This window comes from Quercus lobata, chromosome 6, assembly GCF_001633185.2.
Source record: "Quercus lobata isolate SW786 chromosome 6, ValleyOak3.0 Primary Assembly, whole genome shotgun sequence".
Taxonomy (NCBI): Eukaryota; Viridiplantae; Streptophyta; class Magnoliopsida; order Fagales; family Fagaceae; genus Quercus; species Quercus lobata.
In genome coordinates, this window is record NC_044909.1 from 24,804,770 (window position 1) to 24,876,858 (window position 72,089).

General features: G+C 35.6%; 1 protein-coding gene across 6 annotated transcripts; it reads left to right on the forward strand.

Annotated features, from left to right (window-relative positions):
• The first annotated feature begins 17,632 nt into the window (after nt 1-17,632).
• Nucleotides 17,633-28,790, forward strand: LOC115951001 (high mobility group B protein 15). Of its 6 annotated transcripts, none has more exons than XM_031068305.1 (7): nt 17,633-17,721; nt 18,975-19,262; nt 22,557-22,635; nt 26,270-26,429; nt 26,520-26,642; nt 27,554-27,933; nt 28,036-28,790. In XM_031068305.1, the coding sequence occupies exons 2-7, from the start codon at nt 19,048-19,050 to the stop codon at nt 28,495-28,497; spliced, it is 1,419 nt and encodes a 472-aa protein (XP_030924165.1). In that variant the 5' UTR covers nt 17,633-17,721; nt 18,975-19,047; the 3' UTR covers nt 28,498-28,790. The 6 variants fall into 6 exon arrangements, with proteins under 6 accessions (XP_030924165.1, XP_030924164.1, XP_030924163.1 ...); XM_031068304.1 differs by lacking the exon at nt 17,633-17,721 and adding an exon at nt 18,189-18,691; XM_031068303.1 differs by lacking the exon at nt 17,633-17,721 and adding an exon at nt 18,189-18,637.
• The last annotated feature ends 43,299 nt before the right edge of the window (nt 28,791-72,089 follow it).

The window sequence follows — 72,089 nt, forward strand, 5'->3', positions numbered from 1 at the left end:
GTACTCTTTGTAAGGTCTTTTTCTATGTTGGGCAGGTCTGGTATCGAGCGTGTTGGAACCATGTGGCTCACTGGTGATTTTTTCGGCATCATCAGTTGGCGCTGTCTGTGTGGTTGGTTTCATTAGGCGAAGCTTGGATTTGCACAGATCTGAGATTGATGTCACGGGTTTGCTTGAATTTGTTGGATTTTGACACAGCACAGAGCCATGGTGGCTGTGAGATCCCGTGGAGTCTAGATCCAGCAGAGAAATATGTGTGACTTCAGATGGTGGTATGCACGTGTGAATCTTCTTTGCTGTGTAGAGATGTTTGTTTGATGCCAAGAACGAAGTTTGGCTTTGATACCATGTTAAATATTAGCATTGATACACCATGTTGTGTATGCTAGAGTGGATGCGAAAGAGGAAGTATAGAATAGGAACACTGAGAAAGAATCCCTTAAGGCTACATCTTTATTGTATGAGAGTGTAGTACAATAACCTCCTGTGTTACAATGAACCCTAACATGAGTATATATAGGCGACTAAATTCTAGACTACTAGTACAAGCAGGATTGGGCTTGGGCCTATTACATTGGGCTAATATATGTTTAATATATATATCTAACACCCTCCCTCAAACTCAAGGCAGAAACTCGATGAAGGCTTGAGGTTGGATAAGCATGAACTAGTGTTGTATTTTTCAACAACGAACTAAGTATTTACGATGATTTTTAGTCATTGAAAAAATAAATTAACAACGACCTTCATTCATCGCAAAATGGTTGTCCAACTTCCTCATACGAAGTTTTATTTTCGATGACAAACCTAGTTTTTACGACGATATTTAGTCATTGAAAAAATATATTAATAATGGCCTTAGCTCGTCTCAAAATGTATTTGGTCATCCAATTTCCTTATATGAAGTTGTATTCTTGATGGAAAATATCAAATACTTACGATGACACTTTGCCGTCGAAAAATGTGTTTTAGGATGACCTTATCAGTAATATAGTTTTTGCGAGGAAGCTTTTGCCAACAACCATTGATGGTTTTTGTGTCGTTGGTATGTTTTTGTGACAACTTTTTGTTCTTTAGTGACGAACTTTGGCTGTTGCAAAAAGCTTATTTATATTTTTGAGAAACAAATAGGCTCGTTTCTTGTAGTGCAATTTTACACAATTATTCTATTATATATTTTGAATTAAATTTATATTATATTATAAATTTAAATTATCCATTAGAATCTTGATACATTATATTTTCTTAAAATAGTAGAATATATTATTTTGTGTATATTGGATAGAGGATGTTCCTCCACACTTTCATGATGTTCTTATAGTCGACTATGGCTAATTTTTTTAACGAAAGTTTGAGATATTTCTTCTTAAAAAATAAATAATAATAAATATCTAATACAAAAATATATAGTTCTATATACAAACTTAATTATAATAATTGTCTACCAATAATAATCATAATGATCAAATTTCATTGGTTAAAATTTAAAAGAAGGATAACAATCACATGTTATATTTTCTTTTGCATTACATGAGTTACGGATTAGTGTCTTACAAACGTTAAGCCTCTTTTTTTCCTTTCACCTAATAACAACCATCTTTTAAATCAATGTAAAAATAGAATGTTAATTGACCCGAATAACCTTGAACGTAGGTCACCTTATAAACTCATTCATGTCCAAAAATATAAATGACTGATTATTTCCATTCCCAAACAAAAATCTAGTCAATTGATGGATCTGTATACCAGTATTAGACCATTACCACAAATAGAATCCTATTTCTTGGTCTATCAATACACTTTAAAATAGGACCACTTTGTTAGTGTACGTATTTTTCACAATTATAGTGTTTGGTGGTGATAGTAAAATGTGAAAATTAAGTACTCGTACTAAAAATAAGGAGTTAGAAAGGGAGAAAGAAAGGTGAAGGGTATATATTTGTGATTGAAATCAATGATATCTGCTTTGTGATATTTAATCCTTATTATAGGTTTAGATATCAATTAATTTTCTAGTGGTAGGAAGATTTAAGGGTTTTTTTTTTTTTTTTTTTTTTGAGTTCTAGTTAGCTCAATTGGTAAAGTTTTTAATGGTTAAATAAGAGATCTAGGGTTTAATCCTTACCTATACTAAAAACTGATTGGTGTCTTGGTCTAATGATGAAAAGACATCATCAAAAGCGAACGCCATAGGTTAAACTTTCTCAAAAAAAAAGTTTTTTTTTTCATTTTTTTTTTAATTTATAAATGAAATGTATACAAGATTTGAATATAAGTCAAGGATATATGATTTTAGCAATTAAATTAACAAGAACCCATAAGATGTTTTTATTTAATTTTTTTTAAAAAAATATTTACAATGGTATATAGGATATAAATCTTAAACTGGCTTATACCCATGCATACGCATAGATGCATTTAAAAAAAATATATGTTTTTAATTATAAAAATATACATAATTAATTGAATTATTAGAAAACATAAACATTTTTTTTTTTTTGAGGAAAAATATCATGCTTGCAATTTAATTAAGAAGCTGGAAAATTAGCAAAAATAAAAGTATCAACATTTGGTGGAATAGACTCCATCCAAACTAACAAAGAAAAAGAAAGTCTTACTCTCTGGGTTAAAGCATGTGCAACAGTATTACATTGCCTAACAGTATGAGAAAGAGAAACTCCTTAGGGAGCTAACATGAATTAAAGTATCTCTAACTAGATGACCAAAGGATGAGGAAAGCATATCACCCATCTGTAGAGCCTTGATACCAGTCTTTGAGTTGCCTTTAAATTGGAACTATTGTAGACCAATTTCTAAAACAAAAATCATAGCACGTCTCACTGCTAGCAACTCCAAACTCTCCAAGGAATGGGGCTTTTGGATTTTTTTTCTACCATTATTGCCACAACTTGACTTGATGAGTCTTGAACCACAATGCCAATCCTTGTTTCTTCGCTCTCATTGAACATCGTGCCGTCGAAATTTGATTTGTTTTCACCTAGTTTTGGAGGTAACCACTTATGTCTTCATATCTGTTTTACATTGCGAGGTTTATCACAACATGAGCTGAGGAGCTACAAATAATTTTTGGCCGCTTCCCTAATGCTTCCTAATGGTAACGTTTGCTCTAGTAACCTAGTTTTGTTCCTATGAGCCCAAATGAATCATGCAGTGGTTGTAGACACTGCATTTTGTACCCCCTACAACTTAAGCCCCGCTCCCCAATGATGCTGAATTCTAAGACCCAAGGTTGGTTTAGGGCCTAATCAAAAGTTAAATTAACTTGAGAAGTGTTAAAATGAAAAATATAACTTTTAGTGAACAAATAAATCAATTTTTGAAAAATAAGACCAAAGGAAACCCTCACTATGCGCATACAAGAATCAACCTGTGCACACAACTTTCTGCATGCGTACATAGGCCCGATCTTGCGCACGCATAGCGATTTCCAAAAACTATACAAGGCAAGTTTTTTGCATTTATGTTGAGGTTTGGAACGAATCCCACATCGTTTGGGGATTGTTCCAAACCCCTTTTTCACACTATAAAAAGCCTTACATGGTATATTTTCAAAACACACAAAACATTCTTAAGTCAATTTTCTTTTGATTAGCGCCTTTTCTGGCCTTGATCTTTGAGTTTAATATTGTTAATCACTTTCTTATTGGTTTGTGAATAGATTTGACTGAGGGAAACTGTCAAAAATCAAGCTTGAAGAGCTTTTTGCTTGAGGTATTAGTCTAAACTTTTCTTTTTCCTTTTTCTTTTCTTTTTATGCTTTAAATCTTTCTGTTTGCTTTGTTTGTTTGTTATAGTATGTTTTTATATGTTTATCTAGGTTAGGTTTATGTAATTGTATGTTTTAAAAGCATGTTAGGATGTTAGATTTCTCGTCTTGAAGTTTTATTGCATTTGTTGTGTTTTTAGAGTTTTCTAGGCAAGACTTGCAATGCATAATCCTACCTGCACACGCAGGCTTGATTATGCACACACAATTTTGTTCATGCGTGCGCATGAACTTGCCTAGAAACCTTAATTTTATTTTGTTTGTTTTGTTTCTGCTTTCACATGTTTGTTTTGTTTAGCTTCTTTTCCCATGTTTTTATGCTTTCAATGCTTCTATTTCACATGTTTGTTTGCTTGTTTGCTATCATATATTAGAATTAGGGTTTATCTTGTGTTTTATTGCTTTAATGCTACGAACATGCATTCACATGCTCATGCATAATGCCATAGGTGCTGAGTTGTTGCAAGGTAAGTAAAAGGTAAGTTCTACGACTTAAATAATGCTCCCAAGTGCAGGATTGTCGCGAAGTAATAACTCGAAAAGTCCGGGGTCAAATTCACAGGGAAAAGGGAAATGATTAGCAAACCACAAGAGAATAAAACTAAAATGATAAAGTTTAACTAAAGAGATTTTTGGTAGTTTGGTAAAGGTAATTTAAATTGAGTGAAAATAACAATATATTAAGGTGCTAAGGTTTAGGGATCCACACGCAACACATCTATTGGTAGTCTTAACAATATTTATTTTATAACTCAACTAAAATTCTTACGAAAGATGATTTTAGTCGGATGATTTAACAATAAAAACTCGAGAATTAATTGGCTAAGGTAGTTTCATGCAATTGATTGATTTTAGGCAAAGCAAAACTAGTGAATTAGTTTGTAGGGAATACTAAGCATTTAACATGCCCGGATTCTATGATAAATCAAAGAATTATACAGAACTAAACACTTTTCTAGATGAGTAAAACAATCAAGAATATAAAAAAAATAAGCATTAAAACCAATAAATAATTGTTAAGAACATACCAATAAACGGTTGGGTTTCACCCCTTGCCTTAGCAAGGCTTCTAGCAAGCCATAACACAAATAAAACTCTAAAAACTGTAAATAAACTTTAAGAAAACCTAAATTATGTTCTACAGAAGCTCCTCTCTGAATTTTTCCCTAAAGAGCCTTTAAATAGGTTAAGGAATCCTATTACAAGTTGAATTCCCGTTTGGAGAAAATCCCAGGTTTTTAGGCTTCACTTAACCAACGTTTTCGGCCAGTTTAACTTCAGAATTAGGACTTTTTGTAAACTAAAAAGTTGTATCCCTTTAAGTTAGCTTTCCATCCCAGCTTGAATCATCTCGATTGGACATCTGTGCCAAAAGTTATGGTCCAAATACTAACTGGTGCACAGGCTGGAATCCTAATCCGAATTGGACTTGGATTAGGTGCAAATTTCCTTTGATTCTTTGCTCCAATTGGACTTGAATTTAATTGGGTTGGTCTTCTTTGACTTCATCATGGCCCTTGTAAAATTAAGTCCATTAGCTTTCTTCTTTGCACAAATCCACTTATTTAATTTCATTATCCTACAAAAGACAAATTCACGCATTAAAATTCAATTAAGCACAAAATTGATTATTCAATATTATTCCAAAATCAACTATAAAATGCATGAAATAACTCAAAATAAGTATGATAATACTTTCTAATAACGATATAAATGTTCAAAATTAAGATATTATCAGTAAGTCATGCATTTGTAATGTTCATGCATTTTGTGATATGATCTTGCTTGTAGAGATGAATATGCTTGCTTGGATGAGTTATGCTTAATCACATGTTTGCTTGGATCTTTTCTTATGCTTATGCTTCTACCTTGGTCTATTGTTACATGTTGTTGCCTTGAATATGATATAATGTCATGCTAGATGAATGCTAGGATGATGTGATGAGATGTATGTTAGGGTATGCTATGATGTAATATGATTTGTGATGAAGCATGTTTAGATGTATGATGCTAGGGTCTATGATGATGTGTTATGCCATGATTAGATGTATGGTAGGCTTTGTTTGCAAGCATGATAGGTGTATGATTAGGGATGTTGGATGCCATGTTGATCGTTAGATATATGCTAGTGTGTGTGTGAGTTAGATACAAGTATTGAGTGTGACTTTAATAGGGTTAAGACATAAGACACAATGATGGAAAGCCAATCTTAGGATTGGGCGGTTTTGGGTGCCTAACACCTTCCGAAGACCGTACCTTAACTCCAAACTCATATCTTTGGTAGTAAAATTAAAAGGTCCTTCCTCAAAAGGATGCTATATATATGGTTCCTAAGCTATTGCCAAAATTAGGTGGCGACTCCTTAAACCCCCCCCCCCCTCTTGTGTCCACAGTGGTGGCGAACACCTCAGTCACCCGTGGCTTGGATATAAATCGACCAACTAAGTCTAGGAAAGTACCATGAGTAGCTTCGAATTGATTAAGCCAGCTGAAATCAATGCACCAAACATGTTTCACCGCTTCACAATCCCACAAAGCATGCTTAGTACCCTCAGGATATCTACTATAGAGATAACATAGAAGGTCTGATAGGATTTTCCTCTTCATTAAATTTACTTTGGTTGGCAAACTATTTGTACATGCCTTCCAAAGAAAATGTTTTACCTTTCCTGGTACTTTAAGTTTCCAAATACCTGAATATAAACCTATTGCTACTATTATGTTTGAGCCTAAAGCCTCTTCCCTCCTTGAATCTTCGCATATACATTTATAACACAACTTTACGGAATAAACACCATTTTTTTCCAATGACTAGTAAAGAAAATTTGATTAAGGAGTTGCACATAATGGAAAAGCCTTAATCTATTGAGCTTCGAAGGGGAGAAAAAAGTCATCAGTCACTTGAGTATTCCACCAACTCAAGCCATGATCCATCAGGTCTGCTACACAAACATCACTGCCCAAGACCGAGGAAGAAGAAGTGATTCTCCCACTTGAGTTTCATGGTAACCAGCTATCTTTGAAGACACGAATGGACCTTCCATCACCCACTCTCAATTTTGCACCCATAGCAATTACACTTCTCTCCTTTAATATACTTTTCCAAGCAAAAGAACCCAAAGATTTTTCTGCATCAAAGATAGCACCATTGGGAAAGTATTTTGACTTAAAAACGATAAAACAATGAATTGGTATCATGAATAAGTCTCCGTAGTTGTTTTGCCAACATAACATCATTGAACTTTGCAAGCTCCTTAAAACCCAAACCCCCCCTCACTCTTAGGTTTACAAAGTGTTTCCCAATTTTTCCAGTGAATCTTCCTCCTCTCTTCATGTTGTCCCCACCAAAATTTCCTAATTAGCATCTTAATGTCCCTACAAATATCCAATGGGAGTTTGAAACATCCCATTGTGAAGGTAGGTATGGCTTGAACTACAGCCTTCAAAAGCACTTCTTTCCCTACTTGAGATAAGAGTTTTTCCTTCCACCCTTATAATTTGCCCCAAACTCTATCTTTTATATAATTCAAACTTGCTCTCCTATTTTTCCCAACCACCGCTAGAAGCCCTAAGTATTTATCATATTGTTTTATCTCCAGAACACCAAGAAAATCTTTAATGAAATTTTATGTTGACTCACTAACTGATTTACCAAAGAAAAGAACGGTCTTATCATTTTTTATTTGGTGGCCAAAAGCTTTTACATAGACCTTCAAGATGCTTTGGATGGTGTTTACCTCTTCCAATTTTGCATGACAAAATAGGAGGCTATCATCTACAAAAAAATAAGTGAGAGATTTTTGGTCCACCCCTACAAAGAGAGTAGCCTTGAATTTTCCTATCATTAACAACATGTTGAATCAACCCATTTAGACCTTTAGAGCATAGAAGAAAAAGGTAGGGACATAAAGGATCCCCGTGTTTCATACCCCTAGTTGGTACAATATAGCCTCTCAGTTCCCCATTAACCATAATAGAGAAAGACACAAAGCTAACACACTCATAGATCCACCTAATCCATTTTGCATGAAAACCTAACCTCTCCATAATTTTCACAAGAAACTACCATTCCACCCTATCATAAGCCTTACTCATATTAAACTTCATAGCCATAAAACCAGTTTTTCATGTCTTCTTCATTTTCATATGATGTAAAGTTTCAAAGGCAACTAATATATTATATGAGATGGCTTTGTCGGCTTGAAAAGCGCTTTGAAACTCATAAATAATTAGTGGCAGAATTTTTTAACCTATTTGCTAGAACTTTTGAAATAATTTTATACAAAATATTATAGAGAGCTCTAGGTCAAAAATTAGAAACTTTCTCCGAGCTTTTTACTTTAGGAATAAGTGTAAGATAGGTATGGTTTAAACCTGTAAAGATTTTTCCGATATTTAAACAAAACAACACTGTATCTGTGACTTCATCTCCAATACTTTGCCAATGTTGTTGATGAAAGATTGGTGGCATTACATCTGGTTCCGATGCTTTTAATGGTGCCATATGATTTAGAGCCAACTCAACTTCAACGCGTGTAAAGTCCCCTACCAACTTGTTCATGTCCTCTGTTACTACCCGACCTATGTGTTGTGTAACTTCCTCCAAGTCACGCGAGTTTGAGAAGTAAAAAGGTTCTGATAATAATTTTCTAGTAAACCAGCCACGTAATCATCCCCCATGCATATGACACCCCTTGAGTCCTTTAAGCCTAGAATTCGATTTCTTCTAAACCTTTGTGAAGCTTTGTTGTGGAAATAATTTGAATTTTTGTCACCTAACTTCATCCAGCAAGTTTTTGATCGTTGATGCCATATTTTTTCTTCCTTCACCAACAAACCCGACAATTCATTTTTTAGTTTCACCATCAAATCCACATTGTTTCCATTCAAGTCTACAACTTCTACTTCCCTCATCTTCCTTTTCTTCTCTGCTATTTCCCAAGTAATATTACCAAAAAATCTTCTACTCCACCATTTTAATTTTTCCTGGCACTTACCCACTTTATCCACAACCATACTCATCGGTGAGACCCCTTCAATGTCTCTCTAAGCCAATGCCACAGTGTCTTGACATCCCTCATCCTCCAACCACATTTGTTCAAATTGCCAAGGTTTGTTATGCCTCATAAGTACAAAACACAGATTAATTAATAAAGGCTTATAATCCGACGAGCCACACTCCAAAATCATCACCTTGGTAGCAGGATAGTTATCAAACCAATCCATAGTTCCCACCACCCTATCCAACCATTCCCACACTGAAATTCCATTAGAAAAATTTTTGAACCATGTAAATTTACTTCCCACATAACCCAAGTCCATGAGTCCACATTCATCCAATGCATCGCGAAAATTTTTCATCTGATTATAAGGTCTTACCCTCCCACCTTTTTTTTCCGTGGGTCTTGGTAATCTCATTAAAGTCACCAACACACAACCATGGTACCGAGAACCTACCATGTAAATTCCTCATAAGGTTCTAAGATTCCATCTTCCTTTATGTCTTTGGGACACTATAAAAGCCCGTAAACCTCTAAACATCATCCTTCCCTTTGATTATTAATGCATCAATGTGGTTTTAAGGAAGAAGATTCAACATCTAACTCAACCCCTTTTTTTCCAAAAAAGGGCTAAGCCACCATCCAATGTTACCTTTGAAACTCTAAAATAATTACCCATCTTCTGTCCCTAATTTCACCTAACCTTGCTTCAAACATTGTCTTAGCTAAAAACACTACTGTAGGATCTTGCGCTCAGACCAAATCCCCGAGCTCTTGAACTGTCTATCAGTTCCCAAGCCCCGATAGTTCCAACATAAAATACTCATTGTGTCTGGCGGGGTTGGGAACCAGCCTCCACCAATTCAATTTTTTTTTGTCTCCACTACTCTTTGAAACCATCTGTTTTTTTGTAGGTAACTCTGAGGGATCTTCTTCCAAGGGTAGACCCTGTTTCTGCCCCTACACAACATCCAGAGAAGAAATTGAGTTTGTTCTGTCTTTTTGCACTCTAGTCCCTTTACTCAAAACTTAGAGGGATTGGGGCTCCACCAGATTTGTGACACCCTTTTGAGTCCAAGTAGGGTTCAACTTCTTATTGAGTAACTGATGGGGATTATTAGTTTGAGATGCCACCTTAGTGGATGTTTGTTCATGTTCTGCCTTTGCCAAGTTTGTGGGTTGAGAAACCATGGTGACCTGGGGACCAACACTTGAAATTTCACGCACATGATCATCGAACTTTTTTAACTCAATGCCAATCTCCTTAATACGGCGTCGAAAGAGCTCATGTGGGCATGCACGTGGCATGTCAATATTTGGGTCCAGCCCAACTTCATGTGATGTTTTTAAACCACAAGGCAACTCTTAAGGTTGAGCACATGCTATGTTTTCATTCATTTTCCAGCTGCACCCGATAATTGTCTTCCCTAAATCACGCTTCAACTCCTTATTATAGGAAATAGAGTTAATACCTTGAATATTTCCCTCGATGATATTTGCTGCCAGTTTTATTGTGGATGTCATTTTTGAATTTGTAACTGCCACACCTTCAGTATTGAATTCTGCATTAAACTCCTCGCTAAACTCCTTAGTTTCCATGTTTGCATTATCCTCCATCGGAGACACCGTGTCATTACTTTGAATTCAAATCTTCTATCTCATTTTTTCTGCTCCACTCTATACTCCACTAATTAAAACTTGCCACATGTCCAAACTTCTTAATTAAATTCTAATTTTATGATTTTCTAATTCTATTACCTAAAATAAGATGGTGGGTACCCCAAGCATAGATTTGAAGACAAAGAGGCGGTCATGGATTCAAGGTACCCACTAGCAAGAGGTCACAAAACTAATAAAGTTATAGATTTGAAAACAAAGGTGGCGGTGGATGGCTATAACTAGCGGTGTTGATGACGCCAATGAAGGTTGATGGTTGTGGTCGGGTGGTGGGGGATGTGTTAGGTTATATTTATTTATTTTTTTAGTTAATAAAATAAGAAAAACATAAAATTATTAATTAATTAAGAAGGTTGGACATGTGGCAAGTTTTTATTAATGAAGTATAGAGTAGAATAAGAATAGTGAAATAGAAGATTTGGACTTCATTACTTTCGGCCACTGTGTCTGAACTGTGCCCACTCGTCCTTCTCTTCATCCTATAACCCAAACTTATCAAAATACCCAGGAATGAAAATCACCTTTTGGTTTGATGGCATATAGGGTGACGCTTTTAAAGATGAATTGAATTGCCTTTGCTCTGCCTTGAGAGTTCCCCTGCTTTAAATCCACAACGGACAATCGTTGTCATCATGGGTTAGCCTACCACACTAGAAACAGAGGTTTGGCAAGTGCTCGTATTTAAAAGACATTCAAGATTTCTCCCCGCTCTCAATAGTAATAACTCTCCCTCTGCACAAAGGCAGTGAGATGTCAATCTTGATTCTTACCTAGATAACGCTACCTACTTCCTCAGTTTCATCTCCAATAGATCGAACCACCCTTCCAATAGTATCACAAATGTTATCCGCGACCTTAGTAGTCATAAAACGTATAGGGATGCCATGAACCTAAACCCAAAACATCACTGTCTCAAAAGTTAAGGAGCTTAGAGGAATATCCTTATCATATCTCTTTACCACCACTAGATGTTTGTCGAAATTCTATGGTTGACTAGCCAAAATTCAATTTACATCTCGTTCATCATCAAACACAAACAAAGCTTTATGGTAGTTCAGGTTTCAAATCTTAAAACTGTCGCTACACCGCCACAACTGTTTGAAAGTCCTACCAGCAGCCTCCATATTTAAAGCTCGAGTAGTTAAGAATTTTGCTGCAATTATAAACTTATTTTTCTTCTGGGCCTTTGGGAGTACAAAACCCGAATCTTCCTTCTTTGAAGAGATAGTTTTCCCCATGATCTAGATAAATCCTCCATGCTATAACCACGGTTGCAAGAAATCTGCAAAAAAATTGTTTCCTTGTAACCCTGAAAAAATATACCACAAGCTCTATAAGCACCCTTGGTGCTTGAGAGGACAAACTCACCTACAAGGAGAGACAAAAATTCTACAGCCTAAAAGCAACTACTTCAGTTAATGCGAAGTTTTGCAAAATAGAAAAAGTTGCTCATTTTACACATTTTTTGAGAAAAAAAATACCCACATAAATTGTGCATATCATTATTTTATATTTTTTTCTATCATCTTTCTTCTTTCTCCATATGACTTCTCTCTCTCCCTCTCCCTCTCCCTCTCCCTCTTCCTCTGAACCGAACAAAACTGATCGACCACCGACCACCCAATTTAGCAACCCACCACCACCCAATCTAGCAACCTATCACCACCACCACCGCTACAAGATTGCAATACATAATAAACCAACCACAAACTCAATGGAAAATCAAATAACCCATACACAGACACACAATAGAGACATAAAGAGGAAGAGATCTGACCGAGATTAGTTGTGGCAGGTCTTTCTCTTTCACACTTTTACTTCATTGTCTCCCCCTCTTTCCCTCTTAACCTAGGATTTTAAAGACTTGGGGTTTGGTATTTTTTTTTCTTTCAATTCCATCCCCCAATTCCCAAATCAAAACCTAGACAGCATAAACAATCACAGACCATGTTTCATTGAAGCGGGCCACGTACTCAGCGACGACGTGATGACCAATGACAAAGCTAGAAAGACAATTTGAGTGAGTATAGGTACACTGTACCCTTTACCAAACTAGAAAAACACCATAGCCTACTTGACCACTTCAGAGTGAGCACAGGGTAAAAGACTAAAAAGTCATGCGCGGTTGTTGATCTCAGTTACAGAAACCTTAAAAGTTCAAGTTCTTGATCTTGGTTGTTGATGATTTTTTATGCTTTTGATGGTGTTGATGGTTTTTGAAGGTTTTGATGATTTTTGGGGTTTTAATGGTTTTTATTCTTTGTTTGATTAGTCGGTGAAGGGAGAACTTGATGATGGTGCACGGTCTATAGTGGCTGTGCTTGATGATGGTGGATTGATCGTTGATGGTGGCTTAGGTTGTGTGGGAGAGGATTTCAAGAGAAGAGTGAAGTGTGAAAGGTGAAGGAAATAATAAAAAATTGTAAAAGAATGATTAATTTATTGAATAAATGTGTAGAATAGATAAGTTAATACGGGCGTTTTGTAAAAATAGATGTGTAAAATAGAAAAAGTAGGTTTTTTTTGTAAAATTTTTGCATCAATTGATGCAGTTGCTCTAAGAGAGGATGGGAAAACCTATTTTCTTAGTGACAAAGAAACCTCACATAAAAACAACCTAAATCTAAACATAATTAGATGCATGTTAAAATTCCTGCTTAAGTTTAATGCTATTTATGATAATTTAAAAAAAAAATTAATAAGATAGAATGTGTTGTGATTTTTGTTGAGTAGAAATATGATTGGTTTTTTTTTTAATTTTTTTAGTTCATTAATATTGGACTTTTAGTATTTTGCATTCATTAACTCTCTTGATATAAAAATTAAAATGCATAAATAGACACAAGAAACAAAAATTAGCATACAATAGAAATCTAATTGGATTTTATCTCAATTTTAGCTTTAAATATATAATATATATTCATCTAAAAAAATATAATATATATATGTGTGTGTGTGTGTAAAATTAAAATGCTTAAATAGACACATGAAACAAAAATTAGCATACAATAGAAATCTAATTGGATTTTATCTCAATTTTAGCTTTAAATATATATATATTCATCTAAAAAAATATAATATATATATATATATATATATATATGTGTGTGTGTGTGTGTGTGTGTGTGTGTGTGTATGTGTATGTGTGGGAACCTACCTATTTGTGAGGTAAACTAAAATAATTTTATAAAAAAATTAAGAAACTAAACCATTGCATGATTTGCTCTTGTATGACTTCAATTTGTGTTACAACGGCTTACAAAAAATTTGTCAAACAGTTTTAGATATTGCAAAAAAATAACTCAAAAATTCAGATATTAAAACTTCTAAAAGACTAAAAAATATTAAAGAATCAGATGATTCACTGCTTAAAAATTATTGAAACAAAACAAAATATATATGACTAAACAATAGAGAAATATAAGAGAAAGATGAGTTACATTCAAAATAATAATTTCAAATACTGCAAGCTTTTTTATCTTGTAAAAAAGGTGGTTCATGTATGAAAATTACCTTTTAAAAAATACATGAAAACCATAAAATATTTTTTTTTAAAACAAAGTAAAGGACAAGAAAATAACATAAGAAGAGCCCATACCTTTACTTGGCTTTCAAAAAAATATATTGGAGTTTGTTTTGCTTTTATAGTTGTAAGGACCAAATTTGGGGCTCAGCTCGGGATAAATGGACTTAGGCCCAAAAAGCCCAAAACAATAAATTTGTAGAGAGTAGGTTGGAAAACTGGGTTAAAATAAGTTGGACAATAAGATAAAATGACAAGAACAGGAAGATAGATTGATTTTTCTAGGAAAAATCGCCCTCGGCACAATTCGAGGACATGAGTTCTTATATATTTCACACAAGTTTGATTACAGATTTGGTTCTTGATTGCTACATTGTTTCTTTCTTGATTTTTCCGATCCACTCTCCACAGTGGGCTTCATCTATTATATAATTTCCTTTAAATGATCTTGACCTTCCCCTTGTCGACCATCCAACCCTTTACTTGAATGTCTGTCCCATCGGACACTCCCTCAGGCCCCTTTGTGCGTTGGGGTGGCCAATATAGCCATATTCAGAGGTCTTCTCTACATTAATGCAGCTAGAAAGTTAGTTGCAGAGCCTTTAATGCGATAGTAGTAGCATTCTCCTTAGATATTCTAGGACTCCCCTTTGTACTTTGTTTTTACAATGCTTATCTATGCCTGTAGAATTTCCGGGAATGTCCCTCTGGACTGCAGACCACCTAGTCGGACCTCGGCTTTGCTTATCCAAGGTGACATTTGTCCTCGGCCTCCCCTCTTGTGCCATTATGACCAAAACCGACCTCGTCATCCACTAACATGGACTCCTTTAATAACGTTTACCCCTTTTCGAACGATCTCTAGTCCTCGGCTTGGGCTTTAGGCCCAATACATACTTGGATAATAAGCTCCTAAACTCAATATCCCTACAATAGTGTTCATGATTACCCTTGCAAATTTGGAAATAAATTATATTTAAGTTTGAGTTTAAGTTGGACTTGTTAGAGAAATAGAGTTTCACTCATTGTTAAGTTTGGATTAAACGAAACTAATTTTATTTTAAAAAAATGATAATAATGAGTTTGAGTTTAAGTTGGACTTGTTAGAGAGATAGAGTTTCACTCCTTATTAAGTTTGAACTAAACAAAAATAATTTTATTTAAATAAAATGATAATTAATGATAATTTTATTTTAAATGGTAATTTTATTTAAGTTTGAAAAATTGTGAGAGCTTTAGGGTATGTTTGGAAACTATTTTTTCCTTTTATTTTCTGTTTTCAAAAACAATTTTTTATTTTTGAGACTAAGGGCCCGTTTGGATTGAGGCTCATCCATAACTCATAACTCATAACTCGAATCTCATTACTCAAACTCAATTCTCATAACTCATCTCTCTATATTTTTTCACTCACTCAAATTAAAACAAGTTTGGTTTCATTTCTTGTTCTATGTAACTCAAAATTTTGCAATAATGGTGGGACCCATTTACTGTACTGGGTTAGACAGATGGTTGCCTACTCGCGTAAGTTCTCTCTCCTCTTCTTTTTCTTTTTTCCTCTCTTCACTTCTCTGCCTACTCTCCCCTAAAACCTAAAAATTTTGCCCCTCTTCTCTGCCCCTCTCCTCTCTTTCACTCACTGAATCCACCACTTCTCTCTCCCACATTCCTCAAATCAAAAGGAACAAAGAAATGAGAAAGAAGCTTGATTTTTCCTTAAGTTCTCCTTGCCACAGCAATCAAAACCATAGGCTACAAATAGCAAACAAACCCACAGCAACCCACAAGAATTGAAGATTTGTTTTCAGTCTTTCTCTCTCCCTAGACCAGCGGCCTCACACTTTCTCTTGTTTAAGGGTTTGGTAGATTTCTTATTTCTGGGTTTTGTTTGTGTAAGGGTTAATTTTTGGAGACTTATGCGTTTGTGTTTGTGTTTAATTTGTGGGTTTATGTTTATGGGTCTGTGTTTTTGTGTTTGATCGGTACCGATGTGTTTTTGGGTAGATTTATGATGAACATGGTTGTGGGTTTTGTGTTTCTGGGTAGATTTATGATGAACATGGTTATTGGTCTGTGTTTCTGTGTTTGATCGGTAGATTTATGATGAACATGGTTATTGGTCTGTGTTTCTGTGTTTGATCGGTACCCATGTGTTTATGGGTTTGAGACATCGGTACCCATGTAGATTTTGTATACTATATGTGCAATTGGCTTTAGATTTGAGTTAAGTGTGTTATGTTCAAGTTCACAAAAAAAGAAAGAAGCACTAGTTCAGAGAAGGAGATGTGAAGAAAGAAAGAAGAAGAAGAAAGAAGAAGAAGAAGAGAGAGAGAGAAAAAAAAGGCCATTGGTGGAGTGGGTCTGACTTGATAGAGACAACTCAGGAGAATGGGTCCCACTAGATTGGTTTTTTTACCATTATGCCATTGAAGCTCAGTTTTCAACTTCTGAAAACACCAAATTGGTGTTTTCAGTTTTTATCACTCTCACTCAAATTTTTTGAGTTTAAGTGATGAAAACAAGATTAGGAAATCAAGCCAAACAAAAAAAAAATTGTGTGGGTCTCACGTTTTTTGATAACTCAATTATGAGTTTTGGATCATATCACTCAAAACTCCTCTAAACCAAACAGGCCTTAAAAAATTTGTTTGACAACCCAAAATAAACAGAAAACAAAAACTGTTTTCATAACTCAATTTGTGAAGGAAACTGAAAACATGCAAAAGACTATTTTCAGTTTCTAATTTTCAAAAGTCAATGAAAACATGCATTTAATTTAATGAATATGTCTCATTTAATGAGTTTGCATTAGAGTTTAAATCATAGTAATATAATATATTTTAATATTTTCTATTTTTTTCTTCAAAAACTATCTTTTTAATTTCAACTAACCAAACATATTTTTTTATTTCAAAAATACAAGAAAATTGTTTTCGATTATATATATATATATATATATATATTAGGAAGTTCCAGCTAATTTATAAGGCTCTTGACACAATGAAGCAAATTCTAAAATATAGTGAATAAAGAAATTATTAATTTCTTTTATATTAAAGAAATTATTAAATTGGGATGTATTAAATTACCAAGGTGCTGCAGTTACGGCACCCATATCTCATTCCCACATCATATTTTTGGTTCTTATCACATTTGTGCTTTGGTTGCTCCTAACTCCTTAAGACTTATTATTATTATTATTAGAGATTGTGCCGTTTCAAACGGGAAGTCTTTCGCAAAAAAAAAAACGGGAAGTTAATATGTCACGTTTGTGCTAACCCCTACTATACCTTTTTCACCCACCTCCATTACTGCACCTCTAATTTCATACTTTTATATATATACACACTTGTATTAAATACGGTTTCATTTTCCCTTCAAAAAATAAATAAAATTTATTATTTCTTCTTATGCCCCACTCGATCTTTTTGCTTATTAGGGCACTCCCTATTAATTAAGTGTATGAAATTCCGGAAATATCCCTATCCATTTACAACTTTACCCCAACTTAGTGGGCTCAAAATTGTCTTTTGCAAATTAAATCTTTATATTTAGGTTACTTTTTCTTCTCCAACAAAATATCACTGCCACCATCTAAAAAATAAAAAGAGAGAAATATATAAAAATAACCCTACCTTTTGTTTGTTGTTATATATAATAGAGAGTTTTAGTCTTAAGCTTCTTCCTTAATTTCATTTCATTTTACAAGCATAATCAAATCTCTATCATTGTTGGTAAGTTTTATTTTTATTTTTATTTTTTATATATATTTTATTTATTTGTTTGGCTTATTTTAAATACTCGCCTGTCATTTTCTGCATCTGGGTTTGCTTTGTTATATTGGCATACCTATTATTTATTGTATTTTCTTAATAATCTCTTGCATAAATACATTGAAAGAAGAAATAAAATAAAGAACAGTGCTGTATTCCATGATTTCTATTGTGGGCAATCTTCACTTATTATTATTATTATTATTGGGAACAATATTTCATGAAAGAAAGTGATTTGTTGAAAATTCAAGGTTTGTAGGACTGGTGGGGTGTCCTATAGGGAAAGGCAGATGTTGGTATCGTACCTTACGTGGGGGTAATATTTTCTTGATTGATAGGAACACTACTATGACTATCCTCCACAAACCCCAACTCATTGTCATGGCATTGGTATCTTCTATTAAATCTTTTTACCCCGAGACAGTGTCAGGTAATAGGGAAAGAAGAAAGAAAAGGGAGTCTAGCGGTGTTGGACTTTTTGACATGAGAATATGAAATGAGAGTTGAGAAATCTTTTTTAAATCATATGTGTACAATTGTTAAGTACTACCTATTAGATATCATAATATCTTTGGAATGTCAGACAAGGTGGTAGCTTATATAGGCCTGTAGACGCTGGCAGAAAGAGAGACAGATTAAGAGAGGACTTTTGTATTTGGGTCTTTATTGCCATAGCTTAAAAGAGTGTCTCCTTTTTAGCCTCTGGCTTGAAAAGGCCTGAGCTTTGATGGGTTTTTCCTGTAACATCCTTGGTACTCTGATGGAATTCATGGCTATGACAGCTATGCTGTACCATTGCCTTTTCTTGGGCTTTGAATCTCTCCCTTGGTACTGGGAGTTATTTCATCAGCTGAGGTTGTTGTGTTTCTCATCAAAGGTGGGGTGGTCTCTGCCTGCTTCCTTGTTTCACTCCTCAGCTGCAATCTGCATGGTGACTTTAATGGTTTTTATTTATTTATTAAATTATCCCACTCCCTTATCTCTCTGTGGTTGTCTGTTTCAACTCACTCTCTTGGCTTTTCTGTCTTTTCGGATTCTGCATGAACTAGAGTTTTTGGCAATATCCTTTATGGGTTTCTCTGATTTCATATTTTCTCTTTTGCATGTTGTTAGTTCTACCTGCACGTTTTGGCTGTTTCTTGATTTTCAAAGTCTTTCCTTCTTTTTCTGTTTATATTTTTTTTCCCTCACTTATATTAATGTTTGTTATGCAGTGGAGGAAAAGTAAATAGTACTGTGATTTATGGTTGAATAGGCAAAGGTTGGGGTGGTGTGAAGGAGTTGAGAATGGCATCAGCTTCTTGTGGCAGTAAGAGGCCATCACCTATGAAAGAAACATCCCCTTATTACCCGAGTAAGAGGTCATCATCTATGAAAGAAACATCCCCTAACTACCATCCTTACCCTGCATCTCTTGCAAAATATGACGATGTTGCAATCAATCCTAGTCTCTTCATGTCTACTTTGGAGAAGCTCCATGCTTCTATGGGGACAAAGTTCATGTAAGAAATCTCTCTATCTTTTTGTCTTGACATAAAAACAGAATTATCAAATTATTTCTTGTAGAAGCAGAAGTATAATGAACCAACGTAGTGATTCATGTTTTTTTTTTTTTTTTTTAATAATTTTTTTTATAACTCTCTATTACCTTTATATTGTAATATAGTTGTGTTTATTGCCTAAAAAATTTGCCATTTTTCTTAAAAATAAATTCCATTAGCCCGGTATTTTCAATTCTTTGAGTAAGCTACTAGTATGCTGTGATCATCTCTAATTCCAGGATTTGCCGTAGCTAGTTCTTTATGTGTCTTGCTCAACCGTAATTGACATTTTTTTGGGTCTAGTTTTCAATATTTAGGTTCAGGGTGAAGTCATTCTAATCAAAAGCACCCTTTCTAATTTACCCACTTACTTCCTTTCTCTATTTCCTATACCTGCTAGTGTGGCTAACCGAATTGAGAAGCTTCAGTGGAATTTCCTATGGGGCTTAGAGGCTTTGTCAAGCTTCATGGAAACCATATATGGTTCTTCTATAAGGGGGGGGGGGGGTTTGGTGAAGATAAGATGTGTTGGATTCCTAGCAAAGCTAAGGGGTTCGTGGTGAAAGATTATTATAGAATTTTAGCTGGTCCTACTATCTTCGGTTTTCCTTGGAGAAGTATTTGGAAGCAGAAGATTCCCACTACAGTAGCTTTCTTTGCATGGTCTGCTGTCTTAGGGAAATGCTTGATGATTGATAATTTGTGAAAAAGGAAGGTGTTGATTTTGGATTGGTGCTACTTGTGCAAGAGTAATGGTGAATCGGTTGACCATCTCTTCCTTCATTGTCCCGTTGCTATGGATCTATGGTCTATGGTTTTGGGTTTATTTGGAGTATCTTGGGTTATGCCACATACTGTTTTGAGGCTGTTAGGGTGTTGGCAAGGCAGCTTTGGTCGTCATCGAAATGGTTATATATGGTCCATCATTCCTCATGGCTTAATGTGGTGTCTTTGGAGGGAGATAAATAGTCATTGTTTTGAAGATATTGAGAGATCTATTCCGGACCTCAAGCTTTTCTTTTTTAGAACTTTGTTTGATTGGTTGTTTGCTTTGCAAAACAATTCTTTCCCTTCTTTTTTTGTTTTCCTAGATTCTTGCAATTTTTGTTTTTGATTTGTTGTCCCCTTGTTCACTCCCTATGTACTAGGGTGTTTCCTTTTTGATATCAATATATCTTATTACTTATAAAAAAAAAAAAAATTTTTAGGTTCAGGCCCTGACTATGTTAAGCAGAAATGCTGTAGAATGATTTTCTGATCATGAACTTAGCGTTGCTGCTTTAGAGACAACAACCAGAATCATTGCATTAATGTTGTGATATATTAATTGCAATAAATTGGTGATAGGACTACAAGCAAATCCTGCAGATCATGGGTTAGAAGTTTATTTTTTCATGTTACCTTATCAGAACATAGTTGAAGGCCCTGTTGGAGATAGAAACTGTCCTAAAATTGACTATCACAAGACAACAAACTGTTTGAATTTACCTTGTGTGTTTTTTTTTTTTTTTTCTAATTATTTTTTTTAAGTTCTAAGTTCTATTTTTTTTTTTTTTTTTCTGAAGTTAGTTTACATTGACTTAAGCAGCATTATACCTTAATTGTAGTTAATTATCTCAATATAGTGATGGTTCTTCCTTTTCATTCTGTTAGTTGGCTTTTATATGGAATAGTTTTGCAGTTGATTTGGGTTTAACAGGGAATGAGTACCTTTGGTTTCCTATCTTGTTATCTGCATTACTTCCTCTAAGTGGACATTTTTCTGTAGTGTGTATCGTGCATCCATGCTTCTAAATGCGAAGTGTAAGACAATTGTTCTTTTAAGATTTTGTTAAAGAATATTATCAATCACACACGGGCACGTCTATTTGTGTATTGCTCTTCTCTGTGAATTGGTTTTGGAGTAGCATAGTTAATAACAACTTCTTATTGTACCTAAATTAACTCAAACCTCTGTATGCTGCTAAATTGTTATTCTCTATTTTTTGTGGGTTGATTTTTAGGTGTAGCATGCATATCATAAAACTCGATTCACAGTTTAAAGACCAATTGTATTCATTGGTAAACTATGAAGACAAGAGGACAGTGAGGTTCTAATGGCTGTTATGTGGGACTAAGTATTTACGCTCATAAAATCTTCCTTATATGTGTTGTAATAGACATAATTCATCATTAAATTGAGAGTTGATAGGGTTGATAGATCATTAAATTCTGTCGTTTATCCTCAAAAAAAAAAAAAAAAAAAAAAAATTTTTGAGAGCTGATAGATCCCACCTGAGAAATATGTATTGGTATTTAGTCACCAAGCATTCTGTATTGATCAAAAATTTATGTTGACTATATGATTATGACCTACCTAATATGAACAATCCAGGTTTTTGAAATTGGTAACATCTCAGTTGATCACATTACTTCTTGTTATACAAATATTATCTTAAGGGCTGTCTAACTGCAGTAAGCTTCATTTAGATGTCTCACAGTTCTTTTTGCATTAAGTGATCCACAGTTGGATCATTTCCTCCACTTAACCTATGGCGATTGGTAAGTGATCCATTTTTCCATGTCAATGTGTAGGCAGTTATCTCATTAATGTTGTAACTAATTTGGAGTTTTGTCATTGTTTTTGAATTCTAAGTGAGGATCACTGAGAAAATGGTTTCATAATGGTTTGGGTTTAGGGAGATTCAAGCAATCTTCCATGGTCTGTCACCCCAAAATAGTTGGTCGGTTCTATAGTGACTAATTACTCAAAAAGTTGAAATATTTAGGAAACATGCTCTAAAATGCATCTGAAGTATACTTCATTAGGTTGAAGCCTTTGTCTTCAACTCTTCCTATGCTTTATGCGTGCCTCTCTCATTTCTGTTCATGTAGGTGTTGTCATGTAAAAATGCTTGGAGCTGCATTTGCTTTGGGCACTTAGAACAACACTTCTTTGAGGGATATATTGAATGTACACACTATCTTGTGTGTCCTTATAAACTAGTTTCTTTGTTTGTAGGTGTTGGCATGCTTGTGGCATGTCAACAAGCTAAGAGTTGCCTATGGTATTAAATGCTTCATACTGCCAATAATGTGAATTTGTTCTCCTTGAACCTGGCTTATCTTTTATGAGGTTTTTGAACTAGTTGGTGCACATGTTTTGTAATTTAACTGGTTCTTTGTTTCAATAAAATTACCCTATTAATCCAAAACATTTTCTGTTCCATCATTGATATTCTATTGTTTTCTTTTTGCAAATTTTTAAATGTATAGGATCCCCATCATTGGAGGTAAAGAGCTAGACCTGCATCGACTTTTTGTGGAGGTAACTTCACGTGGGGGTATTGAAAAGGTAAAGTTGAAACAGTTTACAACCAATAGCTGAGTTTGTTTTGTAATTAATTCGATTTGAACCATTACATGAGTGAATCAATTTTCTGAAGGTTCAATACCGTCGTTTATGTAATGAAGAATGGGTTTGCAAAAAATAAGGAAGAAAAGGAAAATTGAAAGAAAACCCTAGGCTTGACCAAAAGTTACCTGGAATCACCTCCAAGCTTAGCGAAGTATCTCTAATCAGAATTTTTTATTCAAAATGCACTGCCTCAAACCATTCCTAATAGCCTCTTTTTTATAGGCTTCAAGGATTACATCAAGCCTGTGTTCCATAAATCATCTCTAAAATCGTGAATGTTGAAGACTAAATTCAAAATTCAAGAAGAAATTTATTTCAAAATTTAGAAATGAAATCTGAAATAATTTTGATTTTGCTCCTAGCATTATTCTCCCTTGTTTGGGAAAACTCAACGTCAAAGGTTTGAAGTGTTTTAGAATTAGAACTTTGGCCTTTGACACTTGCACCAACTCTTGACGCAGTTTAGGCTCTACTAATAACAAAAATGGTTTTTGGTCCCACGTATTAAATTCACCTGGAATCACAAATTCAAATTGGTGGAGTCAATGTGGCAAATGATATAGTCTTTTCTTGACTTGCAGAAAACAATGTATCAAGGTTTTTCACTTTGTCCACCATGGAGGGTTGATCACTAGCATAGGCAGAGACTCAATTTTTATATCTTGTGTGGCCTCAATAGGTTGTATTAAGTTTACCATACTTCATTCAAGTATTTGAACTTGCTTATCAGACTGCATTTTTGTTCTTTTAGCTATTCTAGCATTGTAGCAAGATCATTAGGACATGAAGTTTTAATGAATTTGAAAAATCATGTATTGAGTAGTAATCGGTATGGTGGCATTTGTCACTTCCGTTTTAGCATAAAGTTTCGGTGCCTCAATATTATCGCCTCTCATTGGCAAAGCTTTAACTTTGAAACTTTTAGGGAGTTTTTCGATAAAATCCATTATAATGTCTAATTGGGCATTTTTCCTTGCAGTTTCTTGAGTTAGGCCTTGGATGGCTTTCATAAGAGTTGCCAGTTTTTGCTTGATGATAAAATAATCAAAATTAGTTGTGTGTTTGGCTTGGTTCGGGGAAGATATATATTTTTTTCTTGGGTCGAGGCCAAATTGAAGGTTTTTATTTATTTTATTTAATTTTTTTATCAACAGGTTGGATTGAGTGTTAGGATATTTGGGCTGTCGTTGCCAAGAATCTCGTTGTTCAACTGACACCTCGGAGATCATATCCTTCCTCTCCCAATTGTTGATTTTTAAAAGAAAAAAAGAATATTTGAGCTATTGTTTTTATTTTTTTTTGGGTCAAGTCAAGCGCTATGGATGCAGGCCTTTAGGTCTTAACCCATCATTTCACTTGACCACAAGGCCAAACCTTGCAGTCTAGTCTCTAAAGCAAGGTTTTGAAATCCGGACTGAACTGTATGGTCCGACTGGGAAAACCGCGGACCTTTTAGTTTTGCGGTTTTTTTAGCTTCAAGAACCGCTCTATGGGAAAAAAAGCAGTGACCTGTGCAAACCGTGGTCGGACCATATGGTTCTGAGAACCGTGACCAATTTTTGAGGTTCGGACGGTTTCTTTTTGTTTCAGCTTTTCCGGTGGGTGGACCAATGTTTTGAATATAGTTCCGTTCCGACCGGGCCGAAATGTGAATACTGAAAATTTTTCATACCTTGAGAGTGAAATCTTGGGGAAGAAGGGAGATGGGAGAAAAAAAATAAAAGAAAAATTGATAAAAAGGAAACTATGAACCTGGATCTGGAACAAGAAACGCAAGCTTGAGAACTGAGAAGGACAAATCGAAGGTGATAATAATTGGTGGGAGTTACGGTGCTGCAGAAGGAAGAAGGAAACAAACAAAAGGAAAAAGTAAAAATAAAGAGTGAATGAATGTGCGGTGGGAGTTTGGAGAGAGAGAGAAGAAAATGTAAATAAAATAAAGATTGTTTGGCTTTGATGAGAAGTTGATGTGACAATTGGCAGGTACGGGGGAAGGAATACAGGATGAAATAAAAAGAGGGAAAATTTTTGTTTTGGATTTGGGCATAAGCTTAACTTTTAGTTGGGTTTGGGTTTGGTCTAAAAAAAAATAGTTGGGTTTGGGTTTAAGTGTAGCTTTTGGTCTATTTAAATCAACTCAAAATTAAAATATAACCTAACAAAGATAATTATTTTATTATTATAATATTAGGATTTAATATTTCTTAAAATTATGATATAGAAAATACATTTGAAAGATAGATCTCTTTGTTTCTATAAAGGAATAATAGATCTCTATATTTAATTGCACTATTTTAGTTAATTTTTTTAATATTTGTACTAATTTAATATAATTATTTATATTTTAAATAATTACTAAATTAATTATATTTTAAATAATTATTAAATTAATTATGACGTTATCAAGGTTCGACCCTGGTTCAATCTCGGTGCAACCTCAAAAATCTTGAATCTCTCCCTTTTATGGTTCAATGAATGGTCTGGGTTTCAAAACCTTGCTTTGCTTTGAAGTACACACTTTTAGAGATGCGCTTTGAGTTGAACGGCATGGATTTTGGCGGCATTAAGCAAGCAAGGCAGCTTTCAGTAGTCTTGGTGGCAATATGGTAGTTATGGATCAAGAGTGTGGATAGTGAAAATTGGTGGCTCAACTTGGCTAGCAGTCATGATACACCTTAGCCTTGAGTTTTCTAGCAAGTTTATATTAGAGTTGCAAGGTTCAGAGACTGGTCCGTTTGAGAACAACTTATTTAGCTTTTTGCTAAAAGTTTGCTAAAGTATACTTGTATTTTGAAAAAGTAAGGTTTTAAAAAGTTGTACACAAAAGCTAAAAAGAAAAAAACCAACTTATAAGCTAGTCCCAAACACACACTAGAGGTAAGATGGTAGCACATGGGTCGAAGACAATTTGTTAGTGTGAGTAGGCTCTCGCGAAACCTGTCAATCAAATCTGCAGTGGGGTTCCTGGGAATAGACTTACATGTTCACTTTCTGCAAGTTGCAGTTTTTTTTTTTTTTATAATCAAGAACATATGTTTACCTTTATGCTGGAGTAACAATGCATCTAGCATCACCACGTTGAAGGGTTTCTGTAACTGTACCAAAATTGCAGCATAAATTACTAGTGAATAATGTCATACATAAAGATATTGGGGTATTTTCCATTTCAAAATAAGCTTCTGGAAGAAAACTCTGTCCGTTAGTGTGTAGAATAGTCCACAAGCTGTTTTTTAGAATTTTCATCTCCTATGTTGGGCTTGGTTGAATCTGCAGATTAATTGCTTTCCTGCTAATTTTTTGCTTGATAACAAGTACGTATTAAATCTGCCTATGTGGCTATAAAATATAACCCAAGTCTTACTGCTAATGTTTTCCCTGTTCTTTTTGGAATTAAATGACTTATCCTTTTCCTTGGTGTTATTTTACATCACATACAGATAGTTAAACCTGCAATTTTATCATGTATAGAAAGGTGAATTACATTGTAACAAGTAACAATAGTTTTTCTTAATGTTTTTGGAAGATGAATTAGTCATGTAGTTACTAAGAATCTGACAAATGGAGTTTGCAGATTATTAGAGAGCGAAGGTGGAAAGAAGTGACTGCTGTTTTCAACTTTCCTTCCACGGCTACAAATGCTTCTTTTGTGTTGCGAAAGTACTATGCTTCATTGCTTCACCACTATGAACAAATATACTTCTTTAAGGCCCGGGGATGGGTCCCGTCTTCTGGTGCGTTCATACAATCACCCTCTTTTCATATTTTTTTTTTTTAAAAATTTATTGTTTGATGCTGTTTTATAATAAAACAATCTTTATCAGATTCTATGATGAGCTCATCCACAACGCCAGTTGCAGTTCAAAGAACAGAAACTCTGCAGCCAACACCAGAAATGCAGGCATTTTTCCAGCAACAAAGGATAAATACTGCACAATTTCCTGGAGGTCCTTGCCTTTTCATATTCTTTTCATTTCCTAAAATTTGTGAGGAAAAAGTGACGATAGATTGCTTTACACTCTAGTATCAGCTGTGAAATTTTTGTCATTTCCAAAACCTGCTGTCTTGCCCTTTTTTTTGGAGAGTATTTGCTTTATATTTCTTTGGCAAATAATTTCCAAAACCTGGTGTCTTGGCTTTTTGGAAAAGTTTTGTATACTGCTTGGATAAGAGTGAAAAGGTTGTGGATAAGTATGTGTTTTCTTTTGGTTGCATCTGCGTCTCTCAGTGAGTGCTGCATATCCTCAATGAATACTTTCATTCTTCAAGTTTGCTTAAACCCAAAATTATTCTGTTACACATCTCGTCACTGGAAGAACTATTATATAATTTATATTGCATATTTACTTTCACCAGTGACTATTATTATTGTATAATTTATACTGCATAGTTACTTTTGGTGGAAGTCTCAGAGATAATTTTGAAGTAGCTAGGAATTCAATATGTTTTTCCAGGTTCCCCCCCCCCCCTTTTAACTTTTCTGCAGGACAAGCCTCTGTGGTATTGTCCAATGGAGTCTATGATTGCTTTGATTATATTATAATCTGTTAGCAGTTAGATATTGTAAGATGGAAACAATTTTCATATTGTTATGGCAGTTCCTCTCTAGCATCTTATAAGAATAATTTTGTATCTTTCACTTGTTTTGTGATCATTCTTAATAAATAGGTCAATGATACATGGTCTTTGTAATTTATTTATCTGTATGTGGTAGTTGGAATTGACTATCAATAAATATTTATTCTGTGAGAAAATTTGTATCTTTTTCTTGATAACATTTCTTAGTCTCAACATTTTTTGATTAGCCAAATAAATTATTGTTGATGAGCCTTTTTTTCCATATCTTGTGCATGATCAGTAGGGTCTCCAGTGACTGGGGTCATTGATGGGAAATTTGAAAGTGGATACCTAGTTACTGTCATGATAGGTTCGGAGAAGCTAAAAGGTGTACTTTATCAGGCTCCACAGAATGACTTACAGCAAATACCACGCAACTATAGTGTCTTTGCCAGCAAAAATAACAACCCTACTGTACCAGGCATCCATCGTCGCCGCCGCAGGAAGAAACATGAGATAAAACGGAGAGATCCAGCTCATCCAAAACCTAACAGAAGTGGATATAATTTCTTTTTTGCTGAGCAGCATGCAAGACTGAAACCGCTCCATCCAGGGAAGGACAGAGAGATCAGTAGAATGATTGGTGAACTGTGGAACAAGTTGAAAGAGTCGGAAAAAGCAGTAAGGACAATTTATAACTTCATCTTTTATGAGTCTTATTTTCTTTTTTAATTCCATTTTTTAAGTACTTAACCAAGCATGCATCGTAATCTGTGAACTCAGGTTTATCAGGAGAAAGCTGTTAAAGATAAAGAAAGATACAGAATAGAGATGGAGGATTATAGGGAGAGATTGAGGTCAGGTCAAGTCATCAGTGATGCAGTACCACTTCAACAGCGGCTTCCCGGACAAGATGTAAATATGGAAGCAGATGCAAAGATTGAAGAAAATGAAGGAGAAGACTCTCATTTGACACCTGATCATGAGAGTTCTGGTAAAAGTGATTTTGAAGATGATAAAACTGCAGAGAAGGATTCAGATATTGAAGCATCTTTAGAAGTGGGAGTAGGTGCTGAGTCTAGTAATGTGGGTATGGAGACTTCAGCCGAGAAGGATTTTGAGCTGCAGAAGAGGGAAGATGATGCTGGAGATGACAAGGCTGAGGTAGGAGATGAGAGTGAAGAAATATTAGGCAACACTGAATCTGAGACTATAAAAGAACCAGTATCTGGTGACGAACATTAAAATTTTTCAACACGAAGTAGGGGTCACTTTTGGTATCCATTAGAGCGAAGAAGAAATCTTAGGTGATCATTATCCGGGACTAAATACTAGTACCTAGTGAAGCAAATTGAAGTTTTCTATAAGTAGGTTTAACTTTTTTCCATTCTCGCTTTTACTTATTTGTAGAGGCAATTAGATACAATTGCTCACTTTTTATTTTCATCTGTTAGTATTCGCTCCTTTGATTTGTAAATTCTGCAAGCTGTTGCAAATTGTTACATGTTTCATTGGGATAAGAAAGAGGTTTTGGCCAACATCAGGCAGTTTTGTAGCAAATGAAAATTTCTGACTCATATCATGAGCTTACATTCTGTGTTATAGGTCCCAATTAGATTGTTCTCTCTATATTTTTGGGTAAACCCAATTAGATTGTTCTTACTGTGTTGATAGGAAGTAACTCAAAAGCCTTGGAAAACTTGTTGGCATAAATTCCTTGTAGTATTATTATTATTTTTCAAAACAAATGTTGAAATAAAGCACGTAACATAAATAAAAAATAGGTCATAATAATGTTAACCGCACATACCACACATCTTTACAAAATAAACTATTGCAACTCTAATGTCTTTTTAATTATTATTGGACTAATTAATATAATTTGGTGTGTATTTTTTTCCTTCGATACCATGCATGGTAGTAGCCCAAGCCCAATTCTTTGCCTTAAAAAATAAAAAATAAAAAAAAGAAGGAAAAAGCTCAACACTTTTCTATTCAATTTATCTCTAGGATCCCACCACCGTTTTTCTCCCCACTCCCAACATTTATTTTATTATTTTGATTTTATTTTTCTGTTGCAGGCCTGATGCGAATACAAATTCTCAATATAATACATGACAAATTATAATTAGTAAAACATAAGATTGAACACAAAAAATAATACAGAAGATTTGTGTTATTCAACGTCTTGGACAGAAGTGAATCACCAATGCCTCTAATCACCACCAATCGCTATCTCGACTAGAAAGAGGCAAAGAGAGACAAAAGTTTAATTCCAACGTTGAGGTGAACAGACTTTATATGGCCGGTATTTGAATTAGTATGAAATGTCAGTATTTCTGTACCGATATGGTAAATGCTGGCTGTACAGTAGGAAATTGACTGACTCCCTTGGTTGGTATTCCCACGCTCTTTACCCTTGAATGACTTCCTAAGCTTCTTTTGGAGTAGCAAGCCTTGATCTGCCCTTTTTCCACCGACTATTTCTTTCTCCTTTTGGCTAACTATCTGTCATGGCGAAAGAAACTTCGGCCTTTTTCCTCTAAATAGGAGATGCACTTTATTTTGGGGTGGGCTTTTAAAGTCACAGTAATCTATGCCTAATGGGTTTCCTAAGTACTAATAATTGATGAAAAGTATGAACCCCATTTTGTTTGAGCTCAATTTGGTCTCTCCTAGGCATGCATCACAACTTCGAATTTGGAATTCAAAGGGATCAGATAGGAAATGATACTCTAAATCATAGAACTATAATGAAATATACATTCAACCAACATTTATCAAATTTGAAAAAGAGCTAGAAGAAAGGGTTTGATCTCCGTAGTTTTATTTTTCGAACCGAGAGATCCATAAATTGGGATCCTAATGCATATCTATGCATATAGATACAAATGGCCTAATGAGAGCAAGAATTTCTAAGAACATTTGGTACATTTAATTTCTGAACAGAAGAGCCGTTCAACTCGTGGCTTCCATTGTTTTTCACCCTTTTTACAGAGATGTTTTCCCTAGTGAAAGGCATATCTGAAAGGGTAGGTCACAGCTGAATACTAAAACTAAGGTATTCATCTCCTCTGCCAAACCACACCTCCCATGCTTCAACAGCAACGGGTCATTCTCTCTTTCCATGTCTAAGGCATGGAGGAGTAAGACCCATCCCTTTTGTCACAGCTCAATGTCTCCTAGACTACATGGCTTGAAACATCTTGGAACTGCTTCCTCAATCGAACCATCTTGCATTTTGCAGCTCTCTTCTTTTTCTCCTTTCTAGTGGAAGTGCCCAGAAAGCTCCCAATTATATTTTGGGGAAATTACATTTTACCACCCTGAACTATGCCCCAGATTACACTTTGCACTCTAAATTATTCAAATGCACAATTCGCGCCGTAAACTATGACTATTGTTACACTTTGCACCTTGACGTTAATTTTATTATTAAGTTAGACGAAAATATAAAGCACGTGATCTGCACATGTATATTGCTTAAGTGGCACAAACTTAAAAGACCAAAACCCCCCTCTTCCCAATCAATTAAAAACAATTTTTTTTCTCTCTCTCATGTGTATCAACTCCTCTCCCCAAACCAAAATCCTTTGCAACCCTAAATCCCCAAATCAAAAATCATATTCGGTAGTTTTGAGTGTGTATACGTTGCTATGAGGTTGTCATAGTTTGGTCATGGTCCTTGATGATGCACAAAAATCAGTAGGCTGGAATGCTTCGAATTATGATGATGGCATTTAATCCTGAAAAGAAAGAAAGAACTATCAAAGGTGACCGGTGTGACCTGGACAAAGACCCTCCGACGGTTAAGTCAGTTTTCTCTCTAGGACACAAGGATGGGAGATAGTAAACGGTCAGAACTTACCTTTGGTAGATGGGGCCTGTTCCTTTTTATAGACTTTGACGTGGGTCTACTTGTTTGGGACCTATCACCATTGTGGGTGATATTGGTGGTTAATGAAGAAAATGGGATATGTGGAACGAAGTGTATGAAATTCCTTCCACATGTTAGGCAACATGTTGTGTTTTACTTATGTAGAACCTTTGGAGAATTTCTTGTAGAATTCACTGAGTACAATTTCATCGTCCATGCATATGGTCATCTAAATCAACTCGTCCATGAAGAACTCCCTTCATCGTATCACTTGGTTATCAACGGATGTGTATTTTCTCGTTCCTAGATGACTTGGTATAGGCATAGCTAAACTCTGGACGACGACATAAGGACGAGTAATACTTGTGTTGATTCCCATCAATTGCCCCCTTGTTCTTGTGTTGTCTATCAATACTGCTCTTGTGCCCCCCTCCCCCCCTTTTTTTTTTGTCTTGCATCTTCATACTTGACATTTCTTGTCTAATCATCTTTTTTAACCAATTGCATATATAGGCCATGTTAATGCATAGCAACGTCCAGGTAGGCTACTGAGGTGGACTAGGAAAGGATTAGGTTGAGGGCCAAAATTTGTGATATGGAGGAGTCAAGCTGCAAGACGGGGGAGAGGATGAAGCTTGAGGTTGAGGTGGTGGAACTAAAGAACTTGGCAGAGGGTTAAGGGCAGACATAGTGGAAAAGGACACTCAGCTGGATCATCTGCAGAAGTAAAATGAAGAGCTCAAATCGTCATATGAATGAGCCAAAAGACGAAGTGATCAAGGAATTCAAGTTGTCCAAAGCATATACTGATCTTCTGGACATGAACTATGCTGCGGGCTTCAAAGATTTCTGTATGGACGCGATGGAGCATTTTCTTGAGGTGGACTTTTCCCCTATTAAGCTTAATATTGGTGCTGCAAGTTCTCTCCTCTAGACGAGTTCTGAAGATGTTAATATTGAAGACGATGCTACAACCCAACCTGCTCATGATGACCCTACCTCCGTAGAAAATCCCCCTCAGTAGTTTGTGAAAAATTTTCAAACTTTTCTGTTTTCTTGTAATTTTTATGTGATCCATTGTTTTGGATCATTTGAATTTATTTAAGTACATTTGGCTTGTCCTTACATTTTAGAAAAGTCTTGATACTATTGCCTTTTAGGCTTAAGGGTTTTTGGACAATAGTTGTCTACCATTTTTATTTATGAATGTTTTTATCTATGTTGTTTTTTCCAAGTATTTTCCATCTATACTTCTAGTCTTTGGACTCATCTTTGGAAATTAACTTGGTTATGTTATCCATGATTTGGATTGGTTGGACGTGTTGTCCATGAGAAATGTTGCATGCATTTTTTTTTTGGGTTTCTGATCCTTTTTGGACGAGTTTCATTGGAAAATTTGTTCTTTCCCTTGTTCATTGTCTTTTATGACAGTTTGCTTCCTTTTTATCAAGGATAGCTTATGACGAGACATCGTTTGCATCCAGAGATTTTATATGCCTATCATTTCATTTGGATGTTGATTTTACAGAATTATAAACACTTACAATAGGAAATTCAAACTGCTTTATATACAACATCTGTACACAACATTGTCCATGGACACACAACATTTGTACACAACATCATCCATGAACATAAGGACAGTATATAACATCGTCCAAATAGCTTGTCCATGCTAATACTTAGTCCTTTTTAGGGAATTTAAATTACTTTATGTACAAAGAGACTTAGTTCATGACACCGTCCATAGCACATGCCAGTAGCTAGTGCTTTTTAGCAAATTCAAATACTTAAAAACATAACACACTGTTTTAAAACATAAACATTGAAAATATTTAAAAAAAAAAAAAAAAAATTCTTAATCTCATCCATGCTAAGCTTCTTGACAAGTCACCTTCACTGGTAATATTCCTCAAATGCTCCACGTTCCATGGGTGTTCCAGCTTCCGTCCATCTAGGGCCTCCAAGTAGTATGAACCTTGCTTTTTAGAGTTGACGACTCTATATAGCCCTTCTCAGTTAGGCCTTAACTTTCCATGAGCGGGATTCTTTGTAGCCAGAGATACCTTCTTTAAGACGAGATCTCTGATGTTGAACTGTCTTGGCTTCACCAGTGCATTATGATGTTTGGACATCAAATTTTTGTAACGAGCCACCCTTCGTTCTGCATCCATTCTTACCTCATCCATAAGATCAAGGCTTAGACAAAGCTGCTTCTCGTTCTCTTCGTTGTTGTAGTGAGCCACCCAGTGGCTAGTTAAGCCGACTTCCGCGGGTATGACCGCGTCACTTCCATATGCCAACTTAAAAGGTGTCTCTTCAGTTGGGATCCTTACCGTTGTCCTATATGCCCAAAGGACGTTGGGTAGTTCGTCTGGCCATATTCCCTTCGCCCCTTCAAGCTTTGATGATTTTCAAAAAAGACCAGTTTGCAACTTCAACTTGTCCATTGGCTTGTGGATGTGAGGGGGAGGAATAATGATTTTTGAAGGACGCATTATCAAATTGGTTTCTGTTATCCGAGATGAGTACCCTAGGAATCCCGAAGTGGCATATTATATTCTTCCAGACAAAATTTTTGACATTTTGCTCAGTGATCCTTGCCATGGGCTCCGCTCTACCCATTTTGTAAAGTAATCAATTCCTACTATTAAGAACTTCATCTGTCTTGTCCTCATGGGAAAGGGACCAAGAATGTCAAGTCCCCACTGGGCAAAGGGCCAAGGGGCCATTATTGGAGTAAGATACTCTGATGGTTGCCTAGGTATGTTGCTATACCTTTGACACTTATCACATGCTTTAACATAGGTTTTAGCATCTGCTTGCATAGACGGCCAATAATACCTTGCAAAGATCATCTTGTTGACGAGGGATCTAGCCCCAGAATGATTTTTGTAAGCTCCTTCATGGACTTCTCTTAGGAAATAAAGAGACTCATCTAGATTCAAACATCTTAGGTAGGGCTGAGAAAAACCCCTTTTATACAACACCTCGTCCATGAGGAAAAACTTTGCAGCTCTTACCCTTAGTCTCCTTGCTTCTTCTGTATCTTGAGGGAGTATTCCATCTTTGAGATAAGATGTAATTAGGGTGGTCTAGTTCGTAACTTCGTCTATCTGCTTTACTTCCAAAATATCTATACTTGGAACATATTGGACTTTAACTTCATCTCCTATCATCTCGTTTGAAGACGTTGTCTTAGCCAAGACGTCAGCTTCTGTGTTCTCTTCCCTTGGTATTTGTTGAAATTGGGCTGTTGTAAAGCCTTTGATGCACTACTTAACTTTTTCTAAGTATCTCTTCATTCGTTCTTCTTTGGCTTCACATGTCCCACTTACTTAGCCTATCACCAATTTTGAATCCCCCTAGATGGGGATTGAGTCTGCTCTGAGTAATTTGACTAACTCCAAACCCTTAAGTAAGGCTTCATACTCAGCTTCATTGTTAGTTGTCTAGAACTATAGATGAACGGCATATTCCAAATGATCCCCTTCTGGTGATTGCAAGACTATCCCAATTCCTCCTACATGCTGTGCGGACGATTCGTCTACATGGACGACCTACTGCTTCACCCCCTAGTCTTCATCTTCTTTAGCAGGAGTAAATTCAACAATGAAATCTACAAGGACTTGGGCTTTTATTGCTTCCCTTGGCTTATATCGCACATCAAATTCACTAATTTCCACTGCCCACTGGATCAACCGTCCAGTGGCCTCTAGCTTATTCATTGCTTTCTTCAACGGGTGGTCTGTTAGGACATTGATTACATAAGCTTGGAAATAAGGTCTAAGCTTCCTCGCTGCTGTCACCAATGAAAATGCTAACTTTTCCATTGGTGGATACCGTCCTTCAGCTCCTTTCAAGGTTTTGCTAGTGTAATAGATGGGCTTTAGTATCTTTCCTTCTTCTTTGATCAAGGCTGAACTCACTACATGGGGAGACACCCCTGGATAGAGATATAACTCTTCTCCTGGTTTCGACGAACTTAGTAATGGGGTTGAAGCAAGAGAAGTCTTCAAGTCTTCAAATGCTTGTTGGCACTCATTTGTCCATTCAAATGCTTTCCTTAATACTCTGAAAAATGGTAAACTCTTATCAGTGGCTTTTGAAACAAACCTGTTTAGGGCCACCACTCGTCTAGTAAGGCTTTGAACGTCCTTGATATTCTTTGAAGGTTGCATGTTCAAGATTGCTTGGATCTTATCAGGGTTAGCTTCAATCCCCCTTTGTGAAACCATAAAACCAAGGAATTTCCCTCATGCAACTCCAAAAGCACATTTGCTTAGGTTCAACTTCATCTTATATCGCCTAAGTGTATAAAAGGTTTCTTGAAGATCGTCTAAATGCTGCATCTCTCTCACACTTTTCACCAACATATCATCCACATATACTTCTATGTTTCGCCTAATCTATGGACAAAACATATGGTTAACCAACTTCTGGTAGGTAGCCCCTGCATTCTTCAACCCAAATGGCATTACTTTGTAACAAAAGAAACCTTGGCTCATTACATAGGATGTCTTCTCCTGGTCTGCTTCGTCCATCTTAATCTGATTGTACCCTGAGAAAGTGTCCATGAAGATTCAATCAAGGCAAGGGGCGGCCTACTATTCCTGACACTTAGTCATCCTATTCAAATTTAGCTATACTAATGGAATAGGTGAAAGTTTTTAGATGATATAGACCCCTAAGAGATGAGCGAGAACCTCCAATTGCTTAGGAGTCGCACTCTGTCCCACCACTTGGTGGATGAAATCTTCTCTCCCTTTAGAATTCTTTCTCCCACACATCTTTGCCCTTTTTCACCAAAGAGGAAAGAAGAATCTTACAAGCAGACAGAGACCTAAATTTCCATAAGATTCATTCCTAAGCTTGCTTTGTTGTAGTAAGATGATCGATCTGAGAGTGCTGGGGAGAACAGAAAGCGGTAAAAACCTCTTTGATTCAGTCACCGAGCAGTCGGACGACTCTTTAGTAACATAGGATGACCCCTTTGACGCTTCTTTCACTGTATACCCCCTCCATCCTTCGAAGGTGGAAGAAAGGGTACTTAATAATATATATTAAGTAAGTAGGGCCCCAGAACGCTAAAAAGGTAGGGGAACAAGAGTTGTCACGATAGGAAAGAAAAATGACTATAAGAAACCAACAATTCTTTGCTCTTAAACAACCTATATCCTCCACACTTAATCAGCATTTGATAGATTATCCAGCCCCATGCAATCTTAGTTATTGGTGGGGGATCGGTCCATTAGCTGGTATTTATTTAGTCACTCAGATAGTGACTGGCGTTTTTCTAGCTTTGCATCACACACCTCATGTGGATCTAGCTTTCAACAGCGTAGAACACATTATGAGAGATGTTGAAGGGGGCTGGTTGCTCCGTTATATGCATGCTAATGGGGCAAGTATGTTTCTCATTGTGATTCAGCTTTATATTTTTTGTGGTCTATATCATGCAAGTTATAACAGTCTTAGGGAATTTGTTCAGTGTCTTGGAGTTGTAATCTTCCTATTAATGATTGTGACAGCTTTTACAGGATAAGTACTACCTTGGGGTTAGATGAGCTTTTAGGAAGCTACAGTAATTACAAGCTTAGCTAGCGCCATACCTATAGTAGGAGATAACATAGTGACTTGGCTTTGGGGTGGTTTCACTGTGGACAATGCCACCTTAAATCATTTTTTTGGTCTTCATCATTTACTCCCCTTAATTTTAGTAGGTGCCAATCTTCTTCATCTGGCTGCATTGCATCAATATGGATCACATAATCCATTGGGTGTACATTTAGAGATGGATAAAATTCTTTTTACCCTTATTTTTATGTAAAGGATCTAGGAGGTTGGGTAGCTTTTGCTATCTTTTTTTCCATTTGGATTTTTTATGCTCCTAATGTTTTGGGGTATCTCGACAATTATATGCATGCTAATCCGATATCCACCCTACCTCATATTGTGTTGGAATGGTATTTCCTACTGATCCATGCCATTCTTCGTAGTATACCTGACAAATTGGGAGGTGTAGCTGCAATAGCACCAGTTTTTATATGTTTGTTGGCTTGACCTTTTTTTAAAAGTATGTATGTGCATAGTTCAAATTTTTTCCCTAATCACCAAGGAATTTTTTGGTTGCTTTTGGTGGATTGCTTAAGACTAGGTTGGATCGAATGTCAACCTGTGGAGGCACCATTTGTTACTATTGGACAAATTTCTCCTTTTGTTTTCTTCTTGTTTTTTGCCATAACACCCATTTTGGGATGAGTTGGAAGAGGAATTCCTAATTCTTACACGGATGAGACTGATCACACCTTGTAGACACTCGATTTTGCACCCATGATTTAATCAAGGAAGATGACTAGAATGACCATTCATGCACCCAAAATTCATGATTGCATTACATGCATTAATTTGTTCATTGCATATCATAAAAATGATCATGAGGTTTTAACGGTCACGATAGTATGCCTGGTTTCCAAATTGGACTGTTGGATCAATAGATATTGCATGATCAAGTTTGCACGGTCAGCATGCATTGTGTCTAGGTAGAGTCAACCACGCATAATTAATTTAAATTAATTCTGATTGGTTAAACAAATAAAATTAATTAAATAATTTTGTGATTGGTTGTTAGTGTCAAAAATAGGATTGCTTGCATGGGAATAAAGGGGATAATTGGATAACAATAAAATTGTGGATAACCTAGACTTTATCAAGATTTTTTTAGAGTATTTATCTACAAGAAAATTGTTGTTGAAAATACCTGAATTATCCAGAAAAGAGTTTAATTTTTAGAACACAGATTAAAACGCGTGTAAGTGCAAGTTCGGCACTTTCAAAGTGCCGAATGACACACATTTGGGCCTTGGCTCGAGGGCATTGGGGTGACGTTAAAACACATCCTTTTTTATTTTTTAGCGATAAGAACGCGTCCCAGTTCGTATTTTGATCGACTAAGCTATTTTTTCAAGCCTTCCAGCCCCTATAAATAGAGATTAGATCTCAAAATTCAGCACACTTTTTCACGCTCTTAGATTTCCCCTCTTTCTGACTCCCCTTTCTGGTATTTTCTCTCTTACGTTAAAGAAGTTCTGAAAGCTTTAGTCTTAAGAATTTATTTTTTGTAAGCAATGATTTCTAGGTTTCAAGGATAATTGCATAAATTTCTTTGAACCCTAAAATATTCTCTCAAGAAAAAGAGTACGTCCATGCAAGAGGTAGCTTTTCTTTACTTCTTCTCCTTCTAACTCTTTCAATTTGATAATGCATAAATAAATGTTTGTTTAGTTTTGATTTTTAAATACTCATATCATGTGTTGTCGATATTTTCTCTATTTGAATATGTTTTTGATGTTTTTATTGTCAAGATCTTTTTTTTTTCCTCCAAAAATTTGCTTGTATATTAAAAAAAAAAAAAAAAAAAACTGATTTGCATCTTCATTAGATGTAGATTTGAATTTTTTTGTTCAATCAAAAAACTTATTTGCATCTTCATTAAATGCAGATCTGAATTTTTGTCAAAGTAAAAACAGATTTGCATCTTCATTAGATGCAGATCTGAATTTTTCTCAATTAAAAAACTGATTTGTACCTTCCTTGGATACAAATCTGAATTTTTAAATCCAAAAAAAAAAAAAAAAAACTATTCTACATCTTCTTTAGATATAGATCTTTTTTTATTTTTTTATTTTTTAACATAAAAGATTTTGAAATAAGAAAAGGTCATGAATAGTTTTGTTTGTTTTGTCTGATGCATGTAGCATAGGTTTATTTCATGAATATAGTTCTCTTCTAAAAAAAATCTTTTTTTTTTTTTTTTTTTACATAAAACACAGATTTGATTTTTTCTAGCTCTCTACAAATCTAAATTTATAAAACAGATTTGATTTTTTTAATACACACCAAAAACCAATTTTTCTAGTATTCAAAAACAGATCTGATATTCTTTTTTAAACCAAAAGACTTTTTATTTATTTAATAAACACAAATCTAACTTTTCTATGCCAAAAACTTTTTTTTTTTTTTACACATACAAAAACAGATCTGATTTTTCTAAACCAAATCAATTTTTTTTTATAACAACACAAATCTGAATTTTTTTAACAAAGAAAAGGATGCATTCATAAATAGACTGATGTGATTTAGTTTTTCATGTGCAACATATCATTCATATCATGCATAAAGGGGTACATTGGTCATGAGAGTCTAGAAGACCAGACTCTGTCTGGGCGGAATAGGTGCCTAACACCTTCCCATTCCGTAACCTAGCCTCTGAATTTAGTGTCTTTGGATAGGTAGACTAGGCTTTATCTTTGCTTTTATTTTGGGTAGGTTGTAACCAAGAAAAAAAGCCATGTATCTTTGGTAGTTTGTAAGTAGGACCCAAAGAAATGTAATACTCAATTTATCAAATATGTATTCTTTTTTATTCAACCAATGAGAGAGGAAAAATTTAGTCATGTAAAAAAGTACTTAATTTATTTCTTATTTTTTGTATAAAAAATAAGTGACAACTCGACACCACTTACCCAAAAAGAGAGGTGCCCTAAAAAAGCACCCAAATCTCTTTTTTGAGAGGCACCAAGTTTGGTGGTCTCTCACACACCTAATTAGTGAAAAATTCTAACACCAATCATTTACGAGTGAGTATTACACCAAGAATTCATTGACAAGCGGATGAGTTTTCTAGTTGGCTATGTTGATATAGCTTAGATAGGGAAAAGATACTATACTATAGGGTAGGGCTAAACTTTCAAATCCGGGGGTTTTGTTCCCGAAACTCCCCTCCCCCTTCCCGTCTCTTACTCGTCCTTTGAAAGCCAGAACATTCGCATGAAGGAGTATCTATATCACGCATGCTTCTCCACTGATGTCAAAAAATGACCTTATATCCTCTTTTAGGAATTTCAACCCTTATAAGAGAGGAGAAAGAAGTAGTATTCTGCATGAATATGCTTCTACACTAGGAATATCTCATAGTGGGAAGGCCTAGAGATCATAAAGGATAGGATGGGAAGGGAGGCGTTCCAGCCCAACTTACTCTAGTGAATGGGTCGAGAGAGATAGGGAAGGGGGTGGGATACAGGAAGTACAGTGAACAGTTGAATGGCCATCCAACCATTCAATCGGCTATGGAGGGAGGTTTCAGAAAGTGAGTAAACCGAGGATTACTAGTAAAAACTTAGGTAGGTTGATCGTCATTCATCCCTCGTGTTCTCTCTCGTAAAGTGATTAATCCCTAAAATGGGCATGATCTCTACGGAAAAGCAAGTATTCCGATTGGAGGAAATTTCCACCCCCTCTTGTTTCACTTATCCCTTCATTCCCCAGGGATTTTGTATAGCTAGACAATCACGGTTCATCACTCGGAAGGAGGGAATATAAACAAGAATTTTCCATTTATCAGTTGGTAATGAATCAATACGTAGGAAAACTTTCTTCCATGGGAATGGCAAGTCTCAGACAGGCTCATATTGGTCGAGTATACTCTTTTCATAGGTGACTTTCTAGAAGGTCTTCAAGGTGGATATGCTTTTATTCTCAGAAAGACCATACCTTTTTTTGTCAGGTGGCACAAAAGGGAGAGTTGGCTAGGTTGAAAGCTTGATTACATGTGACTACCTTTTTTTGTCAGGTGGCACAAAAGGGAGAGTTGGCTGGGTTGAAAGCTTGATTACATGTGACTGAGTTGGGAGAAGGGGTCTTTGAGACTATGAATCTTTCATCTTTTCCCTTCCCGTGATAAAGACGTGCCTAAGGATGCTACTTTGGATGGGCGTGTTTAGATGTGGCTTTCTTGTCCATTACTTGGAGGTTCAATGTGGCTTAAGATAATAGGGAGTGGAGTCGAAGGCCAGGTTCTAGCGGGTGAGTCCTGGGCAAATACACATATCTATTACTATACGATGCTAGCAACAATGCTATTCAAGGTGGTGATCGAATGAACTAGTTCATCGTTGAGGTTGTTGTAAACAACTAGATCAGTCAGTTAAACAAGTGTTGCTGCCTATACTGCTGTCTCTACCACCGGTATCGTTGCTAATGGTGCTACTATCAATGCTCCTGCACCTGGAACTACTCGTGCACCTTTCATTGCTTATGAATTGACAAAATTAAGGTCAGAAAGATCAAGATCATAAGCTGCTGAGTGAGCTTGGCCAACTATCCTTGCTACTGATGCTTATGAAGTAGGTGGTGCTATTGTTTATGGTGGTGGACCGGCACTGCCTTTGCTACCTCTATCAGTAGTGCCTACACATGGTCAATTGGATATGGCCCTAGCCTTGCTCCTGCGTTTATTACCTCTGCTTGCTCCATCTCCATTCCCATCTTAACCTCTAATGCTACTCCTCTTGCTGGTTTTTTTCTTTTTGATATATACTTTTGAAAGCTTCATCAACCTATTGACCTATTGTCCGCACCAACCTTTCGTAGCACTTAGTGGGCTCCATTGTTGAATCACTAAGATTCTCTTTTTCCCCAGGAGGCAAATATGCATATCTGTTATGTTACAATGCATTCTTCACACTGGGAACATATGAATTCTTCATTATTCCCTTCAAAGCAACATTTAAGCAAGTAGCAGAGCTAGTGGAGGCACAGCACCTCAATGCAAAGTAAGTAGCATGGGGAGCGGTTGAGCATAAGTTGAAGCTGTTGACTAAGTACCATATATAGATCTTGATCGAGCTTATGCTTCTCGTGATCGTGGTCGCCTTTATAGATCGTTACCAACGATTAGGACCTTCGTGATCGAGACTTAGAAGCATACCCCTCATCAAGGGCTGCTCTTCCAACTTCTAGTACATAGGCATAGATAGATCCATCCATTAAAGCAAGGATAGATGCTTCATAAGTTGATAAGTTTGAGCACCAACTTACCTTCGTTGGGTTCGTTCTATCTGTTTAAGCACCACCCACACCGTCGGGGCTTTCTTGTACCTTTGAATCCACAAGTACCATCGTGAACCAAGATCCATAATACGAAAACAAAAATGAGAATGAGGGTTCGAAGTAGAATCATAGGAAAGGCAAATTGATAAATAGGCACAATTAACTAGAAAGAGGGGGGGTCGAGGGCGACACAATATTGATAGAAGCTTCTTTTTCATTCTTGGACAATAAAATCAAGAAGATTGCATTCAATATCATGTTTCACCTGAAAGTTTATAGAGCTATCATCTTTCCTAAGCTGTGTTAATAGCCAAGAAATAGATTTATGTTTCTTTCGAAGTTGATCATTCGGAGCAAAGTTTGGTGCATGCTTGCCGATGACCTCCCCTACAAACTGGTCTAGGTTGTGGAAATCAAAATCCGAGCTAGATAATTTCCTTTTGATAATCTCGCCCTCCTATTTCATTCTCCTTCTTTGAGATCTTGTCCCAAAGTTGGAAATCTAAAATTTCCTTAATTCGGTCTTGTTCCTTTTCCCCTTACACATCCATATCGAGTTGGAGCGCCTCTTCAGTAGGATCTTCTACTTCTTCCCATGGATGCAGATTGAGATAAAGAGTCCATAAGGGGTTTGAGCTCAAGGAGCTAGAAGCCCTTGCAGGCAACATCATATTCCTAAAAGGGGACATGGCCTCGCTACCGATGAAAGCCCGAAGACTAAAATTTCGGCCTACCGACGTCATGGCAACAAAAAAAGAAAGGGTTCTCCTTGCTAATAGGAACCCTATCTTCCAAAACATGGAATTGAAATAGGCGAGAAAGCCTATTTTCAAACAAAGAAAATAATACAAATAACAAGAGTCGTTAGTAAGAGAAATGAACACATATATCTACAGGCAATTGGAGTGAGTTTAGAAATAGTAAGATGAGGAGATAACGGTCAAAGGATATTCATGATCTTCTACCACCAGAGTGGTCTCAAATTAATTAATACTATTAGGACATATGTGAATCATGTTAGGAACATATGTCAATATAGAATTGGCTAATCCTTTGACAAAATGCACTTTACTTGTAATTGGGTAGATCTAGGATATGTTTAATGCTTCAAGGAACAAGGTTTCAAGTTCAAGTGTTAAAGCCATGCAAGTTTGTCCAAGAATCAAGTGAAGAAGTGCTGGATTTTAAAGCTCAACAGCTAGTATCTATCGAGGTTTAAAAGGCTGTTTAAGCCCGATGCTTGATAGTTGCACGATAGATAGGGTATCTATCGAGATTTAAGAAAATCAGTTTTTCAGATCTGATTTCACTCCAATCCGTGTATAGATGTTTGGGTTTTCTTTTCTCACAACCCTAAACATATATAAGGATTGTTTTAAAGGCCGTCAGAGCTAATGCATCTCAATGCAAAAATTTTTCACAAGCATATTGTGAACCGAAGACATATGCCCTAGTTCATCATTCTCTTGAAGAAGCTGTTGCGTTTTTATGCCGTAGGGTTTTGTAACCAAGGAGCTTTGTAATCTTCATCGTGTTGATGAACTAAAGAACTTTGCAGCCAACATCCTTCTCAAGTTGGTGTGTAAGCCGCATACTGGGATCCGCGCATCGAATTGGTTAGTCACGTACTAGAAGCTGTGCATTGAAAGGAGAGATTGTCACTACAGAACAAGTCCAATTGGGTATTGGGGTAAGGGTTTCAACTGTAAGTTGGTATAAGGTACTGGGATTCCTTTACTTGTAACCGCTTGTTGTGATAATAGTGGATTCTCGGGAGTAGTGACCTTAAAATCACTCGGTGGGGCTTTTGCCGTGTAGATTTTCCCCATTCGTAAACAATCACCATGTTAATTTATTTTCCACTGCATATTAACTTAGTTGGTGATTTGTTTATGCTACCACGCTTATTGCATGCTAATTGAATTAATTAATTAACTTGACTAATTAATTGGTTAATTCATCACAAGGGGTCAATACATTCGTAGCCTATCAAGTGGTATCAGAGCAAGCACACTTTGATTAGGTTTTAATCTTTGCTGTCTAATCCATTTACCCCTGTTTGTTGTGGATAGAGGATAGTCTCTTATTATACCTCCTTTATTTGATGGCACTAACTATGCATACTAAAAAATATTCATGAGAGCTTTTTTGCAATCATTAGATAAGAAAGTGTGGCAAGCTATGGAGATAGGCTGGACCAAGCCTAAGGAAGCGTTGGCTGATTGGGATGATGTTAAGATCAAGGCGGCAAATTTCAACAGCAGGGCATTGAATGTATTATTCAGTGCAGTCACGAATGAGGATTTCAAGAAGATATCCTCTATTGAAACTGCAAAGGAAGCATGAACCATCCTCCAAGCAACCTATGAAGGAACTAAGGCTATCAAGGATTCGAAGCTTCAGAGGCTTACTATGAGCTTTGAAGAGATCAAGATGGAGAAGGATGAGTCATTCGATGAGTTCTATGCCAAGCTCAAGGACATAGTGAACTCAGCCTTTAATCTTAGGGAAACCATTCCCAAACCCAAGATTGTTAGAAAGGTGCTCAAATCTCTACCTGAGAGATTTCATGCCAAGATCACCGCGATTGAGGAATCATTGAAAAAATTCCTTTGACAGAACTGGCTGGCAATTTGTAGACTTATGAGTTGGGTTTGACAAGGATTGAGAAATCAAGCAAGAGCAAGAGCATGGCACTGAAGGTTAAAAGCAGTGATACTAATGAGTCTTCTGATGATGAAGATTCTAAAATGAAATCCTATATCACAAGACAGTTCAAAAAGTTCATGAAGAATGCCAATACAAGAGGATTTGATAAAGACCGCAAGCAGTCCAGTTCGTCTTAGTTCAAGAACCAAGACAATGGAAAGAATGATGCTAGGGATGGCGGTCAGTACACTGTTCCCTCAGGACCAAAGTATTTTGGGTGTCAAAGAGTCGATCACATGAAACAAGAGTGTCTTACATATCTCAAGACCATTGGGAAGAGCAATGCACTTGCAGCTACTTTGAGTGACATCGAGCCTGAGGATGATTCTAATAATAAGGATGATGAAATCCTAAATGCCTTCACTACCACTGTAAATCCTACTGAGGGGATTGTTGAAGATGTGGATGAAGAAGAGGACTTGGTGGAGTCTGAATTTGAGTAGATGGATGAACAAGATGACATCCACACAGCCTATGTGAAATTATACAATGTCTCAGATATGTTGGGGTTTATGCCCTGAAATCCAATTTATTGGCATGGCATAAATAGTTAAATTGTTTAATTATATGAGATTACTTATTAATGAACTAATGAGACATTATCTTAGTCCTTGAGATGCATTGTATGTAATTTATGTGAATAAGTCATAGAAGATATAAATCACAAGTTCCTTGTAAACTCAAAACGTAGTTCTTAGTCGATGATGAAATTGGGTGTTTCATCTGCAAAGACTAACATATCAACTAAGATGATTTGTCTTAATCATGGAAGTAGAGACTTCTAGTTGATGTGTTGATGTGTCTTAAGAGTTAAGATATATTGAACTGAACCACTGTGAGATTAATTATTCAATCAACAACAGTCACCTAAATAATTAATCTCACGACTTCGAATATCATAGACTCTTAATCCTGAGAAGGTAGTGGACCTGATCATGAAATATAGGTTACATTGATATATCAGGAGTGAGATCTAATATATACGGTCAAAACCTCAGTATGTAGGGTAACCAAACGTAATGTTGAGGGAACACATATTCTCAAGATGGAATCCATAATCTCTTTATATAGAGACACGAAATATCCCCTTGAGATAAGTTTAATGAGAATTGGTTATTCAGGGTGCCCACTTTAGTAAGGAGTTACTAAATTATATTTATTGAAATCTGATTTCAATAAATGTGAATAACTAAAAGATTAAATCGGATACTCAAGGATAAAATAGTTTTTTACAAAGTGACAGTTTATTATGACTTTGTTCACTATGGATATTTCATGGAGGGGTCAAATGATATCATTAGAGTCTTGGGATATAATTTATTAATAAGGCCTAGAGTGCAATTATATTTATATAGTGGTATTAAATATAATTAATGGTAACTTTAGACTTGTCAAGAGTTGACAGAAAAACCCAAAGCCCATTGGAGCTAGAGTCTTATTTGTTCCCTTTGGTCCCATCTCAAGCCACAAACTAAAGTCCAATTGGGTAGGCCCAAAAGGCTAACCTAATTAGATAATCAATTTTTATTTAATAAGAGTTATTAAATAAAGTAATAAGGTTACATGTTATCTCTCATGAATGAAGTAGATCCATGATTGTTGCTTCCACTATGTATTTTGTATGAAATGCAAAACCTGATTTTTCAACAATTGGTATCAGGGCGGTCTTCAATATCATGTATGTATAACATGTGTTTGAGTTTTTAGAATCAAAGAAAATAGTTTTCTTGGTGATTTAATTTTCTGCAGTAAAGTTTCTGCATAATTTTGTTTTGGAACTGCTGTGATTAATATATGTGATATATTGGTTGTTGATTCGGAAACCATTGGCTTGATATTTGTTTTTAATTATGGGTCTGACATGATTCGTAAAGGCCATGGTTGTTGATTGTAGTAATACTTCCCTTTGATATCATATGAGCAATTTTACGATAGAATGTTTTGGCCCGTTTTGTTTAAGTTTCTTTGAATGTTTGAATTCTTGGAATTCATATATGTATATCGTGGACCCATAGGCATATTCAACTTTGCCGTTAACATGCTTTTGTTCATATGTTTTAATTAAAGCTTGGTTATTATATTGCAAGTAGCGTTTGTTTTTTGGCTGAACGTACATGTATGATTGTATGTTTTTCATTCTTCAATGGTAAACGTGTACTGTTGGTAATCTTGCTTTATATATATTTTTATGATCAAACCGTATAAACATGCTAGAATTAAAGTATTTTGGTTACCTGTTAAAAATCCTTTAATGAAATTTATTCCTAATGAGATTTGGATTATGTTTTCAAGGATTTCTAGCATTATTAGGGTTCTTGATAATTATCTTGAAAACCTTAATGTTTGATCTGTGAATCTTCATTCATAAAATCAAAAATGTGTTTTTGATGGAATAACAATGAAGATGTCAAAAACGGTTGTTGGAAAATTCAGAAAAAATTTAGTTATGCGAGTTTCGATTGATCAGGAATTCCTTTCAATCGATCGAATATACTTTTCGATTGATCGAAGAGGAATCAAGAACCGATTGAGTCAGGTAGAAACTCTATGATAAAATTCTTCATTGTCTCGATCAATCGAGAATTCCTTTTGATCGATTGAATGTTAATTTTGATCGATCGAATAGGAATCGAGAATCAATCGAACGAGGTAGAAGCTTTGTGATGAATTTCTTCATTTTTTCGATCGATCGAGAAACGGTTCGACCGATCGAAGGCACTGAATTTAATTTTCACTTGTTTTTGACTAAGTGTTAAAACTTTGATAAAAAAGCAAAGCTATGTGATTAATTTTATAGTCCTTAAAAGTTAATGACATTTATTAATCATTATCTAACTAAAAGACCTAATGAGATCAAAGATGTTTGATGGTGTATTAGAAAATAGACCAACTCCAAGTTTGTCCATAAAGGTCGTCCAGGGCAAGAATATAAAAAACGGACTTTGAATGGAGAACTCGTCCATGACAAGGTTGTCTGTCCATAAAAATGTTTGGACGACCTTTATACGTCCCAACTCTACACAAGTCTTAGATGACCTCCACATTCTTATTTCGGAGCACAAGTAAAAATTGAAGTTCACTACTATGAACTGCTACCAATGATAGTTATAGAAAATAAGATCAAACAATGTAACTTCCAAGACAGTTATGGAAGTTAATTCCGAATCTCCCAACCTCCTCGATGATAGGGGAAGTTATCAGACAAGTAACTGCCTTGTGTACTATATAACAACTCCTCTACGTAAAATTAAAGTAAGTGGATCCTTTTACACAATTCCCAGAAGTTTGGAATTCCAGATTTTGTAAGAGAGAAACTAACTTCATCGGAGGAGCAGTTTTGGCCGGTTAACCCCGGTCTCCTTTGATTCCTTGTTTTCCTTTTTCAGGCCCTTCAAATCATTCAAGTCTGAAGCATCCAGTCTACTGATTTTCAAAGCATTATCAATGTTAGTTAAATAGAACTCTTAGTCCTAAATTATTTTATGATTAAAAGTCCCTAATTTATTTTAATTAGAGGTTTTTAATGAGATTAAAATTCTAATTAAAGTTATATAGTTTCTAATGAGATTAGAATACTTTACCTAGTAAATTAAGGATAGAGTTCTTTATAACTAATTTTTGATCCATTAGAGTTTAAGGAATCCTAAATAGTTTAGGACTTCCATTTTAGTTAGTGATTCTAATGAGATTAGAGTCTTCAACAAGTGCAAGGTTATTAGTTGTGATGAGATCACAATTATTTAAGAAAAACCCAAATAACGAGTCAGAGTGTTGAATTAACTCTTTTGTTAAGTTTATTGTAATGTGAATAGATACCTTGTCTTGACTTCAAGTCTTGCACTCCATGCGAAGGGTATTTAATTCATGATTACATGATTAAACTTCTTTGTGATTACGCGAATGTTCGTTACACTATTGTGACGTGACTTTGTAAGATCACATTGAATTTAAACAATTAAACACATTTGATGTGTAAGGTTAAAATTGTGATAAGATCAAAATGATTTCAAGACAATCCACTTGTTTTAAAACTTCTAGTGGGAGAGAGATACAAGGTTTGGATCTCACGGCCTCCATTGTCGTTTCATAGTAGTGTGGGGTAAACATCTCATCTTGGCCTCGAGCCTTGCATTCCATGCAAAGGATGTTTACTTCATGGTACTACAAGATCGAACTTCCCGGTTTATAGTGGTGTGGGCAAGTACCCCGTCTTGGCCTCGAGCCTTGCGTTCCATGAGGAGGGTGTTTTGCATCATGGTACTACAAGATTAAACCTTACAAGGGTAGAGTTGTGTGGCTACACATGGTTCTAGGCAATGGTGTACACTAGACTAAGTTTGATAGTATCCTCTATGCTGAGTTCTTGCTATTATTACTTAGAGGCTAAAGGAAAAGTGGCAAATTATTTTTGTTTGGTAAGAGTTACCATGATAGCATTAATAATGAGAATAATTCTCACCTGATCATAGTGGTTGGTATTCACTCTATTTTGAGGAATATTAATTGTAGGATTAGGTTGTCGTTGCACCTAGTATAGTATGGTTTTCGGGTTCCATATCATAGTCTCAAAATAAAGTTGTCATAAATTTTTGTTCTCTAACTACTATTTTAATTGAATCACATTAACTATGAAACAATTTTGGACATGGTGCTTAAAGAAGCTGAAGTACATAAATATGTTTCAATTCAGCATTGTCATAATTTCCTATACATGATGCATTTATGGAAGATAGCTTATGATGTGATCATAGTCTCCACTAAAATGCTAAAATGTTACATTGGCTTCTATCTCAATTGTGCTACAGCATGAGATGTAGGAGTTAGTAATAGACTTAAACTTTATATTAAGTCTAAATGAGATGTTTGGTATGAATCATATTGAGTGCTAAGAAAGGCTTAAGGAGTTCCAATTCTATATCATTTTATGAAAATATTTTATTTTAAAATGAATTGGAGTTCTTGGATGTAGAGATTAAATGTTAATCTCAAATGGATATGATCCACAAGTCCATGTTAGAATCATTTGATCAATTCAGATTGTTTTGAAAATAAATAAATTCTTTTTATATTATCTGAGTTGATAAGTGAGTTCTATGCAATGGAAGACATCCTAAAAGCTAAGGCTAGGATCAATATGATTTAATTCGAATTCTTAGCTTGAATCGAAAGGTAAGTGTGGTAAGAAGACGAATTATAATACCAAACTGTTGGACAAGCTAGTTGACCTGGTAGTTGCCAAAAGGAAATTAAACTCAAAAGTATGACCAAAAGGAAAGTGTTTTTGTTTTGGTAAAGCTAAACATTGTCCATGATTTTTTTTTCTAGATAGAAATTTAGATGTTTTACTTTTTAAAGAGAAAGTTTTTATCCTTTGGTATTGTATGTTTTGGCACTTATGTCTAGATCTTATTAATCTAAATTATGTTCAAGATTGGCGAAAGATGGGCTTTTAGAACCTTTATTTTATTATATTCCCAGTCTATGAATTCTATTTAGAGGAAAATAAGATCTAGGGCTCCTTTTCATAAAGGAATGAAGTTCCAATGACTTCTTTAAGTCAGTGCATACATAAAGGAGGAATAAGGCTCTTTTAAAGGTAGATTGTTCTAGAAGAAAAATGTCAAAATTTGTTGTAGGATAACTATAAAATACATTTAGAAATGAGATGGTTGTATCAGATACACCATAAGACATTATTCTGTAAATAACTATGACACCGGTACAATATCGTAGTGGGAGGATTATCAATTACCAAATAAATTCATACTTTTGAAATAAACTTTTGAAGTCATTCCACAAGGATATGAGTTTGATTCTCAGTCCTACGTAAAGGCAATAGATGATATGAATATGGATTACTGGATCAAGGTTATGTGAATAGAATTAAATTCTATTTAAAGTCTAAAACTTGTAGAGGTACCTAATGGCATTAAGCCTATTGTTTTCAAATAGGTCTACAAGTAAATGAGATTGATAGATTTGAAGGTGCAAACCTTCAAAGTCAAGACTAGTGGCGAAAAGATATATTCAGAAAGAAATGGTTCGACTATGAAAAGATTTTTTCACCAATAGTCAAGTTTGACTTTATCTAGATTCTCTTATTCATTTTATTTCATTTGGATGAAATATGGTAATGGGTATCAAGAAAGCTTCTTTTAGTAGCAATCTTGAGGAAGACATCTATATGATGTAACTAGACTTGTTCATAACAAAGAACCAATAGTGTTTAGTATGCAAGTTGCTTAAAGTTCATTTATGGACTAAAGCAAGCATATGAATCATAAAATATCATCTTTGATCAAGCAATCAAGTTGTTTGATTTTGACAAGTATAAAAAGGCCTTATATGTGTAAAAGCTATATAGAATAATAAATTTCTTAATGTATGTTGATGACATTCTAATCATTTAGAATGATGTAGAGTTATTGTCATCAATGGAGTTTTTTGTTGTCTAGTCTAGTTTGATATAAAGTTCTTGGAAAAGACTGGTCACATCCTAAGAATTAAACTTTGTTAAAATTCAAAAATTAGGATGTTGGGTCTATCTCAAACTGCTTAAATAGATTAGATTCTAGCCAAATATAGCATGTAATAATTCAAGAAAGGATTTTTTCCTTTTAAGTTTGAAGTTCCTTTATAAAGGACTATACTCCTAAACATATAAAAGAAAGAGCACATTAAGATAGTTCCTTATATCATATCAATAGGAAGTCTTTATGCTATATTATATACTAGGCTAAATATCTATTTTGCGGTGGGCATGGTAACAATTGAATCTAAGATCACTTAATTTAGTGGGACTAAAGCATATACTCAAATATCTTAGGAGAATGAGGGATTATATGCTTGTCCACCAAAGTGAGGATTTGATGGTTACTGGTTGTACAAATACTGACTTATAGTTTGATTGTGATTCATGAAGTTGAACTTCAAGATATGTGTTCATCCTCGGTGGTGAAGATACACATTAAGCATACATATTATCTCGTTAAAGAAATATGAGTACGTGAGATGTAGTAGTAGAAAAGATAATTTATGCAATAAGTCTGGCTGAAACTTGTTTCCTAACCTTACCTTAGGGTGACTATGAATTACTCTAAAAAGGACATAAGTGTCGGATATATGGTAAATTGTTTTTTATGGCAAGTGGGAGATTGTTGGGGTTTATGCCCTAAAATCCAATTTATTGGCATGGCATAAATAATTAAATTGTTTAATTATATGAGACTATTTATTAACGAACTAATGGGACATTATCTTAGTCCTTGAGATGTATTGTATGTGATTTATGTGAATAAGTCATAGAAGAAATAAATCACAAGTTCCTTGTAAACTCAAAACATAGTTCATAGTCGGTGATGAAATTGGGCGTTACCTATGCGAAAACTATAACACATTAACTAAGAGGATTTGTTTTGATCGTGGAAGTGGAGACTTCTAGTTGATGTGTTGAAGTGTCTTAAGAGTTAAGACATATTGAACTGAACCGCTGTGAGATTAATTATTCAATCAATAACTGTCACCTGAATAATTAATCTCATGACTTCTAATTTCATAGATTCTTAATTCTGAAAGGGTAGTAGACCTGATAATGAAATGTAGGTCACTTTGATATATCAGAAGTGAGATCTAATATTCACAGTCAAAACCTTAGTATGTTAAGTAACCACATGTAGTGTTGAGGGAACACATATTCTTAAGTTGGAATCCATAATCTCTTTTTATAGAGACACGAAATATCTCCTTGAGATAAGTTTAATGGGAACTAGTTATTCAGGGCACCCACTTTAGTAAGGAGTTACTAAAGATGATATTTATTGAAATTGGATTTCAATAAACTGGGTACTCAAAGATAAAACAGTTGTTTACAAAGTGACAGTTTATTATGACTTTGTTCACTATGGATATTTCATGGAGGGGTCAAATGATATCATTAGAGTCTTGGGATATAATTTATTAATAAGGTCTAGAGTGCAATTATATTTATATAGTTGTATTAAATATAATTAATGGTAACTTTGGACTTGTCAAGAACTGACAGAAAAGCCCAAGGCCCATTAGAGCTAGAGTCTTATTTGTTCCTTTTGGTCCCATCTCAAGCTACAAACTAAAACCCAATTGGGTAGAACCAAAAGGCTAACCCAATTAGATAATCGGTTTTTATTTAATAAGAGTTATTAAATAAAGTAACTACCAAGGTAGTTAGAATGTACGTATGATGAAAAAAAAAGAAAATAGTTTTTCTCTACAAGGAGAAGAAGAAGAACTTTCTTTGAGAATCAACATATAATAAAACTGATTGAGAGACCATACTTCTTGGGCACCATGTGGAATTGAGATGAAGATTAAAGATATTCTCAAGTCTTGGTTTTGAATTTCACTACATCAAGGTTCACTTTCTATTTTTTATTCTAGAATTCAAGGTTACATATTATCTCTCCGCAATGAAGTAGATCCATGATTGTTGTTGTACGTTTTTAGACCCTTTAAAACATAATCAGATTAACCTAGTTAATTAGCCAAGTGATTACTTAGTCAAATTAATCAGATCTAGGTTAACACAAATATATCATATCATTGTAAAGTGTGGAAAATAAAGAACACAATGATATGATAACCTAGGAAAATCAAACCAGTAAAAAACCTGGGGATGATTTAATCTAGCTATCCTTAAGGTAAAAAGCAAATCCACTATGAAAGAATTGAAGTTTGTACAATAGAACTTAGACCACTAACATTCTATTGCTATCTCGAGTAGAAAACTTACAACCACGACCCCATGATAGCTCCGAGTCCACGTACTACTTCTTTCCTTGGCCTTTGCAACAACACAAGCTCACCTACTTGTGAGTTTGAGACTCCACTCAAAGGTTTTGGATCTCCTTAAATGTTGATCTTGTATGCAGTAACTTCTACAACACCGGATCTTGAGATTCTTCAATGAATAACACCGGTAGAAGACATGAGAGAGCTTTTGGGTACAAAACCCTAGATCTACAAAAGAGGCACAAGATGCACTCTAATCTCTCTAAAAACACTGAAAATCCCACCTAGGGTTAGCTTATAATGTCCTTTAAATACTAGAGAAAACAACTTGCGATTTGGGCTTCAAACGGATAAGTTATGGCCTTTTTACGTTTGCTGATTTTGCTGATACGCGATTTTTGATTGATTGAGTACCAATCGAACCAAACAGCTTGTAACTCATTTTTTTCATCCCGAACTTGAGTTTTTTGTCTTGGACTTCAATGTAGACCATTCCAAACCAATGAGACTTAGTTTTTGTCATGTTTTGTTATGGTTTGCCAACATTACAAACTCAAAACCTAACAGTTGCTTCCGTTGTGTGTTTTGTATGAAATGTAAAACTAGATTTTCTAACTAGATAAGCATAAGAAGTTGTATAGGTTGGCCATCAGGAAGCTCAATGATGTGGAACTAGAATGAGAAGAAATCTCCACAAAGTTTGATGAAGCTAATCAAACCATTGGAGCACTGCGATTTGAAAATAATTTCTTGGCTGAGAAGACCAACAAGCTTGAGGTAGAGCTGTTCCAAGTCAGAGTTCAGTTGGAGAGGACTTCAAGTGTAAAGCTTGACAAGATGCTCAGCCTTCAAAAATCTGCTTCCAATTGAACCAATTTAGGGTATGACTTCTCTTCTTCTAATATTGTTTCTACTAGTACTACTATTTTTGTTTCACCTGCTAATAATGTTGAATCTGGAAACAATGATGTCAAAACTGTTTTAGCTAGTGAGAACATGGATAAGGGTACATCTATCTTAGGAGCACCCCCTAAGCTTGATAAGAAAGAGATTAAAAACCCTATGGCTCAGAAGGGAAACACTTAAAAGTCTAAACAGAAGCAGCATCATCTCTATCATCATTGTGGAGTGGTTGGACATACTCGACCTAATTGCTATAAGTGGTTAGCCACTCAACCGAGCAACATTATGATCTCATCCGGAAACCAGAATCAGTTTCCATCCTTCTTTGCTCCTCTTGGAGATCTACCCAAAGCCCTTATGTTCCTTTTGAACTTGAATGGATTCAATGCTTCCCCCTCACCGCTGGATTAAGGGTCTGCAAAACGGAAATGTTCTTCCAAGGTGTGGAAGGAAAAAAGGCTCCAAGTGATTTAGGCACTTTTTCTCTCTCTCCCTTTCTTGTTTTTGAGTTTGCGTTACTTGGCTTTCTTGTTTTGAGTCAGTCTAGTTTATGTTTTGCTTTGTGTTAGGACATATGTGTTTCACTTGTTAGGAATATATGTCACTATTTTATGTAATTGGCTTATCCTTTGACAAAACACACTTTACTATTTGGGTAGATTTAGTATGTGTTTAAATATTTCAAGAAACCATGTTTCAAGATCAAGTGTTGATACCTTCAAGTCTGTCCAAAAAAACAAGCTGATAGTGCAAATTCGTTAAAGCTCGACAGCTGGCTCGACAACTGCATCTATCGAGCTTAAGAAAGCTGTTCAAGCCCCGTGTGCTCGACACCTGCTCGACACCTTCTATCTGTCGAGGTTTAAGAATTTCAGAATTCTGATATGATTTTCTTGGGATCTATGAATATGTCTTTGGGCTTTCTTTTCTCCTAACCCTAGACATATAAAAGGATTGTTTTAAGGGTCGTCAAATTGTTCACAAGTTGCACAAGCATTGAGCAAACTCTGTTCAAGCAAATTGTGACTGGAGACGAAGTTCTTGCCCTAGTTCATCTCTTTCTCTTGAAAAAGTTGTTGTGTTTGTGCACCGTAGGGTTTTGTAACCAAGCATCTTCTTAATCTTCATCATGTGGATGAACTGAAAAACTTTGCAGTCAATAACCTTCTTAGTTGGTGATTGAAGTCGCGTATTAGGATCTGCGCAATTGGTTAGTCACGTACTTGGGAGTCATGCATCAGAAAGAGGAATTGTCACTACAAAATAAGTCCAATTGGGTATTGGGATAAGGGTTCAACTGTAGGTTGGTAAGGTACTTGAGATTCCTTTACTTGTAACCGCTTGTTGTGATAATAGTGGAGTTTCGGGAGTGGTGACTTGAAAATCACCCAATGGGGTTTTTGCTGTTAGATTTTCCCCATTTGTAAACAAATCACCGTGTTATTTATTTTCCGCTGCATAATTAGTTTATTGGTGATTTGTTTGTGCTACGACGCGTTTGTATGATAAATTGATTAATTAATAACTTGGCTAATTAATTAATTAATTTCTATCACAAGGGGTCATTTAGTTTGTAACCTATCACTTTGTTTAACATGTTTTTGTTTGTTTATTTTCAATTTTGCTTCATTTTGTCTTTCAAAAAAAAAAATTGGAAAAAAAATTGAAAAATCAGAAAAATACAAAAATAGTGTGTGTTTTGTGTACATTGGTACTTGTGTACCTTGGATGGCCATTGAAACGAAATTTTCTAAACTTTATATTTTTTGTAGCTTAGATAAGCATCTCTATGCATAACTAAGCAAGTGAGCTTTGTGTCTCGTGTTTGTGATGAGTAAGATTAAGTAATGTTTTGTACTTAACACTCATAACACTCTTTTTGATGGGAAGGACTAGAAAATCCTAAGAGAAAGGCATAAATAACCATCTCACCACTGTTGTCCACCAATCATGAAATGACATCTGTATGCTTCAACATAGCAAAAGTGCAATGTCAAAAACTTAACATCATTGGGTATTTCTTTTCTCTCTCTTATATGCCCATGCATGATATGCTTAACAAAAGAAAATATGGAAAGAAAAATAAAAGCAAAAAGAATCAAAATGCTTTATATATGATTGCAAGCGTGTCTTCTAGGAGATGTGGGAGTTGTAGGATGTATCTTGAAGGTGATAGTCCTCATCAAATAGTTACGATTATGTGTGAGTTAAAATGATTTTCTCATATCTTAAATTGTCATAACATGTAGACACTTATGCAATCTTGCGATGTTTTTCACACACAACATGCAATATTCTTTGCTACTTTTGATACATGTGCAGGTACAATACGATTTGGCCATCACAAGGAATACATGTGTTAATGTATGCTCACTAAACTATCTTAACTTGTTTTTGAAATATAAAATTGGTTAGACTTGTTTAGTGTGTGTGTGTCTCTTGGATCTAAATGCTTGACATTTTTCTTGATGAGAGATGTTTTTGAGAGCTTAAAATGTTGTTTAGATCTTTGGTTCAGTAGCATATTTGATTGCATTTATGTCTATGTTTTTCTCTTCTTTAAAAAACTGTTTTTAAGCAATCTCGACAGCTTCTCGATACCTTTCGACAGCTAGGCTATCTATCGAGCCTCTTGAGCTTCCTTTCTCGATAACTGTTATCGCAATCTCAATCCATCGAGATTCTTGAGATTCAATCTCGATAGCTTCTCGACAGCTACACGATCCATTGAGGAAGTTTCTGTATGCTCAATAGATACTCGATAGCTTCTCGATCCATCGAAGTCAATTTGCTGTGGACACCTCTCGATAGCTCCTTTTGGCCATTTTAATTCTCGATAGCTCTCGACACCTCTCGATCCATCAAGAAACTAATATTTTTATAAAGAGGGTCAGCGCGATTCTTTTCTCATTTTCTCCGATTTCTCTCGATAGAAACTCTCTCCTCTCTCTCCCAAACACCTCAAACTAAACCTCTTCACTTACCCCACTTAATCTTCGGCCTAAATCAAGTTTTCTTCTTCTAGTATGATCCTTTTTCTCCATTCTATCATGCATTTCATATTTTCTGACCTAAGTTTTGGGTTTTTGAAAAGTTTTTGGGGGTTTTCAAGTTTAATGAGGTTTTTGTGAAATTTTTGGGGCTGGTTTTTGTTTAAATGATTTTAAATCATCATGCATTGCATCACATTTGCATTTTAACTTTGATTCATGCATTTTAGATGTGTGATTATTATGTTGAAATGATGTGTGCTGGTAGGTTTGGATTGGGTTGAGCCCATGATGTCTTTACTATTGCATATCACATGCTCATGAATTTTTCATGCATACATACATTTATTTCTTTATATTCTTATATTGAACTGTTTGGTGCTTTTCTATTTGTCTCTTTCTCTCTCTCTTTCTTTCTTTAGTTGCTCCGTGGCACCTAAACAAAAATCCACTATGTCCCGAAACCCTTTTCGTTCCGGGCTATCTTCTTCTTCTTCCCCCTCTGATTCTACTCCATCTCACATCCGGTTCCGTGATGATAAAGCTTGTAAGGACTTTTCAGAGAACTTCTCACGACGAGGCATTCACTTGAAACACCAAGTCATTCTATCAGACTTTTCCGATACTGACCTTCCCACTATCATCTATAGTAAGGGTTGGGAGTCACTGTGTGGCATCCCGGTTAGTTATCCCTCTGTGATCATACAAGAGGATCTTGATCTTGATTAAGGAAATGTCTGCGACCATGATCTTGATTTTCACTAAGGAAATGTCTGCGACCAAAGGATCTTGATCTTGACTAAGGAAATCAAGGGCTTCTCATCCTTGAAACCTAGTTGTTGCCTGCAAAAGTCAAAATCTGGAATTAGTCTTTAACTGATGAGTGTTTTGTTGTTCCCTTGCTTTTTTGAAATGTGTGATTTTCATTTGTCTCTTCTTGATTTGAACTTTTTTCATTTTCATCAAGAAAACTTTAATTGTTTCTTGATGGTTCTTTGAAAAAGATTTTATTTTTGAAGCTTGGAATTGGACACTGGAAATTTTGAAATTATGGAGACTTAAGATTTTGGAGACTTAAGATTTGGAATTTGAGACCTTGAGAATTTGAAATTTTAAACTTGAGATTTTGAAAATTTTGAGATTTAAAATTTTGAGACTTAAGGCTTGGGCTTTGAAACTTGAAATTTTGAAAAATTGAAACTTGGAAATTTGGAAATCTGTGATTTGAAATTTTGAACATGAAATCTAAGGTTTGAAATTTTTGCAACTTGAAATTTTGGGGATTTTGAATTTTAAAATTGGGCATTTAGAATGTGAAAATTTTAAACTTGGGAATGAAAATTTTGAATTGAAAATTTGGGATTTGGAGTTTTAAAAAAACTTGAAAATTTGAACTTGAAGTTTTATCCTTAATTCATTCCAAAAAAATTTCACCCTTTCTTTTTTTTGAAAATTTGATTTATTTTATTTTATTTTTTATTTTTCTCTTTCTATGATGTGATTTTGATTTTTTTTCTAGGAATGGAAAAGAAAAGGAAATGAAAGGAAAATAAATTTTTTTTTGGGAGTTGACTCAACAACTCAGCTGTAACTTTAATGTGGGGGCCAAATTTTGGCTCCCCATTCATCTTATCTCTCTTTTTTCATTTTTTGCTTCTTCCTTCATCACCTTCTCTTCCTCCATTAACACTATTCACCTTCTTCTTCCACTTGATTTTTCTTCTTCATGTCACCATTTCTTCTATAAAAATAAATAAATAAATAAATAAATAAATAAAAACACTTTTCTAAGCTTCTCAACCTTCCGTCATCCATTTCCATCAATATTTCTTTTGATCCTTGTATTTTTAAGCACTTTTACCACACACCCATTTTTGGTGGAACCTGTTAGGTTCTAAGACTTTAGGAACTAATGTATTAGAACTTCAATTTGTATTATGTTGGCAAACCATGATAAAAACATAGAGTCTAGGTTTAGGCTTGCTCAAAGTATGTTTATTTGTAAAATTGGATTCGATTGATTGCAGAATTTATTGGACTAAATTTACAAGGCTCAATCGATCGAAAATTAGACTCGATCAATCAAACCACGTGCAAATTTATTTTTCTGCAGAGTTCCAATTCAGCCCAAACTCTACTTAAATGTATTGGGTTTTCAAGTAAAACACTCATGTATATAAAGGAAACCCTAAAACATTTTTTTGAGTTTTTTAGAGAGATTAGAGTGCATCTTGTGCCTCCTTTGTAGATCTAGGGTTTTGTACCCAAAAGCTCTCTAAAGTTGCTTTTTATGCTGTGTGTGTGAATCTCTTGTGAGATTTAGAGATGTTTTCCTTCACATATACTTAGGGTTTCCAATCTCAAGATTGATGTCAAGAGTTTGGTGTTCAATTCAGTTGTTGGTTCAAGAGCTTAAAGATACACAAGTGGGAGTGTTTGTACTTGTTGTGAATCCAAGAAAGAAGTAATCCGTGGACTCAGAGCTATCACATGGTCGTAGTAGTAAGTTTCCTACTTGAGGTAGCAATAGGATGCTAGTGGTCTAAGTCGCTCTTGTGTAAACTTCAATTTTTTCATAGTGGATTCGGTTTACCTTGAGGACAGCTAGGTTAAATCCTCCCCAGGTTTTTTACTAGTTTGGTTTTCTTAAGTTATCATATCGTTTTGTTCTTTATTTTCCGCACTTTACAATGATATGATATATTTGTGTTAACCTAGATCTGTTTAATTTGATAAAGTAATCACTTTGTTAATTAATTAGGTTAATCTGGTTATGTTGTAAGGGGTCTAAAAATGAACAGAACCTATTTTCAAACCCATTTTTCTTTGCATCAAAATGTCTTCTTCTTCCAATGGATCCTCTTTTCTTACTTTTCATGGTAAGAAATATGATCCAACATTTGATTAGCATGATGAGGAGGGGCTTCTTCAAGACCCCAAGATCCATGCTCCATATTCTCACATGGACATCAACGTGAGTTTTTCTTTGGGTTTCTTTGCTTGGAAAAATGTTGTTTCATGCTTCATTGAAAATTTGACGGTGAGACATTGTCATTTTGTTGTGTGTTCTTGTTGGAATTTGGGGTATTGTATGATTGATCATGTTGTAATGTTGGCTTCGGAGCATTTTTGAAGTGTTTATTTTTTATCATGGTGTAACTTGGACAATTTTGGTGGCTTATGGAATTTTGACAATGTTGGTAGTTTGTGATGTTGTTGGATGAATTTTGGCTTGGATTTTGGGAGTATTGGCATTGTGAAAAATTTGTGTTGTGGGCTTGTATGAATATGCTCATGATGTATGTGGAAAATTTTGTTGGCATGTGTAAACTTTGTTTTATGAACATGGCAAAATTTTGTGGGCATGTGCATGGATAAATTTGTGAGTATGGACAAATTTTGTGGGCATGAAACTTTGACTTATGGAAAAATTTTGCTGGGTATGTGATGTTGGTTTAGGGAAAATTTTTGTGGTTATGACTTTGGCTATGTGAGAATTTACTTGTTGTGCATGGACATGTAGGAAATTATTTGTTGGCTATTTTGGTCATGTAGAAATTTTCGTGCATGGTTATGGAAAAATGATTTGGTAGTTGTGTATGGACATATGAAAAATTTTGATTGTGGTGAAATTTTTGGTGGGGCATTTTTTTTTTTTTTTTTTTTTTTTTTTTTTTAATGGTGGGGCATTGACCTTTTTAGGCACATGATTTTTGGTTGTGAACAATTTTTGGTCATGTGGGTTTTGGTTGTGGGAAATTTATTTTGATATGGGTTTTTTGTTCTGGTATGAAAATTTTGGACATGTGGGTTGCGACTTGGGAATTTTTCTTTAACATGTGAGTTTTTTGTTGGCATGGGAAATTTTTGGACATGTGAGTTTTTTTTTTTTTTTTGGCTGCTCGGGAATTTTTTTTTATATGAGAGTTTAGACATGATTTTTTTTTTTGGCATGTGATTTGTCATGGAATGATGAGCTAAACTTTTGTGCTGCAAAGCCTCAAGAGTCGAGGTAGTCTCCAAATGTTGAAGAACACGTGGGAAGCATTGTCTCCTAACATCAAAAACATCATCAATGAAGGGGGTTTTGGTACTTTCTTTGAAACTCTGTTAAATCAAGAGACACATGAATACAAGGATCTTCAATTACTCCTTGCCTTAGCAGACGCTTCTGGGACACTACACGTACCTTCCATTTTCTAGGCATTGGTTAGGTAATGTTGACACCTTACGACTTTTCTATTATTACCGGTCTATGATTGGGTAGTGAAAGCATTCATGTTAATGACTCGGTGTAGTGCCTTCTAGAATGAAGAGTAAAAATATTCCTTTTTCTTGACTGTGTGAGAATATTTCCCAATGTGATACTGTGTCAAAGGGTGCTTGCATGTTCATGCTTCTCTTTATTGGGACTTTCTTGTGTCTGGATTTAGGCAATATAGTGAATCTGCGTTACTTGTGGAGTTTGAGAAAAATTGAGCAAATCCGAAATTATGATTGGGGCGGTTTATGGCTTATGCTACTTTGTTGCATTTCATGACTCAACTTTCTAGGCAGAGCCTTTCAAGCTTGGGTGGGGCTCCATTTGTATGGTAGGTGAGGTTTGAAATTTTTGGCTATGTGTAGGTTTTGGGAAAAAAAAATTTTGGCTAGATTGTAATGGAAGGTTATCTTGGCTATGTGTGGTAATGGTGTTGCAAAATTTTCAAGTTTGGATGTATGAATAGTTTGGAATTGGTCCTGAAATCCGGGAGGAGGTTGCTTGTATTTTTCCTAGATTTCTCCTTTGGCTGCCCAAGCACCGTTTGTCGATGCCCTCCAAGCGTTCTTTGGAAATTTGGCACTTGGTGATTTACAATTTGACTATTGATGATGTGAGTCCTTCCCCCCCCCCCCCCTCTCTTTTTTTTGACTATTGATGGGTTCCTTTATGATTTTTTAGATGTCTTTAAATCCTTGGGTTAGATGTGAGGGGTATGCAGAGTCTGGGCGGGCTTTAGAGCTAAATGGCTGTCAGGTATTGTTTGAATGTGGGCATGGAAGGTATTGGTATCTTAGTGATCGGGTGTTGTCCCAAGTTCAAAATGTGTATCCTTCTACAACAATTCCAATTCCTCCTTATCCCTCTGTTCGGTTGGCTGACTTTCTGATTGATGAAGAGATTGCTTGGGCCCATGATGGCTATATCGTTGCAGGAGTAGAAGGGGATTATTTTGAATTCATACGAGTTCATCTACAAGGTTGCTTGGCTGGCATAACGATACTTCTCTTCCCTTTTGAACTCAAATTTTCATCTCGCAAATTCTTTTTCCATATTTCTGCTTAGTAACAAAATTTGCATGTTGGATTTTCAGCCTCAACCTTCTGAAGGAGAGGAAGAGGGATAGGAAGAGGAAGAGATTCCCTCTCCTCACCATGCTGGTAACTCTTCTAGTTCCTTCATGGAGACTTATCCCCATTTTTCTGTCATGGCAATATGATGTGATGAATCCTGATGGAACATATAGTTCCATGCCTTTGAATAGGCTAGATCACACATTAACCGTTCCTTGGCCCGATCCGGTATGTTCTTGCATTTTTATTTCTTTGTCCTTATTTCTTCTTGGCTTATTAAATGGCTCTTAATCTAGTAAATTTGTGCTTCAGGTTGATGTGGATCTTGTGGAGGAAAACAATTGGATGATTGGAGGTTTGCAATCGTTGGCTCGTACTCAGTCCTCCCAGTATGTGCTCAATAAGGTGAGCTAGGTATGCAATGATGCTTTCTCAGTGTCTTTGGCTTAGACTTTTCTTGATGATGAAATTAACACTTGATTTTACTGACTTTTCAGGCACATCGAATGAAAGTTGCTAATTCCACCAGAAGGACTTTGGAGGATAGGATTAGGAGCCTTGAACTTGAAAATCGTTAGTATGATCCTCGATTTTTCACAAGTCAAGAAGGAAATACCGAAGGCGGCTCCTCTAGAGGTGGGTCAAGGAGATCCTCACGCAGGTGGACCCAGAGTCCCAATGATGTTTGACTTGTATTTTTAATTTTTCCTGCAAAAAAAAAAAAAAAAAAAAGTGTTCCTTAAACAATCTTGTATTAATTCCCATGTTTAGCCTTTTATCCTTGGAATCGCTTTGGATCATGTAGAAAGTTTAACTAAGACAAGTTTAGAAATCTTGTAGTACTAATTTAAACTTATCCTGATTGGTTCTGATGAAATCTGCACTTACTTGAATGAGGCAGAGATGAATGCCCCTAGTTTAAAATGAACGCGTGATTTTTTTGAAATCTCAATGATTTTTTTTTTTTTTTTGAAAAGATACTGATGGTGATTTTTTTTTTTTTTTTTTTTTTTTTTTTTTTTTGTTTTTGTTTTTGAAAATGAATGAAAGATGGGCGAATGCCCCTAGTTTGGAACATGAATTCATAAGTCTTAGAAAAAAAATCTTGATTTGATCAATTTTTGAAAACAATGATGGAAGCGATGATTTTTGAAAACAAGTGAGTTAGACACGTTGGAATGCCCTAGTTTGACCCCCAAAAAAAAAAAAAAAAAAATTCTTTTTGAGTATTAAATGATCCTAAAGAAATGTCCGAGAACACAAAATTATATGTAATTGCATGGATGTACGATGGAGGGGCTGCGTGCCACTTGGCACATGAGGAGTGCCATTTAGCACTTTTAGAGTGCCAAATGGTACTTGGCCACGCCATGACGTTTACGTCATGGTAAGCCGACTCCTTTCGCTTTTCTAATGTGTGTTTCGCGTTTTCGTGTTTTTTGAAAAATATTTTCTTTGTTTGTGATCATGAAACACTCTCCTACTTAGCTACAAACTCTCTGAAACCTATTTCAAACCTGATTAAAAACTAGTGTAGCTCAATATAAATGAGTTCTCTTGCAACAAATCTCTGCATCAAGGTTAGCAAAACACAATAATCACAAGCAAAAGTCATCCATGGCTAGCAATCATTTCTCATTCAACAATTCATGATATCAACAGATGGGTACGTAGCTTTGATTTCAACAGCAAGACCAATTTTACAGCCTACAAACTAGAAGGAACCAAGGCTCTGAGGAATGTTAAAATCAGGTGGGATTTTCTTCATGCTGCTATAAAGTTCTGGGATCCCGAAGATCATGTGTTCCGATTTAAAATTGCTGAACTCTGTCCCACAATTGAAGAATTTTCTGCCATCCTGGGCTATGATCCAGGCAGGAAATCTATAACGGTTTCTTGTGATCCCAAGCATAGGGAATCTTTGTCTGATACTATTGGTCTTCCTACTTCTATTACCAGTAGTGTGATTGAAGGACATATGGTGAATCTTCGTGCAATTGTTTCCAGGCTGATTGACAAACACACCTATGGAGTGACCAACAATATGTAGAAAAGCTTTGGCTTAGCCCTATGCTTCGTGGGAGAATTTTTTTTCTTTACTCTGGAAGGCATGGTTTTGTGGATGCTCGAGCCATAAGTGTTGTGAGTCAAATTAAGGATGGTGATAACCCTGTTTCTTTGATCTTGGCAGAAACTCTTCTAGGACTAGATGCGGTATTTCATGGTGGAGAATCTCAAAGCTTCCTAGAAAGTCCCTTAACTTTGCAAATATGGCTAATGGAGCGACTGGATATGATTGCCAAGCCAACAACTGGTAATTATGGGCCTAGCAGTTTTCTTAGTAGGACTGTAATTAAAACTGAGGATCAAACTGAAAGTGACTGGGTGAAGTTCTTGAACAAGAAATCCAGTACCTCAATCCAATGGAACTATTATTGGTGGAAGTGCCCACCCCCTCTACTGCAGTCTCTAGGATTAGATCACATCTTCATTGTTAGGTTGCGGAGGGCAACCTTCTATAAGGCAGATAGACTCCTGAGGCAGTTCCAGTATGAGCAAGGAATGCCTAGTGGAAAAAGAAGAACTTTCACTCCTGTGGACACAAATCCTACTTCTATAAAGAACATGCTCTTGGGCTTGGAGATGGCTAACCGAGTGGACCGGTCTTTTGCCAAAGTCCACTTTCACCGAATGACTACAGAATACTCTAACTGGTTGGTGAACAAGATTGTTGACAAGGAAGCTGAGATGGTTGCTATGAGAAAGCAGTTTCTCAGAGATAACCGGGAAAGACACAACGAAGACAACTATGAATTCAAAAGAAGGGACAAGAATGATGAAGTACCTAACACAGACGAAATTAGCTTCTTATTCTTTAGCTTTGAACATGTTTATTTAAAAGTTGATGTAAAAACTCTTATGTTCGGGAATTATTTAGGATTTGTAGGTTAGGGATTTTGTTTAAAGTGTAGGTTTTTGGGTTTTCATTTTTATTTTTATTTTTTTATGGTTTTGTTTAGGGTTTGGGTTGTTGAGGTTTTGTTTAGTTTCGAGTTTGGCTTCTTAAGGTTTGGTTTTTTTGGATTTGGTGTAATGACATAGTTTAATGGAATGGTTGAATTTTGGAAAATTTTGTTTAATGGGCAAATGGTGGTTTTGGGAAATTATGACCGTTCCAATGCATGGTTGCCTACGTACCCCATTTGTAGAAGGATCAAGTCATCTCATAGTTCTTTGATTTTTTATTTGCCTTAATTTTTGCCTAGGCTGCCCTTTTAGGTTTTCAGCCTAGTAGGCTCTCTCACTTTTTTTTTTTTTTTTGCTCTAATTTTTGCTTAAACCACCCTTTCGGGTTTTCAACCTAACGAGCTTTTTCTTTTTTCTTTTTATAATTATTTTTTTTTGTCAACCCTGGGAACGAAAATAACGTAATTTACAACCACTTCAAACATGGTGCTTTCAGGCTACCACCTCAGACGTGGTATTTCTTCAGTTGATCCATGTTGGTTGGCTCAGTGAAAGGCTTTGCATCTAAGTCCATCAACCTTACTACTCCTTCAGAGTATATCTACTTGATAATGTATAGGCCTGCCCAATTTTGCTTGAAGTTCCCGTTTGCATCTTAAATCGGGGCTTGGATTTCTTTCAACACTAAATCCCCCAACTTCAAATCTTTAGTTCTTACTTTCTTGTCAAAAGCTTTCCTAAGCCTCCTTTGGTAACCTTGAATATGACACAAGACCTTAAGTCTCTTTTCATCCAACATGCATAACTGGTCATATCTACTTTGCAACCAATCTACTTCAGGGATTTCACTTTCCAATACTGTCCTTAGTGAATGAACATCCATTTCAATGGGAAGGACTGCTTCCATCCCATACACCAATGAATAAGGAGTGGCTCCTATGGCAGATTGAATTGATGTTCTATACCCCCAAAGTGCATAGGGCAATCGTAGTTGCCAGTTCTTGTAGTTCTTTGTGCTCTTCTTCAAGATTCACCCTATATTTTTATTAGCAGCCTCAACTGCTCCATTGGTTTAAGGACGATAAGGTGAAGACTTGTGATGTTGAATATTGAACTGTCGTAGTAGTTTCTTTGTTTCTCCCTTGAAATGCAGCCCATTGTCTGAAGTAATTTCATGTGGTACCCCATATCTACAGATGATATTAGTTTGTATGAATTGAGCAACTTTCTTTGAATTTAGAACCTTATATGAGGCAGCTTCTACCTATTTAGTGAAGTAATCAATGGCTACGAGTATGAATTCATGGCCATTGGATGCTATTGGGTGAATCTTCCTAATAATGTCTATCCCCCATGTAGAGAATGGCCAGGGCGATGTTATGGTATGTAATGGCATGGGTGGCATGTGCTTCAAATCTCCATGGACTTGGCATTGATAGCATTTTTGAACATGAACCGCACAATCGGCTTCCATAGTAGACCAATAATAGCCTTGTCTCATTATCTTTCTTGACAGCATGTGTGCATTCATATGTGGCCCAAAACTTAACTCATGAACCTCTTCAATTATTTTTTGTGCTTCCTTGGTGGTTACATAAAGGAGATGAATTCCATCATATAATCTTTTGTAAAGCCTTTCACCACAAATAATGTAATTAGTAGACAACTTCCAGATGGTTAATTGATCATTCTTGTCTACAGACTTCGGGTATGTTCCATCCTTGAGGTTTTGTAAGATGTCTAGATACCATTCACCTTCCTCAATCTTTCCCTCATCCTCTTCTATTGTCATGCAGTAAGCTGGCTCTTCTTTCTATTCCACCATATTAGTTTGGCTTCATCTTCTTTTGGCCCATCCATCATGGATGACATGGTTGCTAAAGCATTTGCAATTTGATTCTGCATCCTTGGCACATATTGATATTGGATCTTGCTAAATTTTGAGGCCCACTTCTGAAGACATTCATGATAAGGCATCAACCTTTCTTCTTTGATGTTCCATTTATTCTAAATCTAAGAGATTATCAAAGCTGAGTCTCGGTATACCTCCAACTCTTTCACTCCTAAGCCTAAAGCTGCTTATAGGCCCATAATGCAAGCTTCATATTCAGTGACTTTGTTGGTGGTAGGAAAGTTAAGTCTGCCAGAAAATGGAATGTATGTCCCTTTTGGAGAAATTAAGAGAACTCTAATTCCACTTCCATTTTGATTTGTGGCTCCGTCAAAGTACATCTTATGATGTCTTCATCAGGAAAGTCTCCTTGGATCTCTTCAACTTTTTCTAGTGAACAATGGGCTAAGTGAATGGCAATTACTCTCCCTTTCATAGATTTCTGAGTCACATACTTAATATCAAATTCTTACAGAAGCAATACCTATTTAGCAATCTTCCCATCTTGCATAGGTTTTTCCATTAAGTACTTTAAAGGATCCATTCTTGCAATCAACAAAACCTTGTAGGCAAGCATATAATGTCTGAGTTTGCGGGTTTCCCAAACAAGTGCTATGCATGTCTTGTCTAATGGTGAATACTTTTCTTCATAAGGCAACAACTTCTTGCTGATGTAGTATATTGCATTCTTCTTTCTAGTCTCCTCTAGGTATTGAGCAAGTAGAGCCCCCATTGCTATATCTGTAGTGGTGAGATATAACAACAATGGCTTTTTAGGTACTAGTGGAACAAGTAATTGGTGGCTTCATCAGATAGTTCTTGATCTTTTCAAAGGCTTCTTGGCATTATTCATTCCATACTGTAGGAACTTCCTTCTTAAGCAATCGGAAGATTGGTTCACATTCATGGTGAGCTGGGCTATGAACCTGCTAATGTACTGTATCCTCCCCAGAAATCCTTGGATCTCCTTTTCAGTTCTTGGATGCTTCATCTCTACAATTACCTTAACAGCTTTTCGGATGTGACCTCGAAAGTGCACTTCTTTGGATTCAACCACAACTCGTAGAACTGGATCCTTTCAAAGAACTCCTGTAAAGCTAGCATATGTCCTTCATGGTCTTTGGACTTCACTATCATCTCATCAACATAAACTTCTACTTCTTTGTGAATCAAATCATGTAGCAAAGTAGTGGCTGCACGTTGGTAAGTAGCACCAGCACTTTTAAGGCTAAATGGCATGACCTTGTAGCAATATGCCCCCTATAGTGTAATAAAGGAGGTTTTCTCCATATCTTCTAGAGCCATCTTAATCTAATTATACCCTGAAAATCCATCCTTAAATGATAACAAAGCATGACCTACTGTATTGTCAATCAGGATGTCTATATGAGGCAAAGGAAAGTCATCTTTTGGGCAGGCCTTATTCAGATCTCGAAAATCTACACACATTCTGACCTTCCCATCATTCTTTGGTACTGAAACCACATTAGCTAACCATTCTAGGTAATTGACCACCCTTAGGAATCCTACATTGTACTGTTTCTCAACTTCTTCCTTGATCTTGAGAGTCCATTCTTGCTTCATTCTTCTCAACTTCTGCTTGATCGGCTTCATGGTTGGATCTGTTGGAATGTAATGTTGTACTATATCTGTATCAATCCCAGGCATGTCTTCATACAACCAGGCAAAGACCTCTTTGAACTCTGTCAAGAGTGCCACTAATGCGTCTTTCTCTGAAATGGTTAGAGTATTTCCCACTTGTATCATTTTAGGTTCATCATCAGTTCCCAGGTTAATGGCTTGGGTTTCTTCTTTTATGGGTTCTAAGTGTCCATGTTTTAATTCCTTATTATTAAGAGTTTCTTTACCAATTTTAGAAATAAAAACATTCATAGCCAACAAGTAAGCAGAATCAGAAATCATATTAAAAGGAAAAGAGTTCTCAATAGACTCAACAAACTCAATAGACTTAAAAAAATAAGACTTGGAAAACTATCACAAACTGACTTAACAAGAATAGAAATACTTGTAGAAATAGACTCAATAGGGACAAAAACAATGTTCTTGGCAAGGGTGACTGGCTCAATGGTCTTGATCTTCTTGGCAAGTGTGATTGACTTGATGGTCTTAATCTTCTTTATGGAGTCCTCCATGGAGTGGGCAGCTCCTTCCCATGCCTAGTTCTTCAACTTAGTAGTAGCTTTAACAATGGTAGGTGGCTTCCAGTAAGTTCCTTCTTCCCTTAGCATCAGTACAATGGGATCTTCATCCATGTAATCTGTGGCTTCTTCGTCAACCTCCATGTCTATAGGCTTGTTAGTCTCCAAATGTGAGGGTATGAAATGTCTTCCCCCCTTGTGATGTGGGAAATTTTTGTTGGGTCGTTCAGGTTGGTGTCTTGGGGTTTGAAGTGTCTCCCCCCATTTATGGATGTTGGGCCATTTGATTGGGGTTCGAAGTATCTCCCCCCATTTGTAGGTATTGGGTTGTTTGATTGGGGTTTGAAGTGTCTCCCCCCATTTGTAGGTGCGTGTTAGTTTGATTGGGGTATGAAATGTCTCCCCCCATTTAAGGATGTTGGGTGATTTGATTAGGGTTTGAAGTGTCTTGTAGGTCGAATATGGGATTGTGATGTTGTAGTAGCGGAGTATCTTCTATGCTTGGGGGCTTTAGTACCGTAATGGGAGTGATGGGCTTGGAACTGGAGCTACTGGCTTGAGTGTCGGCCTTAGGTTCTCTTTGTAGCCTTCCTTCGGACCTTGACCAAATTGTCCCCTAATGATAGGCTTGGTCAAGTTAATCAAAGCTAGGTCCCCATCCACATCAATCAATCAAGCAAAACAAACACACATAACATGCAATGCAATTTTAACATGGACTGGCCTAAGGGTAGGTTCTAAGTCATTACATTGTAGGGTGGGTTTGTTGTTTCATTGTTTCCCATAGCTAGGATGTTACACCTCCCAACTTGTAATGTAATGAACATTGCGTTGGTCTAAATGGCACGGTTTGTCCTTTACAGTCAATAGGAAATGATCTAGTGACTTTAAGCTATGAGTTGGTGAGTATGAGTTACTACCACCACAAGTTGTTGAAAAGGGTGCATACATATTGTTTGGATGGCACACACTATGACAATTAGGGAAAGCTTTTAGCAAACAATACAAACAACATATCATACAGCATCTCAACGAACATAAATAAACAAACAAACAACAATATAATGCAAGACCATGCAAAACAAGGGTACATATTTTGTCACTTAAGTCTAACACGAAGCTTAGCCCTCGACATCCCCAGTAGGGTCGCCTCTGTGAGAGATTGCCAAAATTAGGTGCCTTAAAAAAAAAAAAAAAAGAGTTTGGTGTGCTTTTTAGGGCACCTCTCTTTTTGGATAAGTGGTGTGGAGTCACCACTTATTTTTTATACAAAAAAAGAAAAGAAAAAATAAATACAAAAATACATGACTAAATTGTTTCCTTTCATTGATTGAATAAAAAAATACATGTTTGAAAAATTGAAAATTACATGGGTTTGGGTCCTAGCCACAAACTACCAAATAATTACATGGCTTTTTGTCTTAGTTACAATCTACCCAAAATAAAACAAAGATAAGGCTAGATCTACCTATCCAAAAAACCTAAATTCGGAGGCTAAGCTATGGAATGGGAAGGTGTTAGGCACCCATTCTGCCCAGACGGAGTCTGGTCTTCTAGACTCTTGTGACCTATGTACCCTTTTATGCATGTTATGAATGATATGTTGTACATGTGAAAAAACTAAATCACACAAATTTATTTATGAATGCATCCTCTTCTTTGTTAAAAAAAATTCAAATATGTTGTTATGAGTAAAAAATTTTGATTTTGGTTTATAAAAAAATCTGATCTGTTTTTGTTGTGTAAAAAAAGGGAATTTATAGAGAGAAAATTCAAATTTGTTTTTATTTAATAAAACAAAATCTTTTGTCTTTTTAAAATATATATATATATATATTTATATCAGATATGTTTTTAAGAACTTAGAAAAGATGGTTTTTGATTTTTAAAAGATCAGATTTGTTTTGTGATAATTAAAAAAAATCAAATTTGTGTAGTTAAAAAAAAAAAATCAAATCTATTTTTATATGTGTAAAAAAATATGAAAAAGATTTTTTTTTTAGAAGAGAATTTCATTCATGAAATAAATTCATGCTACATGTATTAAATAAGACAAATACAACCAACACTATCATGCATGATCTTTTTCTTTATTTCAAAATCTGCATATGTAAAAAAAAATCATATCTGTATCTAATGAAGATACAAATCAGTTTGTATTTTTTTTATTAAAAAAAAAAAAATCAAATCTGCATCTAAGGAAGATGCAAATGAGTTTTTAATTTGAGGGAAATTTAGATCTACCTCTAAGGAAGATGTAGATCCGTTTTTGTTTTAAGAAAAATCAAGATCTACATCTAAGGAAGATGTAGATTCGTTTTTGTTTTGAAGAAAAAGAATTGTTGACATGC

Bases quoted from the DNA above. Each gene is read 5' to 3' on its own strand.
- LOC115951001 (XM_031068305.1), top strand. From the start codon at position 19,048: ATGGCATCAGCTTCTTGTGGCAGTAAGAGGCCATCACCTATGAAAGAA. The intron at 19,263-22,556 runs GTAAGAAATCTC...TTAAATGTATAG, and splicing joins TCTATGGGGACAAAGTTCAT to GATCCCCATCATTGGAGGTA. The intron at 22,636-26,269 runs GTAAAGTTGAAA...TGGAGTTTGCAG, and splicing joins CACGTGGGGGTATTGAAAAG to ATTATTAGAGAGCGAAGGTG.